At 48.8% G+C, this 69,760-nt stretch overlaps 3 protein-coding genes across 5 annotated transcripts; all 3 read right to left on the bottom strand.

Moving 5' to 3' along the window:
• Positions 1-2,119: 2,119 nt before the first annotated feature.
• TXN2 (thioredoxin 2) lies at positions 2,120-12,772 on the bottom strand. The gene is made up of 4 exons (XM_060112492.1): positions 12,642-12,772; positions 11,895-12,157; positions 9,885-10,008; positions 2,120-3,012 (listed from the first exon to the last, which is right to left on the bottom strand). The coding sequence occupies exons 2-4, from the start codon at positions 12,155-12,157 to the stop codon at positions 2,899-2,901; spliced, it is 501 nt and encodes a 166-aa protein (XP_059968475.1). The 5' UTR covers positions 12,642-12,772; the 3' UTR covers positions 2,120-2,898.
• A 22,193-nt stretch (positions 12,773-34,965) lies between these two features.
• Positions 34,966-50,572, bottom strand: FOXRED2 (FAD dependent oxidoreductase domain containing 2). Of its 2 annotated transcripts, none has more exons than XM_060113803.1 (9): positions 50,502-50,572; positions 49,330-49,878; positions 47,349-47,600; positions 46,952-47,215; positions 46,424-46,590; positions 43,502-43,667; positions 41,546-41,787; positions 39,948-40,118; positions 34,966-37,130 (listed from the first exon to the last, which is right to left on the bottom strand). In XM_060113803.1, the coding sequence occupies exons 2-9, from the start codon at positions 49,875-49,877 to the stop codon at positions 36,877-36,879; spliced, it is 2,064 nt and encodes a 687-aa protein (XP_059969786.1). In that variant the 5' UTR covers position 49,878; positions 50,502-50,572; the 3' UTR covers positions 34,966-36,876. The 2 variants fall into 2 exon arrangements, with proteins under 2 accessions (XP_059969786.1, XP_059969785.1); XM_060113802.1 differs by lacking the exon at positions 50,502-50,572 and adding an exon at positions 50,366-50,495.
• Positions 50,573-54,215: 3,643 nt separating this feature from the next.
• On the bottom strand, positions 54,216-68,813 carry EIF3D (eukaryotic translation initiation factor 3 subunit D). Of its 2 annotated transcripts, XM_060113019.1 has the most exons (16): positions 68,674-68,813; positions 66,859-66,905; positions 66,302-66,434; positions 65,950-65,995; positions 64,933-65,069; positions 63,793-63,878; positions 63,177-63,249; positions 62,103-62,215; positions 60,801-60,933; positions 60,135-60,282; positions 59,248-59,378; positions 58,428-58,513; positions 58,205-58,334; positions 55,294-55,436; positions 54,813-55,096; positions 54,216-54,368 (listed from the first exon to the last, which is right to left on the bottom strand). In XM_060113019.1, exons 3-16 carry the CDS (start codon positions 66,422-66,424, stop codon positions 54,355-54,357), a joined length of 1,647 nt encoding a protein of 548 aa, XP_059969002.1. In that variant the 5' UTR covers positions 66,425-66,434; positions 66,859-66,905; positions 68,674-68,813; the 3' UTR covers positions 54,216-54,354. The 2 variants fall into 2 exon arrangements, with proteins under 2 accessions (XP_059969002.1, XP_059969001.1); XM_060113018.1 differs by lacking the exon at positions 66,859-66,905.
• Positions 68,814-69,760: the final 947 nt, after the last annotated feature.

Raw genomic sequence — 69,760 nt, 5'->3', positions numbered from 1 at the left:
CATTCCCATCTGGAACAGGGTCTCGGCCATTCCGCTGATGTCACTCAGTGCTGTTTCCTCATCTGTGTAATGGGGAGAACTGCCTGGCAGGGGAGTTGTAGGGGTCACAGGAGAGAACACAAACTCTACAAACTGAAGCTTCCACCTCTGCCCCCCGCCTCCGGATCAACTGGATAAACTTGGTATTGTGAGAATAAGTGTACAGAAGCCGCACCCCAGGATGTCTCGGGGCTGAGGGGGAGCCCGTGGCTCCCTTTCCTGGGCTTTGCACGTATCTGTGCTTCAGAGGGGCGGGGGGTGTCCCCTTGACCCCAGCAGAGCTGCCAGGCCCCACAGCTGCACTGCCAACCCCTCTTCCACAGGCCCAGGAGCCTGAGGCACCCAGAGGGCAACGGTGGGGCCAACGATGCAGAGCCAGCGGTGTCCTGGTGAGATCAGCGCAGTGGAATTAGTCAGACGGGATCACCCTGAGGATCCTGCGCTCACAGCCAGTGACTCATGCCGCGTCCAGCCGCACAGGCGGAGAAGCCAGCTGAGGTGGCGGCAACATCTCACCTCGCCCCGCAGCACACCTTTTAAGGAGAGGGCGCTCCAGGCAGCTCAGAGGACTTTGCCAGCCCTTCTCCACACCTGCCCGGGACGGGGAGTACAGGGGCCAGACCCCCACCTGCGTTCAAATCCAGCATGGCACTTTTCAGACGTGACCTTGGGCAAGTCAATTTCCTGGAACCAGTGCCTTCACTTGTAACGTGGAAATAATTCTTGCCTCGCAAGAGAGGAACTGAATGAGGCAGTGCATATGCAAAGTGCTTGGCAGTGGGCAGCTCTTAAGGAGTGGCAGAGGAGGACAGCGGGAATGGCCCGGGCTCGGGAGTCAGGCTGCCCGGCTCTGAATTCTCGCCCCAACCCTTACTCGCTGGGCGTCTCTGAGTTACTCAACTCTGCATCAGTGTCTCTTCTATAACGTGAGCTGACGCTGCCTGCCTTGTCAGCCAGCGGGTGAGATTAGGATCACACACTACCTTCTGTAAGGCGATGGGGGAGGTGCAGGAGCAGGGCCAGCCCAGGTGCCTGTGGACTTCGTGTCTTGGACAACGTCCCCACCCTCCCTGAGTGGGTCTCGTGCATGAACGGGAGCGATGATCAGTGCTTGCCTTGTGGGGCTGCTGGGGTGGGCGGTGCTTAGAACAGGGCCTGGCACCCAGGAAGTGCCCTCTGAGCACTGGCTGTTCTTATTCATCTTACACATAGCTCTTGGCCTTTCTCCACGAATGCCAGTTGCTGGTTTACTTCCCTTCCACATGCCTGTGACAGATCCCAGGCCTGCGGCCTTCCAGAGGCCACAGGCCCTGCTTCTGAGCCAACTCCGCCCTCTGGCGCCAGTCACAGCAGCCTTCCCAAGGCAGTCCTGGGGCCGACCCCTCAAAGACCCTGCAGTAACACAGGCAGTTCCAACAGGTACACCAAGGACACTGAGAAGAGTGCACACAGCACCCCAGGGCCAGAGGGAAGGGTGCTGGGATACCCCTGCTGCCTGGCACCCAGCAAGCGGGCATCTCAGCTGGGCAAGTCAGCCAAAGGGCAGCTTGGCCACATGAGGAAGAAGGGTGGGCTTTCCCAGCTGGCAAGCCTGGTGTGCCTGGCACCCTCCTCCACGGGCCAAGGCGGGGGCTGGGCACAAGAAGCAGAGAGCCTGGCCCTGAGGCCTCGGAGTTCCTGTGCACACACACACAGGAAGGACAGCCCACCTCCCAATGGGCTGGGGTGGCGAGAGGGGCAGGCCAGGCTTCTGCAGGAGTGTGGACTCATCAGCAGGAGAGGCCCCTCGAGGATCAGTTATAAGAGCTCAGGCTGCAGAGGCAACCAGCTCTGGGTAGAAACCTGGGCTCTGCACCCTGACAGCCTCTGTGTCCTCACGTGCATAATGGGAACAACAAACACGCCTCTGCCTTACTTGTATGTAAAGGCGTCCTCAGAACAGTGGCCACCACTGAAACCGGTATTAGTCACAGGAGGGGCTGGTCGAGGGCAAGAGGGTGGTGGGAGTCAGAGGAGAAGACAGGGGCAGAGCCTGCCAAGGGGCCACGGTGCTCCCAGGGCCCAGACAGAATGGAAGCTGTCGACAGTGCAAACCCGTTTTATTGGTCCAGTTCTTTCAGTGAAGCCTCCTGCTCGGAGAAGGGCCAGCTAATGGTAAAGGAGGGTAGTGTCTCGAGCCTTTCAGAGGCAAGGGTTTGCAGGATGCCCCCAGCCCAACACACGTCCACTGCCCCGGCGCCTGGGAGGAAACAGAGAGGTGGCTCTTTGGGGGGTGGGGGGTGGGGGGTGGACACGGTAAGCTAGCGCAGGGCCCAGGGTCTGTTCTTCACAGCGGGAGGTAGAGGGGATCACATAAAGTTCTTTATTACAGACCTACAAAAAATGAAGGAATTATGTATATTACTCTCACTTGTTTGGGTTTCTTTTTTCCTTCTTCTTTTTACAAAACAGCAGCAGGAAAGAAAAATGCAGGAGGCAGATGAGCCAGGCACCGGGGTTCAGGTCAGAGGGGAGCAGGGAGACCAAGCTGTCACTGCAGGCTGGCCCCGGGACTCTGCCCCAGCATCCTGGAAGCATGGCGACAAGCCCTAGAGGGAGCCGACAGAGTGGGTGGGGAGACATCTGTCCCAGCTCGGTGGCGGCACTGCTCCTTGGGCAGCCACCCTGGCCGTCAGCCGGGTTGGGAGCACTTGAGGCTCCTGTGTTTGGAGGCCTGGTCTCCAAAGCATGGGCCCACAGGGGCCAGACAGAGGGAGGAGGCGGGAAGGGCCGGCACAGAAGGGCTGTGAGTTCTACCGGGGTCCCCACGGGAACACGGGGCCCAGGTGGGCGGGGGCAGTCAGGACGCTCCCCTGCTTGTCAGCCAATCAGCTTCTTCAGGAAGGCCTCCAGCTGGTCCTCATCTTTGATGCCCACAAACTTGTCCACCACATCTCCATTCTTGATGGCCAGCACGGTGGGCACAGCTGACACCTAGGTGGAGGGGACAAAGGAGGCCAAGTCACTCAGAGGTGAGCTCTTCTTGACCGTTATTCCCAAGCTTTGGGGAGAGGGCTGGTGGCTCATGCAGGGCAGTGACTGCCCAAAGCCGCAGGTGGGCCCCCTTCCCTTTGCGCAGGGGTACAGCAGGGCCTGCAGGTCCGGACCTGGAGGAACTTTTCCACTGTGGGCTCCCAGCAGCACCCTTCCTCCCCCAACTGTGTGCCTGACTCACTGTCCCAGTGGTTTGGCTGGAATGACAGGAGATTAAAATAACCCGTGCAGCTGCAGGCCAGGGCTGTGGGCAGGGAGGAACTGAGGGGCTAAGAGAACCGCCCCAAGGGGCGGCCTGGCACACGCGGACCAGGAGAATCGGAATCCTGGCCTTGCCACTTATTAGCTGGGCGCCTTGGCTGGGTCACGCCACCTTCAGAGCCTTGGTGCCCTCTTCTGTGAAATGGGGATGAGTTTCTATGGTGCAGGTCTAGGACAGGGATTAAAGATTTGGATATAAAGCTGAGTGGTCGGGAGCTCAGGCTCTGAGGCCGGCTGAGCCAATCTCAGGCCATTCTGGGCGAGCCATTTCATCACTCTAAGTGTCAGTGTTCTCATCAGCAAATGGAGATACTACCGGGACTTATATTAGTGGGCATGGGGGCTGAACGGGCTAATTTCTGCAAGTCTTAGCACAGTGCCCTGCACCTGGCACGGTGCCCAGCACACAGTGGGCACTCAACAAATGAAGGCCACAGAGGGCATGTCACAAAAGGAAAACCCAGGGCCCCGCGCAACCTCTTTCAGCTCCACGCCACGATGGTTAACAGGCTCCGGAAATTCACTGACACACTGGGCAGTGTGGGAGGAGGGGCTCAGCCTTGTGAGCCTATATTTATTTATTAGGGGGGTTGGACATTCTTGGCCTGTGAAGCATTTTCTCAAGGTCCCCCAGGGGACCTGTAGAGATCACGTGGTACATAAATGAGGCCCAAGACCTGCTCTGGCAGCGCGCATTCTGCTGCCTGGGCTCCCCACCTGGCATTGTCGGCGTTTGAAAAAAACCATATAAACAGAACAAAATAAACAGACTTTTCTTACATACAAGTTAACTACAAAGTAACACCGGTGATTTCTACAAACGTACCAGTTCTTCACGTGTCCTGAGTGCTGTCCTGCCCATGAGTCACCCTGGGAAGCCAGACCTAAGATTTTGGAACGTTCTGACTGTGCATGTGTCAGTTACAAAACAGAAGCGCGGGCCTGACAGGCCCAATCTCAGTATGTGGCAAGCTGTGCACCTCTCTTCTAGTGGGCTTTGGGGACAAACACAGCAGGTAAGATGACAAGAGTCCCTGTCTCTGTTAGTGCCTTCAGGTCCCCTCAAGGGCTGTCCTGGGGCTGCTGTTGGTGGCAGCTGACATACTTCCCAGCGGCAATGTGCAGGCAGACCCATCTGGTGGTGGGCTGACCAGCACGTGTGCCCCTGCTCACGGCGCCACCACTGGCTCCGTCCTTCGCGCCCCTGGCACGTGTGATAGCGTGAAGCGCGAGGCTGAGCACATGGCTGCCCCGGCTGCAGGCCCAGAAAGGTTCCTTCCAGGATGCAGTCCCTGGAGGCGCCCCGGGGCCCGCACATGCAGTCTCCTGCGCCCTCTACTGGTCTGTGGAGGCAGCGGCCTCACATCCAGCAGCTCTGAACTGAGGCCCAAGGCTCAGGCACTAACTGCTCCACTTGGCCCATGCTGGATCCCATGCTGTCCTGTGCTTCTTTAACTGAGGTAAAACTGTATCTCAGTGTCTGAGCAGTGGTCTAACTGTTTTTACCGTCCTCCCTCTAAGCAGGACGCTGTGCTCACTGAGGTGGCTTGGAGTAGACTCAGTTTTTCTCCAGAATTCTAGATGATTCCCTTTACAATCGCATTTGTGTAAACTCACACGTGTGCTTACACACGCACAGACCATGCTGTAGTTGGGTGTACAGCACACGCTGCAACTGTATTTTCATGACAACCAAAATCTAGTCATTACTGATCAAGGGAGTTCTTTGACGTTTGAGCCTAGACACACAGACAGACAGACAGACAGACAGACACACACACACACACACACACACACACACACACACACACACAGAGTCATGGGCTTGCCAGAAGCTGGATCTTCTAGGACACTGCAGGGATACCTGGGCTGTGATTGGACTTCCCCTACCCGCTTTGCTGACCCTGAGTTCGGCTCACAAATCTGGAAGGGCTGGTGCTTGTAAAGACGGCCTTAAATGGAAGCACATAGGTCCCTGGCACATTCTTCTGGAAAGGCGATGGGAGTGTAAGGGGATCGTGCTGGAGCGAGAATTCAGCTCCCCTCTCAATTCCGGTGCCACTGAGGGAACCAAGAGGCCGGAGAAGAGATGAAAAGATGCGCTAAGATGCGCTGAGCTCCTGCTCGTGAAGCCACCTGGAGGCTTCCATGCTTGGCTAAAGGCCCTGGGAACTCAGGAGGGGTAGGGGTGTGCGTGTGTGCGTGTGTGTCTTCCCACCAACCTGCAGCCCCCCCGCCCACACTGCCACTGAGCTTGGTGTCCCTGCCTGGTCTTCTCCCGTCTCACGCCAATTTCCTCCATTTGTGAAATGCGAAGGACCTCCCGAGGGACAGGCAGACCGGCACAGTGCTAGTTGTCACAGGAGACTGGTGACCTCCTCCTCAGCCAATTGCAGAACACAAAGGAAAAGGTCACTGTCACCCCGGCAGCCACATACTGGTGCTTTTTAGGTGTCAGGGACAACCCGGACCATTTGTGTGCGCTGGCTCATCAACTCCTGCCTCAAGTGGGCTCGTTTTACAGATGAGAAGACTGAGGCTCAAAGGCTGAGTGACTAAGCGATAGGGCTGGAATTTGAAACAAGATCTGTGTGACTCTGCTGTCGTGACATCAAACTGTGCTATACCGCGGCCCAAGAGCAAGGGATTGGAGATTAAAACACTGAGTCCCAGCAGGGCAGGGAAGGATGTGGGGGGAAGCATTAAAAGGATCTCAGGCTTCAAACGAGAAGGGCCAAATGCTTTGTAGAAGCTTCTGGATACAGGAGGGTTCTCGGAAAAACTATGACTGAAAGAATCAAATCCAACTATATGACATCCTGGAGAAGGCAAAACTACGGAGATAGTAAAAAGATCAGTGGTTGCCAGGAGTTCAGGCGGAGAAGGGAGGAAAAGGTCAATCAGAGAGGATTTTAGGATGGTGAAACTCTTCTGTATGAGACGGTAACGGTGGATACGTGTCATTATCCACTTGTCCAAAACCACTTGCTGACGGCGCCTCCCCTAGGCCGGCCCAGAGCTTCAGGGCTTTTGCTCCTCGATGCTGGGTCCTGGACTCCCAGCAGTGGCATCACCTGGAAGCTTATTAGAAATGCAGAATCTTGGACCCTTCTTGGACCCACTGTATCATAATCTGCTTTTTAACAATATCCTAGGTCATACTCATGTTTGAAAGTGCTGATTTAGAAAACTTTCAAAATAAGGGAATATGGTAATGACGGAAGTACTGTGCATTCCAGCTATGCATTATTTCAACAATACTGAAATACTATTCAATGAACTGTCTATGAGGTTATATGGACCATTACAAATTTAAATAAAAAATTCCAATGAGGTACCCCAAATATTGACAGTGGTTTGTTTCCATGCTAAGATTATTGCTACTTGGTTGTTTTTATAATGTTGTTTAAAGGGCATTCTCTGTAAGATGAGAAATAAAAGGATGAAACTCCAAGTGTGAGGCGAGCAGCAGAAGCCCCAGAAGAAAGCGTGAAGGTCCGCAGCCCGATCCGCTCTCTCCCCACGGTCTGAACGACTGGGGGGCACCCAGCAGAGGACCTGAGGTGACGGGGGAACAGAGAGCTCTTCACTCTGCCAAGCCAGGCGGTGCAGAGTGGGGGGTGGGCACCCCAAGGCCCCGGGCCGCTTTCCCTTCCCTCTCCTTTGGGAGATGGTGAAATTCTAGGGTGGACAGTTGACTGAAGCATAGAGTGTGGAGGGAGGGGAAGAGGAACTTGTGTGAGGAGGGAGACTCACCCTGAGGGTGTGTGCTGGGCTTGGGGGTGGCAGGAGAGCTTGGGAAGAATTATATTCCCTGAAAAACTTAAAGCAGTTTCTCCAAGTCCATCCACCATTTGGAAAAGGCCTTCAGGCTTTGGAGGAAGCTGTCCCAGGAGGTACTACAGATCTCTTAGCTGAAACTTCTTCCTCAGACTCTCTTCAAAACAACAGGTGTGAAGGAAGGAAGGAAGGAAGGAAGGAAGGAAGGAAAGGGGTTGGGGAGGGGTCAGGAAGAATCCCCACTGGAGCTTCCTAAACCCTGCAATGACGTCAGCCCAGGGCCTGGCAAAACCAGGAGGCTGGGTCCAGGGGACGTGGGCCCAGCAGCCTTGAGGAATTTCTATATTATGCCGTACTATGTGGACAGTGGACGGAGGGAGAAGACCCTACAAGAGGACCTCTCCCCCACCACACACTTCCCAGGCTTAACCACAGGGCTTCAGGGCCTGGCCGTACATCACCTGGAATGCAGGCTCCCTGGAATGCAGGCTCCCTGGAATGCAGGTGGGGTGGTCTTGGGGATTCTCACCACCCGTGTGGCCAGAGGTGGAGGAACTGGGTTATTCTTTTTGTATCCTTACAGCTACTACAGTTGCTGGGACACGGTCGATGCTCAGGATGTGTTGGCCTAAGTTCCACTGCCTGAGGCTGAAGCTGAAGCTCAGGAGGGAGGGAGCCTAAGACACCTGGAGCCTTCCCATCACGCTGGGGTGCCCAGAAGCTCCAGCCCTAAGCTCACACCAGAAGGCCACACCCTCACTCCCACAGCTGCCGTGGATCTCTGGGGGAGGGAGGGGCAAGCAGTGAAAGCTAGGCGCCCCTAAATGGTCAGACAAGTACCCCCTTGACTGGGCAATCAGTGGGAGAGCTTTTGAAAACAAAAACAGAAACAAACTACAATTCATTCCTTCCCTCGAGCCCTTGTAAGCGGCCCCCGGCCACCCAGTGCCATGGATAGTCTTACTTTGGTAATATCCCCCCAACCACCTGCAGTCGTCATCCGTGGGTCTGACTGCCCAGCATCTTTTTCCTTTGCCTCTGGTCAGGGCAGCCGGCTTTTCCTTTGAGTGACCACCCCCAGCCCCAGCTCCGAGGGCAGCCAGCCTATTCTCACCCCCGCCCCCATCCCCTTCCTGCCACAGGGACTGGCTGGAGGATGGGCATCTCTACTTCGCCTGGTCTAGAGAGAGTCGAACCTGGACTTCCAAACTCTGAGAAAGAGAGACACCACCTCTTTCAGTCACTTATTACCAGGGAGGGATGAAGGTTCACTCTGGCCAGATCTAGATATTTCAAGAGAACCAGAAATCTGGATGTTCCCGTGAAATCTTCTGAGTTTTAAATAACAGCATCTGATTCAGCATTTTAAAACAAAAACAAAAACACTTTGAGGGCCAGACCAATCAAGCTAGTGAGCCAGATGTGGCCCACAGGCCACCAGGGGCGACCCTGGCTCTGGAATAATGCTATCCAGGCCCCTTCCAATTTGGCGGCAGTCGGCTTTCCCAGCTGGCTGTCCTCTCACCGCTTGCTCGGCCCTTCACCGTGGCCGTCCAGCCACAATGGACCGCTCCCCTTTCTCCAACTACGAAGTGGTCTCCAAGGCCCAGAGGATGCTCCACATCCCACGCATCTCCTGCTCCTCCTCCTCTGGCAAGCTCTGCTCCAGGCACACAGGCCCTGAGGTTCTGTGAGCAAACGTGTGAGACCCTGACCTCAGGGCCTTTGCAAAGGATGTCTGCTCCACTGGATCGCTCTTCCAAAGAGCGCCATGGTTCGGCCCTTACTCCCTCCAGGTCTTTGCTCAGCTGTCAGCTTCTCAGCGAGGCCTTCCCTAGCCCACCCTTTAAAAAAGGAAACCCTCCCCAGCCCTGTGCCCAGCACTCCCACCCCCTCTTCCTGATTTCTTTTTCTCCACGGCACTTATTATCTAAAACAGGGATCAGCGAACGGTGGCCCACAAGCCAAACCTGCTGCCCGCTGCCTGTTTTCGTAAATGTTTTACCCGCACACGGCCACGCCCATTTGTTTAGATACTTTCTATGGCTGCTCTCGTGCTACAAGACAGGTGAGTACTGCAACAGAGACCAATGCCCTGCAAAGCCTCAAACATGTACCCCCTCGTCCTTTAGAGAACAAGTTTGTGGATGCCCAATCTAAAATACTAGCATGTAGGCCTCACAAAGGCAGGGATTCGGTCAGCTCTGTTCACTGCCACATCCTCACCACCAAGTAAGAGCCCTGGCCTTGAAGGGACTCTGAATGCACAAGCCAGTCAGACACAGAACAGCTCATGTCTTTGTGTTTGCTGTGCTCTCGGCCCTGCCTTCCTCTCTGTGCATCCTTCATGGCTCTGCTCAGAGGGTCCCTCTAACGTGACACGTTCCCTATCCCCTTTACTCCCCCACCCCAACCCCAGGGACAAGGAGCTCATCTTAGTTGCGCCAGAATCATGTATGCCTGGCACGCCGCAGGGCTCACAGATGGATGGATGAATCCATGAATGAGGGAGGGCATCAATTTCCCAAGATTCTGAGAAAAACCTGGTGTTTGGGGTCACACATTCCACAGCCTAAAGGTGGTGAAGAGAGACAGGAAGCTCAGAGGACCAAGGGAGTCACATCTGAAGTGCTCTGAACCCGAGATCTCTAGAAAGAATCAAAACACCCCCTTACTGACTCCCTGGTGGCCCCCAAGACGTCTCCAGCTATCCTGTGGCCCCAAGCATCCCCACACCAGTTGCCCTGTGGCCATCCCCTGCCGAAACATACCTCATACTCTATGGCGAGGTCTGTGTGGTCGTCAATATCCACCTTGGCCATCACCACCTTTCCATGCTGCTTGGCCACCACCTTCTCTAACCTTGGCCCCAGGATCTTGCAGGGACCACACCACCTCGGAAGGGGAAGGAGAAGCATCCCGTCACAAAAGTGCTCGCCAATCAATCTACGGTTTCCCAGGACCTTCCCTTGACCCACATCTTTCCAAGGGACTGTCTGGCCTCATCACCTCTGCTTACAGTGTCTGGATATTAACCTGTAATGCTGACATGCCGGGTAACTCCAGGAGACTCTGCAACTGGGGAATTTTTACAGGTCCTGGATTTTTAAAACACGGGCCTCATCCTAAGACCCTTAGAAAGGTTATTTCACTTATTTCACTATATCTAAAAGAAATACACTGTCATATAGATGAACATGGGATTTGAAGTTAAAAGGTTTAGGTTCAAAGACAGGCTCCTGCCAACCAGCTGATTGTTCTGAAGCCTCAGTTTCCTCATTTGAAAGCGAGACTGGATCTAGAAGCTATGATGAGAAATCAATTAAGGCAATGAGGGTAAATATGCTTTGTAAGCTGCAGAGTTACTTCAAACACCTCACAGACTCAGAACTAAGGGAATGGAAACCAGTAGCTAGGGAGTATCTATGACTGCCAGCCACTGTGCCAGGACCTTCTCGGCTTTTACTACACAGAACCCTCAACCCTGCAAAGGAAAAGAAAACGTCTTCCTAAGAAACTGAGGCCCAAACAAGTTATAAGACTTGTGCGAGGTCTGGGACTGCATCCAAGGTTGTGTTCCAAGTGTCTTCTTTTAGCCCAGGTTACTCTGTGATCCCCCAGGCCCTGTGTCAACTGCCATCACTACACTAACACAGGTGTTCCCCTCTAGGTGGTAAGTCTAGGCTGTCATCTCTAAGTATGTGCCACTAAGGACAGTGCCTGGCACTGAATGAACAAACTCACCCCCTGCTTCCTTTTTGGGGAAGATAAGGCATTACCCCACTTTTCATCCATTTTAGAAGCATTCTCCGGTATGCTCATCAGACCAGGAGGGCAGGACAGCTCTGCCTTTCACAAACCCCCGACTGGTGACTCCTATTTTATTTATTTTATTTATTTATTATTATTATTATTTATTTATTTATTATTTAAAGGGTTTAGCCTTTAAACCCTTTGCATTCAGACATTTCAATGAACTCACAACACCTAAAAACCCAGTCTGCAAGCCCTTATCTCCTATCAAAGTGAAGAGAGGGAGGCAGAAGGACACCACATGGCCTGCCCAAGGCAACAGGCTGAGTCACAGAAAGAATGGGAAAGAAAGCCAAAGAATCTGTCAGTGGTTTGGTTTGCGCAAAAGGCCTTCCAACTTCTAACTCAGGCTACGCTGGCTTCTTTCAGGATGCCGCATTCTGAGGGGTTTGTCCAGTAGTTTTGGAGTCAGGCGTCTAGCCAGGCCTCAAAGGTCCGGAAATGAAGACGGCCAGGCCAACAATCAGAAGGCCACAGACACTTAAATATCCCTAAAACAAACTCACACAGCACTGGAAAAACTCCTGCTCATCCCCTGCATGCCTGGGCACCACTGCGGCGGCACTGATAACTTTTTGTCAGCCCTTCCCAGGTTAGGTGGCAAGATGTTAAAATAAAATCAACTCTCTAACAGGCCAGGAACTGGTATACACCAGAAGTCAGATGATGCTGGAGTCATATTCTTCCTGCTTTGGTCCAAGCTGAAGATGACCGGGGCCAATCGGGCAGTGAGATACAGAACATAAGTGTTTCGCAGCACCAATCACAGTGAGTTCTGAAGACTGTTTCCTAGTTTGTCTCCTGCCACACTATACTTAATCTTTGAGAGAAGGGATTGGGTCTCATCAGTCTTTGGAATGAGTCTACGTATGAGAAGATCAAATGTAGTACTGAGACATAGCAGGCTCTCAATAAACAAATACCTGAACAAGGGATACCCCAGTCTTCTGCCAACTCCCAGGACTCACTGTGCGTGGAAATCCACAACCACTGGTGTCTCACTGTTGACAACTCGGTCTTGAAAGTCTGGTCCATCCTGGATGTTAAAGGTCGTTGTACAGACTCTGGTGGTGTATATGGACCGGGCTTGGCTGGGTATTCCTGTCAGGTTATTAGGACTGCGCTGTGGGGTCTGCAGGGCCCTGGAGGCACAGGGCGCCCACCGACTCTGAGAGGGCTTCCTGCAGATTACGGAGGCCAGGAACCTCCTCAGGAGAAGCCGCTGAGCCATCTGTGAGGGTAAGAGGCAGGAAGGGTAGGGGCAGTCAATACACCATTAAAAGAGTTGTATATGGGAAACTCCGAGGCTCAGGTAAATCGTGACATGTCCAAAATAACCCAATTATTAAGTGAGAATCAACGATGGTACCCACGGCGGTCTGAGAAGTCCTTACTCTATCGATTACTCTTTTTCAAAGTGTTTTAATGGGAAATTTAGGACAAAGAGGGTGGCTGTCAAAGGATCAGGAAAGAGAAACCGCAACAATTCGAGGAGGAACGGAGGCACGGGGTAGGAGGGGGAAACTAAAAAAGGAGGAACGTGTGTGGGGAAGGAACTGGACGCCACCAGGGACCAGGGACCCCGGCTACCCGGATAGCAGGTTCCCCCAGCCCAGGGTCTCTGCCCGCTCGGCCGCCGGCCCGCACAGGAGCGCGCCGGCAGAGTGCCTCAGCCGCCTCGACACCACCTCGCGCCACCCCCACGGGCCTCCTACCTCCCTGCAGCGAGAGCGGAGGCATGCACAGCGCGGCCCTCCCCACCGGTCAAGGGCACTCCTGTTGTCACTTCCTCAGGGGCGGGCCTTTAGCGTCACTTCCGGGGACAGGCTACCTGGAGCAAGCCTTTCTGCAACGTGACGGGAGGTGGGGCGAAGCCTCAGTTAGGAATCGGAAGAGAAGGGCTGTTGGGGGGAGAGACCGGAAGAGGGGCGGGCCCTTAGGGGAGGGACCGGCGAGAGGGGCGGGTCCTCAGGGGGAGGGACCGGAAGAGGCCGGCGGGCCCCAGAGGAGGGTCCGGAAGAGGAGGGGAAGGAGAAGGGAGCGACAGGGAGGTACTAGTTGGAGAAGAAGGGCGGGAGGGAGGGCTGGTTCTGGAGTTTGCAAGCTCTTGTTGCAGTATATGTCAGCCAGCATCGCACCCCTTTGTCTGATTGTCTCTTGCGACTGTATAACCTCGTGGTTTCGGGCAAGTCACCATGCTCCTGGGGACTTCTGTTTCCCAATACGTGACATAAATGGCTAGGCTTGTCCTCCACCCAGACTCCTCAAGCTTGTCTCTTTGGAGTGCTGGGGAACTGGGCCCGGACAAGATGCCAGATGGTGGTAGTACTTGGAGGGCCTGCCTTTGAGGCCCCACAGAAAGTGTGGTGACCTGTGAACCTGCTTGGGCCTGGGCCTTGCTTTCATACCCATTGTCACTGTCATGGACAACAGGGGTCCAGGCACCTGTGTGCCCCAGGCTGGTGTCATAGTCACCCCTTGTCTCCCCTGCACCCTGTACCTTACCTTACAACCATTCCTGACCTGTTCTATGAATACATCAATGCCTTTTCCTTCCTCCTTGCCTTTGCTTAATTTGAAATGCTTTTTTCTCTGTCCACTTGGTAGAATACTTACTCATCACCTCTTCTTTGAGCAGCATTAATTGCCTCCTTCTCTCTGGTGCTTTGTTCATGACTCTTAGTAACACAGTGCATAGTGTCTGTCTCTTCCACGAGACCATGTGCTTCCTGTGAGTAGGGATTTGTAGCTTTTACACATCTCCATATGCCCAGCACCAACCTGATACAGTGCCTGGCTCACAGAGGATGTTCCATAGATGCTTATTAAACCAAGTATCTTTTGATATCCCAGGGAGCAGTTTATAGTCTGAGAGGTTACATGACTTGTCCAGGGTCATGAAGCAGGTACATTGGCAGAGCCCTATCTCACACCTCCACTCCAGCCAGTGGGAATCACAGAACCATAGTTCACCTAACTGTCTCTCCCATCCCTGCGCTTTGTACTTGCTATTCCCTACGACTGGAAGGCTTTTCCCTCTACTGTTCATCTGAGAAAATGCTACCAGGTACCAGATTAGGCATCATCTCTGGAGACACAAACCTGATCCTCCTCGAGCAGGGGTAGATTCCCTCCACTGAGCTTCTACAGCCCCTGTGTGTCTATCAATCACCAGACTCAGTACCCTGGATTGTTACAGTTTCTTTATTCCTCACTCACTATAAGCACCTGGGGGTCTCTGTCTCTCCATTGCTTACTTGGGAGGCAGCTATGCTCACCACTCTATCACCAGTGCATCAATGCTTACTTTGGGGCTTGGAGCATTGTAATAGGTGCTCAGTGATTATTTGTTCCGTGAACAAAGAGCAGGGACCCAAGTCACATATTTGACTCCAAATCCTATTTCCCCCACCACACTGCATGGGCCCATTGTGCCCTTCCAAAATCATTGCCATGTTTTTCTCCAGCTCATCTTGGCCACATCATGCTGTTATTTGTCCTCTGTCCAACTGGCAGGTTCACTGCCTCACTCCCCAGGCAGGCAGGGCCACAGCCACAGCTGTGCAGGGACCTTCCTCTGGAATGGGGTGATGGACTTCCTTGGAACAGGTTCACATCCCCTGGTCAGCCTTCTGCTAAACAGAGTTCCTCATCCATCACAGGCAGGAGACCAGGGGAGGGCGTGGGCAGGCATGGTCTCCTCCACCTTGTCTGACCTCTTGCTTTTGCCTCTGCCCCGGCCTAGGACTGGAGCCAACAGTGGTGATCCACAGTGGGACATCGGTCCCCCTGCCCCTGCTGAGGTCAGTGTTCTTTGGTGCAGCTGTTCCTGCTAATGCCAGATGCCATGTGGCAGGGGCACTCCCACCCTGCCTGTTTCCAGTTCGGTTTTTCTGTGTCTCCAGTGCTTTCTCTTTCAGAGCCTCCAATTAACCCTATTTAGCATTTTCACAGCATTTTCTGGAAGGCCAATTTCCCTGATTAATTCACATTCCAAATTCCAAAGGAGGACCAGTCCTGTTTATCCATAGTCCATAGTCACTTCACCTCTGCTGACCTCAGGCTTCTCAGCTGAGAAATGGGAAGAATGATGCCTTCCTCATAGAGGGCTGTGAGGTTGCAGGATGGATGGAGCACAGGGCCTGCCATGTTGTTTGTGCCTGATGAGAGTGAAAGCATGTCCTTCCCGCCTGCAGGGCGAGAACCTGCGAGAAGCCTGCACTCACAGTAGGCTGCAGAGGGTCTCCTCAGCTCTATGGTGGCTCATCTGCCCAGCCAGAGCTGACCTGGCCTGGCTCCGGCTCAGTTACAAGGCAGGCTCGGCACAGGTGGGAGGGGAAGGGAAGGAAGCCAGGACTGGCAGCCTGAGCTAGGGTAAAGCTTACGCTACCTCTTATTTACTTATTTATTTATTTATTTATTTATTTATTTATTTAATACTCCAATAAAGATTTATTTCCAGTGTACAGCAAAGTGATTCGGATATATATAATCTTTTTCAGATTCTTTTCCACTATAGGTTACTACAAGATATTCTGTGGGTATTACCTAACTGCATAACTACCTTTCCTTTGGATCGTATTCCAAAGATGGAGCCATATTGTCATGCAGCAGGAAATCTCTCACATGCTTACTTACTTATTTATTGCAGTGTTTTTCAGCCTGCGTGACGTGAGCCACCAGTGGGTTTTCTTTTTTTTTTTTGCGGTACGCGGGCCTCTCACTGCTGTGGCCTCTCCCATTGCGGAGCACAGGCTCCGGACGTGCAGGCTCAGCAGCCATGGCTCACGGGCCCAGCCGCTCCACGGCATGCGGGATCCTCCTGGACCGGGGCACGAACCCGTGTCCCCTGCATCAGCAGGCGGACTCTCAACCACTGCGCCACCAGGGAAGCCCACCACCAGTGGGTTTGAGAAATTAAGTTGAGTTATGATCAGCTTTTAAAAAAACAATCAGAATTGTCAGAGTACGTTGCATGTTATAAGTATTATTTTGTGAAATATTTGTTAGTGTTATGTATATATATAGCTGTGTGTCCTAGGTTGTGATAAAGAATGTATTTCTTACTGTGGATCATGGTCAAAGGGTTTGAAAGCTACTGATCTACTGAAGAGTTACCAGACATCTGACACGGTTCCAAACCCCCGATGTATTAACTCATTTAATCCTACAACGCTGTGAGGTTGTTACTGTTACAGCCCCCATCTTACAGATAGAGAAACTGAGACACATAGAGGATAAGTAGCTTGTCCAGGGTCACCCCGATAGTAGGAGGCGGAAGCTTAAAGTTGTACTTTAGATCCCCGGGCAAGGGTCTGATTTGACCCTAGACTGTTGCCTCTTTCCCACCGACCTCTAGGGCCAGCCAGCCAATCTAGGCCACCAGAGGGCAATGTGGGGCTCAAACCCTTGCAGCTGGTGGCGGGGCAGGCAGCAGAGATTTTCAGCTGTGGCTGTAAGCAGAGGTGCCCACATGGTGGCAGTGTGGCCTCACAGCCTCCTCCAGGGCAAGCCAGGCCACTAGCTGGGCACAATCCTGGGATCCCAGCTCCCTCAAGTCTGCAGGGGACAGGGCTGTGGGACGGGTACATTTCAGTGACCATGTGTCTGAGGATTTCACGGCTGGAGGAAGGCACCTTCAAAAAAACACAGAGGGGGGCTTCCCTGGTGGTGCAGTGGTTAAGAATGCACCTGCCAATGCAGGGGACACGGGTTCGAGCCCTGGTCTGGGAGGAACCCACATGCCGTGGAGCAACTAAGCCCGTGTGCCACAACTACTGAGCCTGAGCTCTAGAGCCTGTGAGCCACAACTACTGAGCCCACGTGCCACAACTACTGAGCCCGTGCACCTAGAGCCCGTGCTCTGCAACAAGAGAAGCCACCGCAGTGAGAAGCCTGCACACCCAACAAGAGTAGCCCCCTAGCCCCCGCTCTCCACAACTAGAGAAAGCCCGTGTGCAGCAATGAACACCCAACGCAGCCAAAAATAGATAAATTAATTTAAAATTTTATTTTAAAAAATGTAATTGAGAGTAAATATAAACATGAAAAAAAAAACCCCACAGAGTTCCCTGGTGGTCCAGTGGTTAAGACTCCGTGCTTTCACTGCTGAGGGCCCGGGTTTGATCCCTGGTCAGGGAACTAAGATCCCACTAAGCCATGTGGGGCGGCCATTAAAAACAAAAACAAAAACAAGAGAGAGAGAGATGGTGGGACACGTGTAAGCTGACAGTGAGTTTCTCTTCAAGAGGTAATGCTCCTAGAGCAGGGGGCCTGTTAGGGACCGGACCGCACAGCAGGAGGCGAGCGGCGGGCAAGGAGCGAAGCTTCACCTGCCGCTCCCCATCTCCCCCTTCTCCCCACCACCACCCCCACCCCGTCCGTGGAAAAACTGTCCTCCATGAAACTGGTCCCTGGTGCCAAAAAGGTTGGGGAGCTCTGTCCCGGAGTATCTTTGTTTTCAGTTCCCATCTTGATAGCAATTGCTGCTTTTTGTGGTTTGTTTTGAAACACTGTTGCAGGACAATTGGAACCATGATTTAGGTTGTGCAAGAAGCTGGTTTCCTGTGTTTCATGTTCCGCCATGTTTCCAGCAATTACACAATGTCCCCTCACCCCTTTCTGAACATAAAGACTTGGCACTGGAACAGTGACATGACCCTCAACTCCTAGATTGGTAGCCACTCCCTCCTGGGACGGTAGATCCGAGTGTCATGGCTGTGATGTAGGGGGGCATATGCTGTCACCTCCCTGGCCCCCGCCAGTGCCCTCAGTAGACACATGTGGGCCAGGGCACCAGGGCTCATTCCGGGTCCCGCCCCCTGTTGGGGTGAGGCTCCTCACGTGTTCCCACCTGGTCGGGTCCTGGTGGCTCAGATTCTGCTGGGCAAAGCCTCACAGCTGCGAGAGGCTGGCGGAGGTACCCACAGAAGGACCTTTGCTCTTGGCCAAATGCCTTTGCCTCTCTCACCTTTCGGAGCTCTCCTGCTCCCCATCCTTGAACAGGGGCAGATATGGGGTAGAAAAATGAGCCCTGGCCCAGAACTGGAACCATATACTTCTTCACCAGCTCTGCCCCCAACCCACTGAGTGCCCTTGAGCACATCTGTCCACCCTTCTTGCATTGTTCCTTAGCTGTATGAGGCGCCAACAGTGCTTACTCTGCAGAAGGATTAAGAACTTTCGTAATAATGAAATAATGGCCAGCACATCTGTGGTCCTTAACACATGCCTCCCAAATGTTCTAGCACTTTTCACATTTCAACTCATTGTATCCTCACAGTAAACAAAATACTGTCATCAGTCACATTTTACAGCAAAATACTGTTACACTTGCATTTTATGTGAGAGAAACTGAGGTCATGAAAGGATAAATAACTTACCCTAGATCATGAATCAAGCAGATGGCAGGGCCGAGACTCACCGAGGCAGACTGGCCCCAGGAGGTGTATGTATGTTTAACAACTTAGCTCTACTATGTCTTTCATATTATCTTTAAATAAAAATTAATGTGTAAATACTCTTTGAAAAGGTTACCCTTTAATGTAAATATTTGGTCTTTTTTTTTTTTTTTGGCTACACCACGCGGCCTGCGGGATCTTAGTTCTCCCACCAGGGATCAAACCTGGACCCCAGGCAGTCCAGGCAGAGAATGCCGAGTCCTAACCACTGGACCACCAGGGAATTCCCTGTAAATATTTGGTCTTATCATAGGCTTCACCTGGCAGTGCAAATCTCAGACTTGTGCTGGGAAGACATGTCTCAGGTGTGCTGGCATTAGATTGGTGGAGCCCAGATTGGTGAACACATGGGCTTTGGAGTCAGATGGACCTGGATCAGAATCTTGGCTCTGCCACTTACATGCAGTATGATGTAACCCATCTAAGGCTTGGTTTTCTCATCTGTAAAATGGAGCTTGCAGTATGTACCTCAGATGTCATTTATAAATGTGAAAATCAAGTTTTAGATAAGTAACTTACCAAGGGCACATAGCTAGTTAGAGGCAAGGGCAGGCCCATCTCAGATCATTTGACCACAGGTCCTAAGTTTTTCCCACTGACCTACAAGGATGTGGTGGGGCTAGGTGTGATGTTAAGTGTATTTGTCTTTAGTTTGTGAAAGTGTCGCTGCCAAAAGTTACAATGAAGTCCAGTGAATAAAAGTGACTTCGTTTCCTGAGCCTTTGCTTCTTTATGTATTATTGGACTTATAATAATACTTATCAATATCCTAGGGTTATTGTGAAGAATTAACTGGGATAGTGCAAGTAAAGAGCTCATAGTAAGTGCTCTTAGATATCAATCTTGAAATTTATTGAGGCTTGCTTTATGGCCCACCCTGTGGTCTGTCTGTGAAAGTACCATGGATACTTGAAAAGAATATCTATTCTATAGTTGCTCTGTGGCATGTTCTCTAAATGTCAATGAGGTCAAGGTGGTTGACAGATGTTGTTTAGATTCTCTGTGTCTTTATTGATTTTTCAGTCTAACTATTCTATCAGTTGTTGAGAGAGGGTTGTTAAAATCAAGTATGATTGTGAATTTATTTCTCCCTTTAAGTCTGTCTGCTTTTAACTCTCCTTTTAAGTCTGTCAATTTTTGCTTCATCTATTTTGAAGCTTTGTTATTAGGCTGCTACACCTTTATGATTGTTATATCTTCCTAATGTATTGACCATTTTTTCATCTTGAAATGTCTCTCTTTAACTCTGGCAATACTCTTTGTCTTGAAGTTTACTTTATCTGCTATTTATAGAACCATTCCAACCTTCTTGTGATTGCTGTTTGTCTGATATATCTTTTTCAATCTTTTTACTGTCAGCCTACCTGTGATTTTTTTTTTTTCCGGTATGTGGGCCTCTCACTGTTGGGGGGTCTCCCATTGTGGAGCACAGGCTCTGGACGCGCAGGCTCAGCGGCCATGGCTCACGGGCCCAGCCGCTCCGTGGCATGTGGGATCTCCCCGGACCGGGGCACGAACCCGTGTCCCCTGCATCGGCAGGCGGACTCTCAACCACTGCGCCACCAGGGAAGCCCTACCTGTGATTTTATATATAAGTGCATCTGTTATAGACAGCATATAGTTGGGTCTGGCTTTTTTACATATCTTGACAATCTCCACCTTTTAATTGGAATGTTTAGTTTGCTTACAATTAACATAATTATTGATATGTTTTGATTTAGGTCAACTATTAGTTTTCAAGTATTTGTTTTCTGTTTGTTCTGTGTGTCTTTTGTTCTTCTGGTCTTCCTTTCCACAGTTTGTTTGCGTTAATTGAATATGTATTTTTAGAATTCCATTTTAATTTATCCATTGGTTTTTTAGCTATACCTCTTTGCATTATATTTAGCAGCTACTCTAGGGATTATAGTGTACATCCTTAATTTTCCATAGTTAATATTGTACACATAAAGTAATGTAAGAACCTTGCAACTAGATCGGTTTATTTACCATCCTTTCCTGTCTTTTATGCTGTTTTCTCATATGTGCTACATCTACAGGCTAAGAATCCTATAAAGTTGATGTTTTTGCTTTAAACTGTCATATATATATTTTAAAGAAATCATGATGAAAATACAATCTTTAATATTTACCCATATATTTGCCCTTTCCGGTGCTCTTCAGTTCTTGAAGAGATCCAGGTTTTCATCTGATATCATTTCCTTTCAGCCTGAATAACTTATTTTAGCCGTTGTTATAGTTTATATATGTTGGAAATCAGTTCTCTGCATTTTAGTTTATCTAAAAGTGTCTTTATTTGCTTTAATTCTTGAAGAATAATTAATTAGATATGGCATTATGAGTGATAGGGTTTTTTTTTTCCATTTGTATTAGCAATTTAAAGGCATCCTTTCACTGTTTTCTGGTTTCCATTGTTTCAAATGAGATGTATGCAGTTATCTGTTTTGTTGTTACATGTGTGCAAAGTGTTGTTTTTCTCTAAGTTACTTTCAAGATTTTTTTTTTCCTATCTTTGGTTTTCAGAATTTTATATGATGTGCTAGGGTGTGATTCTCTTTGTATTTATCTTGCTTGGGGATCACTGAGATTCTGGACTCTAAATTTATGTCTTTGACCACATTTGGGAAAATTCAAAAAATGTTTTCCTGTTCCATTACTCTTTTCTCTTCTTTTGAAACTCCAATTACACATATATTAGAGCTTTTCCTATTGTCGCATAGATCACTTAGGCTCTTTGATTTTCCAATTCTTTTATTCTGTGTTCTTCAGATTGAATGCTTTCTACTGAGCTCTCTTTAAATTCATTGATACCTTCCTGTGTCATCTCCAATATGCTGTTAAACCCACTTAGTGAACTTTTTTTCCCATTTAGTGAACTTTTAATTTCAGATATTGCACTTTTTCAGTTCTAGAATTTCCATTTGGTTCTTTTTAATAGTTTCTATTTCTCTATTGAGATTTTCTATTCATTTATTCATTATGTGCATATTCTCCTTTATGTCCTTTTGTATATATTTAATAGCTGCTTTAAAATTTTTCTCTGAGGGACTTCCCTGCTGCTGCAGTGGTTAAGAATATGCCTGCCAATACAGAGGACATGGGTTTGATCTCTGGTCTGGGAAGATCCCACATGCTTGGAGCAACTAAGCCAGTGCGCCACAACTACTGAGCCGGTGCTCTATAACCCACGAACCACAACTACTGAGCCTGTGTGCCACAACTACTGAAGCCCACATGCCTAGAGCCCGTGCTCTGCAACAAGAGAAGCCACTGCAATGAGAAACCCATGCACTGCAAGGAAGAGTAGCCCCTGCTCACCACAACTAGAGAAAGCCTGCACGCAGCAACGAAGACCCAACACAGCCAAATATAGATTTAAAAAAAAAAAAGTAGGGCTTCCCTGGTGGTGCAGTGGTTGAGAGTCCGCCTGCCGATGCAGGGGGACACGGGTTCGTGCCCTGGTCCGGGAGGATCCCACATGCCGCGGAGCGGCTGGGCCCGTGAGCCATGGCCGCTGAGCCTGCGCGTCCGGAGCCTGTGCTCCGCAATGGGAGAGGCCGCGGCGGTGAGAGGCCCGCGTACCGCATTAAAAAAAAAAAAAAAAAAAAAAGTCTGATAGGAGAGTAAGAAGGGACGGATTGCTGGTGAGGAAGGACAATAAAAGAGCTAGAACAGCTCAGGGAACCAGAAACTAAATTCATCACTGTTATCTTACAAATGCATTTATAAATGATTCCTTATACACGCTGAGCCGGGCTCCGTACAGTGGGGTGAATCACCTCCGAAAGGATCCCCCGGTGAAAGACAGCACGGTGACAATTTTACAAAACTTGATCGGGCAGGGCAGAGGCGAGGTGCTGTGCAGGATGCCAGAGGGAAGGGGAGTAGGATGAAAGAGAAGAGAACACAGAGGTGGAAGGCAAGTGAGGGAGGGCAGGCCTGGGGAGAGAGCAGCTTGGGAGAGACCTGATTAGATAAGACAGCCCTGCAGGGAGCTGTCCTATCTCTGCCTGACAACAGCCGGAGGGCCTAGGACAACCCGGCTGCCTCACTGGGATCCTGAAAGCAGAGATGGGGGCGGGGAGAGGCAGTGTGGTGAAGTGGGACAGGCTTAAGGGCTACCCAGATGGGGACTCCTGGCTGGGACCCTTGTTGCAGCAAAAATAGAAATGAGAGTTTTCTTTTCTGATAAACAAAGAAAACAAGGGAACAATGAACAGGCTAGGGAAGCAACTTAAACAGGCCTGAAAGAGTTAAGCAATCTTGGTTATTTTTTAGCTGTTAGACTAACAAACACTTGTAGCTAGACTTGTCCTTCACAAAGCTAATGACTCCATATGAATTACACTCGGCACCTGGCATTCTTGTCCCTCTACTCTCCCTTGTAACATTCTTCATTTCAGAAAGGTCACGGGCAGATAACCTCAGGGACACCAGACCCGGTTGCTGAGCCGCCTGACGCCAGCTTTGGCCGTAAATTTGCAGAAAAAAAGAAAGAAGTGCAAAACCTTAATTACTTTGAGCCTTATCACCTACCTCAGACCGCGAGTCCCAGCTCTACAACCTTGCCCTATTCTCCAGAGAAGGGGGGCACAGTTCTTGAGGCACTAGCCTGCTGTGTTTCCCCTTTGCCTGGCAAAGAATTAAAGCTATCTTTCTTTTTCCTCCATAAACTCTTGTCTCTGTATTTCTGTTCGGCGCTGGTGCAGAGAGCCAAGGTGGTTTTTTTGGGGCAACAAAATTTGGGGGTTCATCCAGGATATGCTCGCGGGCAGGCAGCCTCACGGGGCCCCTTGGCCTGATTATATGCTCGGGGATCTCTCTCCATGCCAGCCTGCCAGCCTCCTTCAGGAGAGCGAACGGTTGGGGGTTTCTCTGAGGCCAGATCGCCAGGGACTCCCTGCTGCAGGGCCGTGTCCCACCTCACCCGACCCGCCGTCATGGCTGCAGATCTCCAAAGCTGTGGCGGAGAACTGGGGGGACGTTGCCCTAGCAGCTGCCGAGGTTGTGTGTTTTTTTTTTTTTTTTTTTTTTTTTTGCCTTAAGGACACCTTCTCTTCCCTTCCCCGCACCAGCCAGCCCGGACTTCTCCTCCGAGAAGACTTTGATCCTCTTGGAGGATCAGAAAGAGGGCATTTGTTAAGTCGCGACACACCCGCCAGCATTTTGGTAAGTCCCCCAGGGCACACAGCTGAGGCCTTTTGACTCTGTCCATTTGGGGAACTTTGGTTCCAATTTGGGGAATTCTCGCTGTGAAGGGAAATTCTGTTTGTAAGGCACCGTTTTGGACAATCGTCACTTGGAAGTCACGTTTGGGGCATTTTGCCGTTTGGCTTTTGATTTCTGGGCATCTCTTTGCCATCCTTTTGGGGGTATCCCTTTGCTCTTTGTTTTACTTTGTGACTTCCCTCTGGCGAGGTTTTGGTTTGGTTTGTTTACTTTGGTTTGAGCGCACAGACATCTGTTACTAACTTTTTGAGCTAAAATGGGAAGTGCTTCCTCTAAGGTACCACACCCACCTGGGAACACTTGGAGAAAAATTTAAATGACTGGTCGACCTATAGCTATGATCCAATGGGGGAAAAAATGGGTCTCTTATAATTAGATCTTTATTGCCACAGGATGGGGAAAATGGACCGAGGTTCCCTTATGTTCAGGACTTTATTTTTCCCTTTATTATAATCCTGCTCTAGGTGGCTCCACAATCAAAAGCCTGAGGGATCAAAAAAAAATCTCTCCTAACATTCTAAATGATCCCCTTCCAACTTCAACCAACTCTCAGGAGGGAACGAAGCTTCCTCCACTCCTGCAAGTTCCCTCACTCCTCCAGAATCTTCTCATCAAACTAAGATCCCACCTCCCCAGAGAAACAAGCCCTGCTAGGACATTTAATCAGCCAGTCTGCCCCTGTTATTAGGGTCAATTTGAGCACTATCTGGTCTATATTTTAGCTATGAAATTATGACTATATAAAGAGAAAGATGATTTTTGACAGTTTGGCCACAATATTCTTTAGACTCCAGAGAAAATTGGTTAAAATAAACTTTTTTTGAAATTGCAAAACCAGTTCTTTTTGCATGTGCAATGAGAAAAAGCTGGCTTGTTGAAATTTTTTTTTTTCAGAATCCTGACCCTGAGAGAACACAAATATGCCTAGGAGAAAGCTTGAAGTTAATTCTTATCATGCCCTTGAGATACAAACACAACCCACTTTGCCTGAGACTTCAGCTTTGGGTTAATTAGTAGAACTTCAAGCGAGGGGAAAAAAAGGGGCAGAGACATTTTAAGCCCCAAGTGGAAAACTATGAGATCTGTGTTTGTCTGGATACGTGTGTATATCTCAGTCTGTGTCTTTGTCTTTGGATAATATTGCTGAGGTTAATTTGTAAATGAGCTCTATTTCATTGACTTAAAAGAAAAGTAAGCGCTTACAAATCAAACAATTCTAAATACAAGAGAAATTAAGCTAACCGAATTCTAGGTTCTCGTGAACTGGGAAATATTCAGTACTAAATTAATACCTGGTATTAATGTTTCTTGATCAAATTAATATAGACATGTCTTTAGAGTCATCAAGTAAAATAGTTTTATTGTGCCTAGGTTTAATATAAACTAAATAAGATCCTATTATATCTGTTGCAAATTTGTCAGCAATGAAAGTAACTTGATGTGAAGAAATTTTTAAGAAAAGAAAATACAAGCGAGATAAGAGCTCTGGGTAAACTTTTTAGGAAGAAGTATGGTTTAGGAATGTCAACTTAAGAATAATCCTTCCAGATGCTCGACAACTTGAAAATTTAGAGTTGTGCTAAATTAAGTTAAGTGATGGAAGTTTATTGAATAACTAGGCCATTTCCAAATAAAATAAGATACTAAAACATCCCAAGGAGAGATATTAAACTAATTAGGTTCATTGGGTATGTTAAATTACATGGGAAGTATTGTCAAATGAGTAATAAATCTTCTTAGGTTATATTGTATGGTAAATGTTACTAATATAGATACTCTAGAAATTATATGGGATTCCTAAAGTTCTGGTGTGTCCTGGTAAAATGTTATCAGTCATAAATCCAGTTATTATCTTAAGGTGTTGTATGTTACAGCAGTAGCCAAGTTACTTTGTCAAATTACATTACATTGTAATCAGATTTTAAATGTGTCTTCTTAAGTCTTTTATCATTATAGACAGTTATGGTTTTATTCTGATGCCTTTGCAAAAACGCTTCCTCTTCAAGAAGATTTATAGAAAGGACTTTTAGAGAAATACAAGCTTCTGACTTGTACTGAACTGGGTAAGAAATTGAAGAATTCTAGAAAAAACTTGATGGCTTCATAAAAAGTTAACAAAAGGACTAAATGAACTGGTGAATATAGTTATAATTTTATGGTTTCTATCTGAAAAATTACTGGTTTGAATCTATGTTTTCCAGGTGTGAGGAAAACCTTCCCATCAAGCAAATTATGGCTTACAGTAATTTGATAAATTATACTTTTGTAAGCAGAATTGAAACATTTATCTTTTCTCTCTGCCTGCTCCCTCCAGAGATTGGAAACTCTTAGGTTACCAACAGCTTTATCAGATAAATTAGGAAGGCTACATCACTAACAGGTATAGAAATCTCAAGTTATCTTGGGGACCTTGAAAAGGAAGGAATTCACCTAGATCTGGTAAGCAAAATCTGTGACAAGCCCTTGGTGTGACTTTCCTAGTCCTGAGAGGTCTTTTTTTTTTTTTTTTTTTTTTTTCTGTGGTACGCAGGCCTCTCACTGTTGTGGCCTCTCCCGTTGCGGAGCACAGGCTCCGGACGCGCAGGCCCAGCAGCCATGGCTCAGGGGCCCAACCACTCCGTGAAACGTGGGATCTTCCCGGACCGGAGCACGAACCCGCGTCCCCTGCATTGGCAGGCGGACTCTCAACCACTGCACCACCAGCGAAGCCCCCTGAGAGGCCTTTTAAAAGTTCAGTCTGAGACTCCTTATAAAAATTTCAGTGAGCAAAAAGCCTGTATGATCAATTACAATTATATAAACCATCAGACTGAAATTTGATTCTCTCTCTCTGTTAAGAGAACAAAATTTTCTTGGAATTCTGTTTTTAAATAACAGACTATGTAAATTTCTTTGCCTTTAAGTGATTTGTATTTGCTTTTAAAATCTTTTGTTACTTTGGTAAAGTAAATAAGTATTATTTCACAATGACCTACGAAGATTTTGGCACATGTAGATAAAGTTCATCCTGCTTCTACAAAAATTAACCCCCCATTGTCAGACTTTTGCTATCCTGATGTCTTTGTAACATGGCAATGGTCTACTCCTAAGTCAGAGAATTTAAAATGAGTTAAAAATTGCTATAAATCAAACAGTCAGGGCTATGGAAAATCTAAGACAGCTGCTTGGCTTTTTCCAGCTCCGTGACAAACCTCATTTTTATGTGATGGGTTAAAGCCTTCCCTGGCTGCAGGGTTAATGCCCTCACAATGGAAACAAAAAAATTATGCTTCACTGAATATTAAATTCTAGTTTTGCTAATTAAGGTCTGTGTTTACCAAGACTCACTTTCTGATAGCTCCTTGTTGTTATGTTATACTGCTAAAAAGTTTAATAGAATTATTAAATGACACTCTAAGTTTGTTTCTAAAGCTTATCTCAGTAATCTATCTTTGGATGAAGATCAGATGCCCCAGACTTATAATCAGGGGATTATGCATATTGGAAAAGACATAATTTAAAGGACTATCTCCAACCTGAATGGAAGGACCCTTATCAGGTAGTCTTAACTAGCTCATTCACAGTGTAACTAAAGGGAATTAACTCTTGGATTAATTTTCACTCACAAAGTGCCCCTGTACTGGACTGGCCGTTAGAGAGGCTGCCTGATCTCAAAATCACCTTAAAACTATCCCTGACCTGATTTGTATGATCATTTATAATGTTTTCTTGACTTCTTGGACCTTTGCATATGAATCAGATGTTTTTCTATCATAGGCATGATCCTATGCTAATTTTGAAATCAATCTAATTGTTGGGTTTGTGGCCAATTACCTGTGTCTGGTATTTCTGGTTTACCTGAGTGAATTTCTCCACTCCAAGGCTCTAATTGGTTGACTCTTAGGAAATTTATTTTAAAGAAAAATTATAGTCATGTTCAGGCCACTATTGATATTACTAGATGAGATCCCCTCACCTGGCAGATTTATAATACCTGTTCTGACCTTGGCCATAAATATACATTTTTCTCTACTACTCAAGTTCAATCAGAGCAACAAGCAAAATTTCAGCCAAGAAATAAAACCTCCCACGATTATGAGATGGGTTTATGTAGTTAACACCGGGCTATGGTCATTTAAGTTTAAAGGCTCCTCTATGCTGGGAACAATTAAATCATACTAAGGACAGTCAGTCTAGTAACACTAGAAAACTGGACTAGGTGCCTTGTGGACAATGCCAATATATAATTTCCCTAAAATATAAGGATTAGTACAGAACAGACTAAGTCAGGCGACCTGGGATATACTGGGTCACACCTAATGAAAGTTCTTGACTTAAATTCTTACTTATTGCCTTACTAATCTGCTAGCTATATTTTTTATATTGCCTGTTTTACCAAATTGTTGTCTCTTATATTGCCAAATGTGTGACTGAGCCTCTGATAAAACGATGATATATAGTTCCATATGAGATCAATGATTGAAATAGTGTAACTCTAGATATGGGAAGAAGCTACAAGAGGGAATATTTTCCTGGACCATAAGAGACTATGAAGACAGGTGGTCCAGAGACTTTTGGATGCTAGTAAAGGCCTAGTCCCGTAATAGCACATCGAGTGGCCTATCAGAAAAATCTTCGCTAGACCTGGGAATGAGCGTTCCTAGCACCATGGGATGAAATGGTCATGAAATGCTGCCCCAAAACCATGGTCAAATTTATTACCATGAAGGGGCCCTGCTGACTAGAAACTAGCACTTGCCATCTACCTCTACAAAGATTAAATCATGGCCACTGCAGCTGGTGACCTTCAACACCCCCTGAAAGCAGCTCAGGGTGGAGATCAGGAATGAGGCCCTCTGTGCTCTGGGGGAAACTGGCAGAGCAGGCCTTCAGATAGATATTTTCAGAAAAATTCTCATGAGCCCAAATTCTTGCATCTTCTCATACCTAGAAAAAAACACTAAAATTGTTAACAGCGACAACTGCTTTGGTTTATATGTTAATACCACATCAAAGGTTAAAACCTACTTGGATAAACCTAGACAACTGGCTACCTGGCTACAATTCTCCCCTAAGTGTCAGGTCTAGATTAGGATTCAGGGTTATTCTCCTAAAAGAAATAAGATCTATTTTGTCTATTAATGTTCAGGTTGTCACTCCAGTTACTTCTAACTGAGTCTGTTACACTGACATCAGTCACACTGGGCTAATAAAAAGGACATCAAAAACATATATGACCACACCAAATGGCACCATTCCTCTGGACAGGATAACCCAAGCACTGACTCTATCTGGACCACAATCAAAATTGTTATCAAAGGTAACTTGGCTCTTACTCCTGCTTTGGCCCCTGGTTACAATAATTCTTTTACTGATCTTTAGCCTCTGCCTTTTTTTTTTTAAACCTACTTGTTAAGTTTTATCTCTTCCAGATTACAACAGGTTCACATCAAGATAATGGTGATGCAGAGATTCCAGCCACTTCTCAGGATAGTTCCTGCCAAAATAAGAGCAGAAGTCACACTGGAACCGCTAAATAAAACAGGGCGAGAGCTCCATGACCCCAAATAGGTGGGGCGTATGAGTCCCTTGCCAGCCTTAAGAAACTACAGGAGACAGACTGTCATCTCTCATCCTCCCAATAAAGATTTCTTGGGGTTCACGTCTCTCAGGGGTGACTTGAGGTAGGAGATAGATGGACCCCTGGGCCAGACAGCTGGTGTTTGTCAGGTGGAGCAAAACTGAAGTTTTATCCTCAGCCAGACAAGAATGATGCCTGTTTCCCTTCCTCCATTTATATGGTGGGCATGACCTAGCAGTGGAGAATTTGTTGCAACGTAAATAGAAATGAGGTTTTTCCTCTCCTTCATAACAAGGAAAAATAAAGCAAACAGTGAACAGGCTAGAGAAGAGACATAGACTGGCCTGAAAGAGTTAATCAATCCTAGTTTTATTTTAATTTACCAACCTGTAGTCTGTAACTAGATTTGTCTTTCACAAAGCTAATCTGTCACCCCCTAACTCTGTGTGAATTACATCCTGCACCTGGTGTTTACCTCCTTGCACTCCCTTGTAGCAAATCACCCCTTGTAGCATTTTGCATTTCAGAATGTAGGTCGCAGGCCAGTAACCCAGAGACAGAAAGACCCAATTACTGGGCTACCTGACACCAGTGGTGACCGTTTGAAGTAATGCAGGAAGAAGAGGAATGCAAGGCCTTCATTACTTTGAGCCTTATCACCTACCCTAGACCATGAGCCCTAGGCTATATAATCTCTCTCAAATCCCCGGTCGGGGCGGGGGGGGGGGCACAGTCCTTGAGGTGCTAGCCTGTTGTGTTTTCCCCTTTGCCTGGCAAAGAATTAAAGCTAACTTTCTTTTCCTCCAAAAACTCTGCCTCTGTATTTCTGTTTGGCGTCAGAGCACAGAGCCAAGGTTTTTTTGGCAACAAGCTTTCAAGCAGCACATTGGCCCACCACACGATGGATCATCACTAGCAATTTTATTTTGACAAACTGACCTCAGAATGGTAAATAAAGGTTTCAGAACAAAAAAAGAAACAACAGATTGCCGGCCTCCAGCTAATACTCCAGCCAGGTTTATGTATGTACAAAACTTACAAGTATCTACTTAGAAATTAAAGGAAATCTCACCCTAAAAATGAAGGGACTCTTTTATTGTGTATGCAGTTAAATTACGTTTAAAAAGCTGGCTTGAGAAAAATATCTTTTCAGAATTCTGACTTCAAACAAAGGCTTTCTGGGGGAAACTTGCATTTCTCTGTGTCTTTGAGATGTAAATATTCTACCTGATCTTCCTAGGATGTTCTGTGTGTGTGAGTGTGAGTGTGTATGTGTTTTGAAAACTTGACCTCTGCCATGCTATTTTTTGAGAGTAAACTCTCTAGATTTTACTTAGATTACATTTTCCCCCACTCTTATGTGGAAGCCTCTTGTGTCTTATTGGTTTGAATCAATATTAATATATTTTATTAATGGCCAAATGATGGATCCTTTTAAATTGGAGAAACTAACAAATTGGCAAATCTAGGGTGCTCTCATTATAAACAGCTGTTTTATTGGTACCTATAAAAAATCAAATTAAAGGTGAAAAAAGTTATATCTAATGATTAACCTATGAATGTCTTTAGTTTAAAACAAGTAAAAAAAACTAGTTTGGGAAGCTTCATTTGTGGTCTTTGCTTTCCCTCAATGGGTCTTACAGATGCTAATAAAAGCATTAGAATAATTAATGTTAACAGGAAAAATCCTTTAAGGAAAGTCTAGATACTATTTCCAACAAGGTAGAAATTTTAAAAGGAATTATCTCAAATGAATAAAGAAATCTTTGGATGGTTATTTAAAATGGGATAAATAAAATGGAGATATATGTGATCAAAACAGAAGATTTTGATATTACTACATTACCTAAGGTTAAATGGGCCAAAAGGGGACCCTCTACTGGTCCCCAGGACTAAAAGCCAAACAAGTCCATTCTATTTACCCTAGTTTTAAGTATACATTTAAGGGGCTAGAAAAGAAAATTTACACTGAGATACCTGACCAGCAAGTATTTGGGGCAACAGTTAGGCCAAAGGGCCTGCATTCTTGGCTCAACCCCCCTCTGCGAATCCCAGAGCCTTTTATGTAAAAATAGATAAAATGGACAGGAAATAAAAAGAAAAACTTCTAGACCTCCTCCTGTAAGATCAAAGCTTGTTGATTGGATCCTAATGAAAGATAAAGTTAAAGGTATAAAAGTTGACAGAATTGAGATGAAAGTGTATAAAATTGGTATATTTAAATGCTTTCTATGAGATGGTTACATCTCTTTTGTTTAATTATATTACAGGATAGACATGTTTCAGTAGGAAATACTGATACTTCCCCTGCATGGTATTATAAGACAAGGCATATAGATTGCCCCTCAGGAAATATTAAACATACTAAAGGAAACCAATAGGGTTACCTGAGTAATACAAATAAGTAAAAGCTGGGAACTAACATTCAAGGGCTAATAAAAATATAGTGATTTTGCTCTGGGTTTAACTTGTAAACTCAAAATGAAGGTCTTTGCTGAATGCCTTATAAAAACCTTTGAAAGCATGATAAATTAAACTCAAGTTCTAGAACACAGAACTCCTAAAATAAATTTGTTTAGTTAGAAATCTTGTCACTGATAAAATCTTTTAGTATAGTTTAGCTGACAGACCTTTTTCTTTGGGGAACAGGTCTTTCTCTTGCAAATCACTACAAACCAGAAATGTAAATATAGGCCACAAGGATGACTGAGCCTAACTAGCTCAATCTGGCTGATCTCCGAGAGGCAGTGGCATGAAGCGAGATCTTAATTCCTTGCCCAGAAATTGATCCCGGAGACCCTGGATGAAAACCACTAATTCTAGCCACCAGTCCAGCAAGGGCTAGAGGCTAGAAGCTATTTTTCCCTGGCTCTTGCCTCCAGTGAAAAATGTATTTCTCACGGAGGCAAAAACTGTAAAATCAGGTACAAAGTTTATTATTAGAGACATAGCACAAGTGGGAGAGCACACAGAGAAACAGTTTAGTTAAGATAGAAGCAAGGCAGAGCTGCACACCCGGAGAGAAGGGGTGTGGGCCTCCCCCGTAAGGAGGAGGAGCGCAGTAAAGAGGCGGTAAAGTCATTTACGTAGAGAGTTCTTCCGGGTGTTTGTCTTCCTTCTGGCCAATCGTCTTGTTTTTCCCCCATGGCTAATTTGTTTCAGGACCCTCCCCCCAGGTGCAAACGCACGTCTCAGCCAAGATGGATCTCCAGGCAAAGGCGTCTGGGAGAAGCAAGGCTTATGATGGCCTGGCATTGTCCCCTGACTTTGGACCCCCAAGGAGCCTTTCTGCGCATGTGTAGTGTCTCCCTTGCCTCGGGCGGGGGCGGGTTGGGGGGCGGGATATGTGATCTCTTTATCCTTTACTCAGACAAGGTTTTGCCCCTCTTTGTTCCTGCCATGACTGTTGTCTTAAGGCGTCCACAAGAGACCAAGCCTGGCTATTAACCCCGTTCTTGTTGTTACTTCCATTTTAGAGGGCAAACAGGAGGCTGGTCGTAAATGCCTAACCTGGAGCCCACCTATCTCCTGTCTCAGGAAATGCAAACAGGAGGCTAGTTGTAAGTGTCCAGGCTGAAGTCCACTTTTCCTGCCCTATGAAATGTAAACAGGAGACCAGTTGTAAATGTCTAACCTGGAGCCCATCTATCTCCTGCCTCATGGCAAGACCTGAAACCAAGGAAGAAAAAAATGACAAAGTGGCAATTTAAAAATTCAAACCGCTGGGAGTGCTCCCTCAGCCAAACTTTACAAATAGTAAAGCCTTGGTCATCTAAGTAAGCAACTTTAATGTATTCCAACTGTTCTTTGTAAACTAGTAAGTTCATAGTGTAATACCTGATTCATAACTAAGTTTTTAAGTAAAGCCATGAAATCTCGTTTTGCCTGTCTATATCATATATCTGTGTACACATTATACATATGAGATATCTCTACCTCTGGGAAGTATTATCAAAATTGAATTTATAAAGAGCTCTAATTTAAAAGAAAGCGCTTACAAATAGAGAAACCAGCCAAAATGACTCTCAGGTTCATGTGAACTAGGGAAATAGTCAACATTAAGTTGATTCCTGGTATTAAAGTTTGTTTGTTGATGTAATCAATATAGACATGTCTTTAGAGCAGGGGTCCCCAACGCCCGGGGCCACAGACCAGTACCAGTCCAGGGCCTGTTAGGAACCGGGGCACACAGCAGGAGGTGAGTGGCGGGTGGACGAGCGAAGCTTCATCTGCTGCTCCCCTTGGCTCTCATTCCCCCTCCACCCCCAGGTGGTGGAAAAATTGTCTTCCACGAAACTGGTCCCTGGTGCCAAAAAATTTGGGGACCGCTGCTTTAGAGTCACCAACATTAAGTATAATACTGTATTGTACCTAGGTTTAATAGAAGTCAAATAAGACATTATTATATGTTACAAGAAAAATAACTTGATGTGATGAGACTTTAAATGTAAATGATAAGAGCTTTTGGGTAAACTCTTTAAAAATAATTATATTTTAGAAATGTCTACTTAAGATGATCTTTCCAGATATTTGGTAACTTAAAGTTCTAGAGTTGCGCTAATTTAAGTGATGGAAGTTTTTTTGAATAGCTAACTTCAAAAAAAAAAAAAGATACTAAGACATCAATTACTAAATAGGGAAACTAAAGGCATTTAGGACTATTAGTAAAAATAGTGCCACCTTGAGATGTTCTCTATATGAAAATGAGTGTTTTTAGAAATTATCACTGGTATTTATGTTCACCAACCTACAGAATGCTAACATAAAAGACAGTTCAGAATTGCTTACTTTTTAGTTTTCACTAGAAATTAAGGTTTTTAAGAGTTGAGAATTCTCATTTAAACATATAATTAAAGCTAATAGGAATAAAACGGAAACATTTCAGTGTACAGTAGGAAAGTAGAATGTGTGTTTTCAGTAAAGAAGGTATGAGGAATGGGATTATGTTTTATTGAGGAAAAAGTAAGTATATCTCAGAGCCAGTTGGTTTTATTTAGATGGAAAAATAAGGGACAGGATGATATGGATACAGAAAGTGATAAACCGTTGTGGAAAGAAACCCTGAGAAAGTTTATGCGTGGTCAGGATTAACTAAATTTAGATTTAAGTTAGCTAAGTAAATGGATTTTGTTAAGTAAGCTAATACAAGACTGGAATTTGATTTCTCTGTTAGAGTGCTCCTTTTTGATAACAGATTGTGTGAGTTCCTGTGCCCTTAAGTGACCTGTATTTGGCTTTTTAAAAAATTTTGGTTAAATGAGTAAGTACTGATTCACAGTGATCTGTGATTCTGTTGTGTTTTAAAACATTTTTGATATTTTTAACAAACTTCCCAAATATTAAAATCCAACTAAAGCTCTTTTAGCCTACGGCTGACTCTGGGATGCTTTGAAGGAACATCCTGAGACATCTCAAAGATGAATGTTAAACTAATTAAGTTTATCTGGTATGTTTACTTCGGAGACATTGTCAAGTGACTGGAGATGAACCTTAGGTTACAGTGTATGGATAAATGTCATTAATATAGATATTCCAAAATTTATATGGAATCCCTAATATCTGATATGCCCTGATATAATGTTATCAGTCATAATTCTAGTTATTATCCTAGTGTTATGTCACAGAAATATCCAAGTTTCCTGCCAATTGCATTGTACTCAGATCTTTAACCATGCTATTTTAAGTTTTGTCCTGATGCTATTACAAAATGAAGATTAAGAAGACTCATAAAAAACAAATACAAGTTTCTTTTTTTTTAAATTAATTTATTTTTGGCTGCATTGGGTCTTCGTTGCTGCACGTGGGTTTCTCTAGTTGCGGCGAGCAGGGGCTACTCTTCGTTGCGGTGCGCAGGCTTCTCACTGCGGTGGCTTCTCTTGCCGCAGAGCATGAGCTCTAGGTGCACAGGCTTCAGTAGTTGGTGGCACGTAGGCTCAGTAGTTGTGGCTTGCAGGCTCTAGAGCACAGGCTCAGTAGTTGTGGTGCATGGGCTTAGCTGCTCCATGGCATGTGGGATCTTCCTTGACCAGGGCTCAAACCCATGTCCCCAGCACTGGCAGCAGTATTCTTAACCACTGTGCCACCAGGGAGGGAAGTCCCCAAATATAAGTTTCTGATTGCCTTTAGATAATACCACTGAACTCTGTAACAAATGACAAAACTCAAAACCTGATTACTTCATCCAGATCAACAGGAATCAATTACATGGGACTGAAGGAACTGATGAATATGATTTATAACTTTATGACTTTGGGAAATATACTAGCTTTAATCTTTTTCAAAAAAAACCTTTTCTCTTATGCTATGATGTACAAGTTGATAAGGTATACCTTTGTAAACAAAAATGAAACATTTATCTTTTTCTCTCTACCTGTTCCTGCCAAAATTTGGCCTCTCCAGCTGGCCCTCCTGTGGACTTGATGGTTTATTGCAACTGGATTACAACTAGTTATACTAATAATTGTTTTAATTTGTTCTTTGTTTCCAAATTGTTTATACTTCGTGTCTCCCTGCTGCACTAAGACTTTGTCAATATTACTAGCTGCATTACTTATATCCTGTCTATTTTATAAGATTGTTGTCCCTTATAGTACCCAGTGTGTAACCAGGCCTCCAACAAAACTGATGATGGCTAAACATCTTGAGGAAACAGATCACATTTATGACTCTTATAGAATAACTGTAAGAGCGTGATTCTAGGTACGGGAAGGAGCAAAAAGGGAAAACATTTCCTGGATCATAATAGACTAGTAAGACAGACGATCCAGAGAATCTTTAATTATCAACAGGGCCTAATCTGGAAACTAGCACCTGGAGTGACACATCCACAAGAATTTTCACCTGATCTGGGATGCGCCTCCCAGTGCCGTGGGACAAAATTCGGTCATGAAACGTCTCCCAAATATTGGTCAAATTTCCAAACAAGAGGAGGATCTGAGAAATGGAGTATTTCCCACTGTATCAGTAAACTAAGGATGCCACACTCATCAGTGATTGCAGCCACCACTGACGTGAGCTGGTGAGCCCTGAGGAAACTCAAGATGTGAAAACATAGGATACTGGCCCCAGACAGCTGAGGTGCAGATCAAAGGAAAGACTTCAGTGAGCCCAGACTCTTGCATCTTCCCAAACACAGAAAAGCACTAAGTTCCTGAACTTGGGATATCTGGTTTTCTTTAATTAACCATCTTTTGATGTTCAGACCACCTGCCCTGTTGCAAAACTTCTGTATAACCCGGCTCCCCCGTCACCTCGTCGGGGTTACTTGAGATGCTGCCTCCTGGGTTTGAAGCCTTAAGAATTCCCGCTGAAGAAAACGTAACTCTCAACTTTTAGGTTGTGAATATTTTTTAAGCCGACAACTGGAAGGAAAAGGAACCACTGGGCACTTGATGGGGACAGAAATGAGGCCAGCCCGGTGCTCCGTGACAGCTCATTTGCAGACAAGTCCGGTGTGGAAGGCAGCTCCCTTCCATCTGGCACAAGATGCTTCACCTAGACCCCACTTCCCAGGCACCCCTGAACCGAACAGGAGGGGAGACCACCGAGTGGCCGCCCTTCAGCCCTTACGCGCCCTCCGTGTGGCTTTGGTGCGGTCACTGCGATGATCTGAGGTGTCTCTGGCAATCAGGTCGGTGGGAGCACTGAACTGTGGGGAAAGAGCAGGGCCGACTGTGGGCCTGGGCGGGAGAAGCCTGGCCATCAGAGCTCCTCTTTGTTGCTGTCGAAGGGCGAGACCGGAGGCCCTGGAGCCAGAGGGTGCTGTCCTGGCCCGTGGTTGCCAGGTTGCTGGCCGCTGTCCCTCCGGCCCACAGTGGCATAGTCCCACAGGAGCCCGCTCTCCACGCCGTGCTGGCGGAGGCTCTCAGTCCCCACGAGCCCCTGTGTTCTCAGGTACCCCTGCTGGCAAAAGGGTGGCAGCTTCTGGCGTGTTAGGGCGAACAGGAAACAGGACTCTGCACAAAAGCAAGAGGAGATCGGGCTGAGAGGTGTGGGGAGAGGTGCAAGGGGAGGGGGTGCCAATGCCCCAGGGGCCTCACCCGGTTCCCTCCATCCCCTGAGCCTGGGAGCTGACTTTTCTGGGTATCTCACGTCTGACCTGGGTAGCCGTGGATCTCATCCCTCCCTGAGGTTCCAAGGCTGGGAGGCCGCCTCAACATTTTGGAAAAACAAGGCTCCAAAGGAAAGCAAACCAAAGAGACGGCTCAGCTCCCAGAGGTGGGAGGCCCGCATGCTGCTGTGCGTGGCGCCAGCGGGGTGGGGGCTCAGCCACCCAGGAGCAGCCCTCAGCCTTCTCTTCCGGGAGCCACCCCGGGGGGGGGCTGCGAACTTGGTGGTCAGTTCCATTTTGAGCTCAGAGTTCCCTGCAAGGATTTATCCCCTCAACAATGTCTGAGCTGCAGATACTGTATGTAGAGCACGATTCTAAGCACTGTGGGGGACGTAAAGATAAAACCGCTAGACCCTCGTCTGTGCCACAGCAGAAAGTTGGTGTGGAGGTCAAATCTGATCAATGAAGAAAGAGCTGTGGATATGTGTTATTCAGAAATATTAAGAGACAACCAGAAGAGCTAGAAGTCATTCCTTCTGGGGAATGGGAATGGAAGTGGGTAAAAAAACCTTTTAGCCAAGTACTTATATAACTTTGACTTAAAGAATAGAAAGGATGAAACAGAGGTGGGCTCAATCTTCTAAGGGATTTAGAGACAAGATGGGAAGATGGAGTGTCTGTCAGAAAACCATCTTGAGTCTCTTGCCTCAGTGAATGGGCACATTACCAAAGGATGCTGTAAGGCTCACACGAGTGATCAGGCTGTGAGGTGCCACAGGAAAACTATTTCCTACCTCACCTCTGACTTGTAGTACAGAGGGCCCCTGCCAGAATGGTCCATGACCACCCTCTCTGAGCAGGGACGGCAGCAGATATGGGAGAGAACGGAGAGGGGCAATGAGGTGGCCTTTCGGCAAGCACCTCCTCCTATGACATATGTCACCCCTTCTGCAGGGGCCAGGGGGTGGAGAAGCCCGGCAGATCCGGGTCCAGAACTAGCGGCTGCACATCCACTAACCGGGTGGAGGGAAAGCCCACCCTCTGCCAGCTGGCCCTTTGTGGGGACGATTCCTTCAAGTTCAAGGCAGTGACACTCAGTGGCTTGTACTGTTGAGTATATCTAGGGAGTAGGAGCCAGGAGGCTGCAGGGCCTGTGATGCTGGGAGGGCAGGAGCCGTAACTCAGGGGAGGAATACACTCCCTAACAGGCACTGGCATCTCTGTGTACTCCTGAAACCTCGAGAAACAGACAGAGGTTTTGCAGCTGAGGTCTCTAGACCTACAGTGGGTAATTTCATGTGTAAGTGTATGGTCAGAGTTTATGTTTGCAGAATGCTAGTACTTCAAAGCTGCTTAGCTCTGCTCTATGAATTACCCCTGTTTGAGCATCTACACACATTTAGACTATTAAAGTATTGTTTTCAGCCATCTCCCTTAATATATACATTTTTATTTCAAGGTAGACTGAGGGATGAAAGAAGGACACTTGCTCTCTGACCCGTAGGCCGAGGACTGACCGTCTCTAACCTGGTTTGATGTGAATAGTGCGTGATATACAGTCACTGTTCAACAGATGTTTGCTGGACAGAAAAAAGGAGTGGGTATCCTGGTAATTCAGGGGGTTAAAAAAAAAAGACAAAAATTTGGCTTGTTTTGGTCAGTTCTTCCTGTGGATCATGAGACTTCTCTCCCCAGGTCCCTCTTTGGGTTCGACTGTCAGAGCTATCTTCCATCCAGTTCACCAATTTTCCCTTCATCTCTGTCTAATGTGCTACTAACCTTGACATTGAGGTTCTAATTACAAATTTATATTTTCATTTCCAGAAGTTCTATTTGGACCTTTCTCAAATCTGCCCAGTCAATTTTGGTAGTCCTACCCTTTCATTCTATTTTCAGTAATCTTTTATTTACTTACAGATTTTGGACATACTTTACATCCTCTCTCTGACCATTCCATTTCCCACAGTCTCTGTAGGTTTCATCCTACAGTGTGTTGCTTCTGCTGACACTCCCTCATGGTAGTTTGTATCCTTATGTGTTAAGTGATTTCTGCTTGGGAGTTCATGTTCCTGGGAACTTTATCTGGGGGAATTCTTTGAGGCCTAGTTTTAAGGTATGTGTCCTCACAGAAGACTCACATTGACTTCTGTGATTTCTGCACCACAACGATAGTGTGAACTTTGGCCCCAAACTCATATGACTGAGGCCTAGTGGATGGAAATTCTCAGGGGAGATTATCCCCCCAGTCTACCCAGAGCCAAAAAGCGTGCGTCTCCTCTCTCTCTCTTGGGAGTGCTTTCTGCCTTCTATTTTACCTATTGAGATCCCAGCTCTATTTAAAGGTCTCTGTACAGACATCCTACCCTGCTCCAGCCTCGTCTTCCCAGCTCCAAGTGCTGGTCAGTTACCCGGGCTCTAGGCCACTGACAACCAGCAGGTATCTCTCATCCAGCGGTGGGTTTGTGCTTTTCTTGGTGTTTGGCCTCTGGGGAGTTCCCTTATTTTCCTGCCAGTTTTTTAAAAAAGACATTCTATTCAGTGTTTGCAGGTGTGCTGTACTGGGAGGGGGTTTCTGTGAACGCCGAGTCCTCCCGTGGTAGGAGATGCAAGTCTTGGGTCTGGGTTTCTAGATGCACATCCTAAAGTTCCACAGGGCACGGATCTACCTGGTCGTCTTCACCCTCCAGCTCAGCCCCTTTGTCCTTCGGGAAACTTAAGTTACCTGCATAGAAGCTCCGGAGATCGGTGTCCAAGCAGTTCTCCAGGAAGCGCCTCAGGGGCAGAATGTGCCCCACCGGGGCCGTCCAGTCTGTCAGGAAATCTTCCACGATGTGGTGGATGGCCGTGGGCCGCGGAAGAGGCCAGCCTGCGGGGCGGAACCTCACCTCCTGCTCTGTGGGGAGGAGAAAGGGCGCTATGTCAGAGCCGAGCGCGGGGCTTCCATTCCCGGGGCCACATCCCAGGTGCCTGCCCCCCAGCCCCTCGCGCTCAGCCTTCCTGATGCACCTCTAGCATGGGCCATGGTCAGCCTGTTCAGCTGTCCTTCCAAATGTCTGGAAGGTGGACGTGAGGGAGAGGGACTAGACTCGACTCAAACCCTGCACTGTCAGCGGGCAGAACTAAGACCAGTCACTTGAACTTGGTTTGCCTCTAAGACTTACGTGAGCTGAGGTCTATTGTGGCTGCTCTGAAACTGGCCTTTCTGTGAGGAGACTCGGAGTCCTGCATCCAAGGGGCCTTAGGGCCCCTCTAGTCCAGTTTCCTACCTGGTGGGTGCCCTTCTGTGTGTCCCTGCCACGGGGCACTAAGCCACGGCCATCCCTGCATCGGGAGGCTCCAGGAGGTGGCCCATCCCACCCTCAGCAGCTTTCACGATGCGCTGCTCCTTTAGAGTGAACGTCAGCCTGCGCTCCTGTCACTTCTACCTGTTGCCACTACCTCCGCCCTTTGGAACGACCTCTATTTTTATTTTTATTTTTATTTTTTTTTGCGGTACGCGGGCCTCTTACTGTTGTGGCCTCTCCCGTTGAGGAGCACAGGCTCCAGACGCGCAGGCCCAGCGGCCATGGCTCACGGGCCCAGCCGCTCCGCAGCATGTGGGATCTTCCCGAACCGGGGCACGAACCCGTGTCCCCTGCATCGGCAGGCGGACTCTCAACCACTGCGCCACCAGCGAAGCCCACGACCTCTATTTTTAGATCATCCTCTTCCAGGGGACACCCCTTCAAGTTTGGAAGCAGGAGTCGTGTTCCCCAGGTTGGTCATCATTCGGTAGCTACTCCGTGCCGGGCACCACGCTGGCATTGTGCTGTATCATCTCATTAACCCTCATCCTACAAGGAGGGTACCGTGGCCACCCCCATTTCACACCCGAGCAAGCTGAGACTCAGCGGGGTTAAGTAATGGTCCAAGGTCACACAGCGAGGAAAGGACGGCCCTGGGAACACTGCGCAGCTCTCCTGCTCCCCTCCTGTGCTAACCAGTTCCCCTTCCCTTTCCTGTTCCTGCTAAGAGTCCGTCCCCAGATCCCCGCTCCCCACTCCACGGTCAGCCTCCTTTGGAGACAGCAACAACCGTGCCCCTCTGACGACGGGGTGCCTGGAGGCGATCACGCCGCTCCACACGTGGCCTGCCCAGGTCGACGTGGGGGCCAGAATCCGGGACTAGCATTTATCGTTCTTGGACCATGTGCCCCGTTCAGGCTCTAGGCAGAGCCCCTAGCGGCCCCCCTTCTGTCAGCTGAGGGTGCTGCATGGCAGCCTGATGGCGCTGGGGTCCGAGGAGTGCCCTCGCTCGGGGGAGAGCGGAGACCCAGCTCACCGGTGGGGAGGTGCCTGTAGTAGTAGATGACAGGATGGAGGAAGTTAGACAGCCAGGCGTCTTCCGTGTGCCCCACGGAGCGGTCATAAAAGAAGACGTCCTTGTCGGGCCCAGAGAAATTCCGGCCGTACTCCATATTGATGACGAAGAGCCCGTGCCTTGCCCTTCTTCCTGTGATGGTCTCCAGCTGGGCCAGCATCTGCATGGGGAACTCCTCCAGGTACTCAAAAGCAGTGGCATTCCTGGGACAGGGGCAACACGGCTGGGGTAAGACCCTCAGTGCTGCGGCAGAGGTGACAGGCATGTGCGTGCGTGTGTGTGGTGTGTGCGTGCGCCTGCCTCTCCTGCCTAGAAGCGCCCGTCAAACAGCGTACAGACACTGATCAGGCCGGCGCGTCTCAATTGAGTATTACTGTTACAGCTGAGCCCTGACTTACACTGGGGAGAGAGAAGACAGAAGATGCTGAGTAACCTGAGTGGGTATCTAGGGAGAGGGTGAGCCAGGCTGAGAGACCAGTGATGGAGAAGCCCTAGGAGTGAGTGAACACCTTGGCATGTTCAAGGGACAGGAAGAAGGCCAGTGTGGCTGGAGTGGATCCGACGGGGAGGGGAGGGGAGGGGAAGTCGGCGGGGGCAGGTCAAGGAGGGCCGTGTGTGCCACGATGGGAATGTCGGGTGTCATCTGGGCTGGGAAGGGAAGCTGGGGGCCTTGGGAAGATAGTGAACAGAACTGAATTCTAGTGATTCAAGTTTTAAAAGAATCACTCTGGATCTTCCCTGGTGGCACAGTGGTTAAGAATCTGCCTGCCAAGGCAGGGGACACGGCCCTGGTCCGGGAAGACTCCACATGCCACAGAGCAACTAAGCCCGTGCGCCACAACAACTGAGCCTGCGCTCTAGAGCCCGTGAGCCACAACTACTGAGCCTGCGTGCCACAAGTACTGAAGCCTGCACGCCGAGAGCCCATGCTCCACAACGAAGGGTAGCCCCAACTAGAAAAAGCCCACACGCACCAGCAGCCAAAAAAAAAAAAAAAAAAAAGAATCACTCCGGCCACCATGTTGAGAGCAGACCATGGGGTCAAAGGTGAGAGGCTGCTATCTCAGTGCAGGTGAAAGATGCTCATGGTCCAGACCAAGGTGGCAGTGGGGGGAGGGGCTAGTGAGAGGCAGATTCTAGACACAGTTTGAAGGTAGAGCTGATGGGACCTACGGATGCTGTGAATGCGGTGAATGGGTATGAAAGAGAGAGGAGTGAAGGGTGATGGGGGTTTTGCTCTGAGCACCGCTGAGTTTCCCGCGTGTCCCTGAACTCGATGTGCTGCTGCACTCACCGGCTTTGCAGCAGGCTGTTCCCTCTGAGGTGTCTCACCTGCCCCGTGTCCTTTCAGAACCAGCCCCACTGCTCACCACCCCCAGCTCTTCCCCCTTCCCTGCTCTGCGTGGTTTCTTCCTCAGGGAGCATCCTCTGTGACCTGCTGCTCCACTTGATTGATAAGGAGCCGACATGGTCTGGCCCAAGGAGCTCTTAAACCCACGCAGGTGGCGACCCGTCATCACTGCAGTTCACTGCTCATCTGTTTGGTACCAGATGCTTTTCTACCAGTTACCTTTACTCCTTCCTACAGTCCTGCAAGGTAGGTATTATTAGCTCTATTTTGCAGATGAGAGAAAGGCTCAGAGAGGCTAACTAACTTGCCCCAGATCACACTGGTGCAAAGTGGCAAAGCTGCAGTCACACTCACGTCTTGTCTGTCTGTCTGTCAGTAGAGCTTGTGGTGCTGATTTCACTGATTTCCCCAGAATAGACTGATCCCCGCCCTCCCTGCCCACCCCACCTGCCATCTTCATCTTAGGAAAGAACCACTGGGCTCTTCCACACGTGCAACAGGAAGAGAAGAGTACGACGGCGTGCGATGGGGAGGGGCAGTGGGAAGGCGAGGGCTGGACTACTCACTCCTTCAACAGGACCACGTCGGCCAGCACACTGAACATCTGGTAGAGCCCAGAAGCCTCGTTGACGCGCCGGATGATGGCACTGGCCAGCTGTGTGATGGGGTGCTCAGTGGAGGGCCAGGTGACGCCGTGATGACGCTGCTCCAGCAGCCGGTGGACAGCACGCACTGAAATGGCCAGAGAGAGGAATGGCATGCTGCCCTTAAGATGCTATCTTTCACCTCCGGGGGTGGGGCGGGGGGTGGCGGGGGGAGGGACGCAGAGCCCCCCCACCAGCTCTGCACTCAGGACACGCTTGTATTGCACGGCTCCAAGAAGGTGCCTTTAGAGCAGGGTCCGCATGTGTGTTCTGAAAAGGGCTGGATGGCAAGTGTTTCTGGCTTTGCAGCCCAGACAGTCTCTCTCACTTGACTCAATTCTGCCTCTGGTGGGAAAGCAGCCATAGAGGACCGCGAAATGAACGGGCACGGCTGGATTTGGTCCCCAGGCCCGAGACTGCCCGCTTCTGCTTTAGGCCACCTGCCTATGGAAGTCCTGCCACTGTCACCTCACATGTGATGCGTCCAAACCAGACCCAGAGCCTTCCTCTGCCATCTCTCCCCACCCCACAGTCCCCATGTCTATGGGAGACTCCCAAATGGAAACCCTCTGACTGCTCCTTCTCGTTCACAGCCGAAACCCACATCTGTTACTAAGTTCTACTTTGAGATGCTCTGTATATTTCTGGAAGGCTAGAAAAGCAACAGCTATCTCAAACAACAGGGGGACAGTTTCTGTGTACCTGCGGCTGCCCTTACACAGTGGTGACACTGGGGCACCACAAACAGGTGCCTGCTCCTCGAAATGAATCAACACAACACCCAAATCCGGTAACAGCGAGGACACAGACAGACAGTTCACGTGATGGGAGACTGGGTCGACCAACAGTCACAGGAAAGATGTTCAGCCTCAAGAGACAGACAGACAGGCATCTGGGTCTCTGGAGGAAACAAGGTTATGCTGCGTTTTGTGAAAGGATGAGGAATTACACAGCTAGGGAAGGGTGGGGAGGGGGCCTGACAAAAGCAGCATGGGTGCAAAGACATAAAACCTTGAGAAACTGGCACATTCTGAAAAGGAGGTGAGGGCCAGGCTGGGCAGGAGAGCTGGTGCCGGCTGCTGCACGAAACCCTGGATGCCATGCCGAGGACCTGGCTGGGGAGCCTCTGGAGGTTTTTCTGTTTAAAGAACAGTGTTCTGGTGGGTACCGGAGTAGCTGGCTGGGATGGACTGGAGAGAGACAGGAGGGGGAGGGGCAGGGTTCCCAGCAGGCCCTACCTTCTGAGGTTACCATCTTTCATCTTGCTTTACTCTGCCTTGCTGTTTTCTACTTGTCTCCCTTGGGGACCTTTTTTTCAGCTGAATGATGGGCAAGGTCGGGCAGGATGTACTGTGTACAGCCACACTGCCCCTCCCTCTAGTGGGGTCCCCAGCTAGTAGGAGTGACCACAGCTCTTGGTGGCCTGTCCATCCAGGATTGTTTCCCATTTGCCTGAAGCTTAGTGGTCAGCTGGGAGCCTCAAAGTCAGACAGGTGTGGATTCAAATGCCACCTCTGCCATCCACTGGCTGGGTGACTTTGGGTAAGTGACTTAACTTCTCTGTGCCCCCGTTTCCTTCTATGAAAAATGGAGTTGAAATAACAAGATGTCTCTTATGGGGCTGTTGGGAGAGTTAAGAATGTGAGCTGGGGAAGGATGAGGGGACAGAGGGAAGCAAGAGGGATGGGGTAGTACCTGTCGGGACAGCAGGTGCAGGAGGGGTGACATGCACGGGAACGTGAGGAGGGTTTCTTGCTGGGGACACAGCTAGAGAGACAGACTCTTCCCATTCTGTGTATGTGTGTGTGTTCCATTTGCAAATATTTTGGTAAACAGACAGCTAACATTCTCGGTTTCTTTCCCTGACAACATGCAAAGGGTATAAAACATATCGCCTGGAAACCAACAGCAAAGCATGATTATCTTTCCCTGTCAAATTGGAAGGAGAGTGAAATGCAAACAGTAGCATTAAGGCAAGTGAGGCATCACATTAAATACAGAAACATCAGGATGAAGGACCCTTATGGTTTTTTTTTTTTTTTGCGGTATGCGGGCCTCTCACTGTTGTGGCCTCTCCCGTTGCGGAGCACAGGCTCTGGACGCGCAGGCTCAGCGGCCATGGCTCACGGGCCCAGCTGCTCTGCGGCATGTGGGATCTTCCCGGACTAGGGCACGATCCCGTGTCCCCTGCATTGGCAGGCAGACTCTCAACCACTGCGCCACCAGGGAAGCCCCCTTATGGTGTTTTTATGGTCAAATTAACTGGCCCATGTAACACTCGTCATGCAATAAAGCACCCATCCAATGGGCTACCCAGAGCGCAGAAAATTGGTACCCTTAGTACTAAGACTGAGAGTTTTGAAAAAGAGCTGATATAATCTAGTTGCAACTTTTATTGAAATTTGTTGGTACCCAAAGAGTCTATGTGTACGTAATACTTCACAGCTCCACGGTCTCCAGATATTACCTTATTTAGTCCTTACAACAGCTCTATGGAGTGAAGAATTCACCTCATTTACAACTCTGACATCTGGGAGGGCCAACAGAGGCTTAGGGAGGTTATGAAACCTCACCCCTGAGACCATGCAGCTGCTTCCCCAGGTTAGCAGTCCCAAGCTCAGCAACCTTGCCAATCATGGTGATGCAGGTAACACGCCACCCCCAGATGTACTTACTTTTACCCCTTATCTGGTACTTCTCTAGATGTGTCCTCAGACCACGAAAACCCACTGCTGCCTGCCCCACAGGGAATTTATGACAATCAACTGCTGTTAAGGCTGCTTTAAGGGAATCAGGCATGTCTTTACAAACCCTGGGGACAGCAGCCCTCTCTGCCGGGCTCACCTGTGTATCGGAATCCATGGATGAAGCCCCCAGCAGATTTCCGGTAATCCACGGAGTGGCTGGCAGTCCCCAGGACAAAGAGGCCCCGGCTCCCTTTGGACTCATAGCTGGCTTTGACCAGGGGGTACTTCTTGCTGAGCTCACCCCCTGCAGAGAGTCGGAGGGACCTGTGAGTGGAAAGGGCTGTGAATAAAAATCGCTGCTATGTATGAAACACTTTTTACAGCCTTGGCACTGAGCTAAGTGCTTACATTCCTGCTCAAATTTAAACCACACCATGACCTCAGGAGGCAGGTATGATGATGTCCATTTAACAGACAGAGTAACTGAGGTTCACGTTAAAGATGTGGTGGTGGGTCAGGGACAGAGCCAGGATTCAAGCCTCACTGGAGGCTGGGCTCTGGGTCCCTGTGTGACCTGATGGCACAGGAGGATCTGTTCAAGCCCTCTGGCGTCTCCTTGTCCACCTGGGCCTTGACCAGAGGGCTTTGCTGAGATATCCAGCTCCTCCCCTCTGTTCGGACTCACTTGCTGAAAATGGAGAAGTCGAAGTTCCAGCCCAGGCAGCGGATGACCCGGTCGTAGGCCACGCGCAAGGCGAAGTTGTCGTTATCGTCCTGGGGGAGGGGGACGGCGTCGGCACTCCGGTTGCCTTCCTCCAGGAAGAACTTCAGGGTGACGTGGAACTTGCCCTCATGGTCCTTCACGACGGCCAGATCTGTCAGGTCAGACTCGAGCAGCCCGTCCAGGGACTTCAGTTGGTAGGTGTCCAACAGGCCATTGTTGATGGCCCTGGGGCCCAAGGGGAATGTCAGGAGAGAGAAAGAAGTCTGTGCCGGGTAAGGAAGCCTCAGGGGCCAGGGTGGTTAGTCGGGCGGGGGCCAGGGGCTGGCAGCACAGCACACACAGTACCTGCCCAGCATACCTGAGGTCGCCGACGTAGTGGGTGGCCCAGGAGAGCCGGACCCGGGAGCGGCTCAGCATGTGGATAAAGTTGGTGACACCCAAGATGTTCTCCGCCGTCTCAAAGGCCGAGTTCCCCCGGCCCAGGATCAGCACATTATGACCCACGAAGTCCTTGGGATCCACGGACACGGACTCATAACCATCCACGTATTCGGAGCCAGGGAAGTCAACCTGGTTGGGGACTGACAAGCCAGTGGCCACGAGAAGGACGCTGCGGGGGGGGGACAGAGGGAGGATGGCTTGGCCTCTTAGCTATGAGACCAGGAAGTGAAAAACCCCTCTTTGGACCTGCTGTCTGGCTCGCCCGCCTCACCCAGACTGCTGGCTCCTAAAAGAAAGCAGGTTGTTCATTTATTCACCCACTCCTGACCTGTCCCAGTGCATCTGAGACCTTACCCTGGCCTCTCACTGAGTGATCCAGTGGGTGCAGTTTCCTTTACACCTTCCTGGGATTATACCAAATGTGAGAATTAGTTTTACTTTCTGACTTTGGAGAGGGTGACGCCATGAGAAATGGACTAATTCATAATTTTGAACATGGCAGCCTCACCAAGTACAACCCTAGTCATGAAAATGAAACTAGACGTTCTGCTTCCCCCTTTCTTACTTGCCTGGCAGATGCAGAATCTGCTGAGTGGTGATTCTGTATGAGGCCCTGTACTAAGTGCTTTCTGCCTCATCTTACTGCTCAAAGAAGCTCTGCATTGGTGTTATTCGGCCTGCTCGACAGGTGAGGAGATGCAGGCTCCACGTGGGCCCACGACCTCCATAGCTCCTTAGACAGCAGAGCCAGAATCTGACCACAGGTCAGCCTAATTCCAGAGTCTTGCTCTTTCTACTGGTGGGGATTACAATCCTGTGGTGGACAGGCTGGGAACTGGACCCTGCTGGCCTGCAGAGGAATGGTTTGATCACAAGGTAGTTTCGAAAACAGGACCGGGTGGCCTGGAGAAGGGGCCTGGTCAGCCTCTGTGGCCCGGTCAGCCTCTGTGGCCCCTTGCTTTCTGGCCTGTCCATTTGCTCACATCTGAATCCCCTACACTGTAGCACTGCTGCCTAAGATGCGAGGGTCCAAATTGGCCCAACCCTTCTCTCCTTGGGCTGTAACAAGCAAGGAGCAAGGTTGAGCCTCTGGCAAAAGGCATGAGAAGACGAACCGTGATCAAGCACCTGCCTGGAGCCAGGTGCTAGGCTGACGGCCGGGAACGGAGAGGCAGTCGGGCACAGTGTTAAGAACACAGGCTTCAGACTCAGGAAGATGTGAGCTCAGGTGGCAGCTGCACCCCTTATTAGCTGTGTGACACAGCACCAGTTACTTAACTTCTCTGAGCCTCAGTTCTTCATCCGTAAAATGGGGATCAGTGAACCTCCCTCAAAGGGTCCTTGTGAGGATTAGACAAGCACGGTATAACGTATAACTCTGAATTTGGGTTCTCTACACTATGCTAAGCTTTATCCCAAGTCAAAGCGAGCTAAAACCGAATCCTGGCGGCACTGCCTGTTGGCCCTCCCTCTCATTCAGTTCAGAAATCCTACTGAGCCTGTCTAACACTTGCTGGACACTTGCCAGTATTTCTCAGAATGTATTTTGGGGAACACAAGTTCTAGGAGATGCTCTACAAAAAGGGTTTTGTGGGTGCATAAGCTCAGACAATGCTCAATACCCAATGTTGGAGTCCTTCAGTGAATGTGAAGATACTGAAGACTGAAAAATCCTGGAGGAAAGAAATGGTCAGAATTTTCAAGTATCTTTACATACATTTCTAGGAAACACTTGGGAAATGACGGCTGAACTGAACCTCTTAGCGCTGGATTTCAGTGGGAGCAAGGATGGGCAGAAATGCCTCTTTTCTCCCACACCTACGGGCCAACCAATGGGTTTCCTTCTTCCAGGGAAGGCACTGGCTTCAGCAGGTGAGCTCTGGAGCCCGGTTCCTTACCTACACTGGTATGCCTGGCCCTCCTGGTCGGTCAGGATGAAGTAATGGCCATTCCAGGCCCGCTGATCCTTGGTCAGAGTGACGTGGGCAATGGTTGTGTTGTACAGCACGTGGAGCCCCAGCCGGTCCGCGAAGTCGCCCAGGTAGCGCACCATGTCGCCGGCATCGGGGAAGTAAGCGTTGGAGTAGTGTCTGAAGAGCAGCCGGGGGTCGTGGCTGAGCAGAGAGTTCCAGTCATGGCGGAGGTTGAACTCGGCGTTGGCCTTGCCTGTGTACCGCTTGTTGATGCTGATGAGCTTGCGGTGCCGGGGGTAGCGCGTGAAGAAGCTGCCCGGTCCCGGGGCGCGTTCGAACACGGCATAGTCCCTGCCGGCCCGCTGCAGGAAGTAGGCCATCTGCAGCCCCGCGGGCCCGGCACCCAGGACACAGTAGTCCCGGTGCGCGGGCACCGAGGCCTGGGCGGGGCACGGGGAGAGAGCCGGGTGCAGGGCGATGGTCAGGAGCAGCCCTGGGAGGCCCCACAGCAGGGCCGCGGCGGAGAGGCCCATCCTACGGCAGACCAGAGAGGTGAGGCCTCGGACCACGAAGGCCCCTCGAGGCCCGGGGACGTGAGCCAGGAACTGGGGGCCCAGAAAGGCAGGGGCTTGCCGGAGTGCTCACTGCGACTTGGGGCGCAGCCAGGACCAGAACCCAAGGACCTCTGAACTCATTTGCCCCGACTCCATCGTTTCAAGCTCGGATCTGGGCTCCCCCCAGGAGTCCCGAGCCCCTCCATCTCCCTCAGGACCTTAGTTCCCAAGGGCGCCAGACTCCTTATTGCCATGGTAATAGGAGGCTGGGTGTTTTCTCCAATTTCCCCTAATTCCAGGGATGCCCAACACCCCCCTAGGGCCTCCCAAGGCCAGACCCTCGAGGGTCACGTCTTTTTTGGCCACGCCCCCGCGCTCCGGCCTCCAGCCTGAAGGAGGTGTGGTCTGCCGGCCCCCGTCCCACACCCGGGTCTCTTCGGTCACGTGACAGGGAAGCCCCAGCACACCTGCCCGCGGAGCGGCGCGAGGTCACCCTCCTTCGGGCGCGCTGAATCCGGGAGCCGCTCCCCACGCGTGCGCGGTGCCCACGCCCGCAGCTCCCGCCTCCCTGGCCCGCCAGTCCACCCCCAGCACAGCTCGAACCTCCCAGCCGCTCCGTAGACAGCCCGCAGCCAAGTCAGGCCGCGCTCGGCCTGCCCGCGCCACCGCGGCGGCCCCGCCCCGCCCCGCCCCGCCAATGGCAGGGGGCGGGGTCACGTGGCGGCGCGCGTCATGCGGGGCTGGGCTGTCGGGTTCTGGGCGCCGGGTCGCTCGCGAGAGCCGCGCACGTGCTGCTCCGCCGGCCGGCGCGCCCTGGCAGGTGGTGGCCCGACTGAAGATCAAATCTGACAAGTGGCTTGGGGCTCTTTAAAGCTGTGTCTTTCCACGTGTAAGGGAGGCACGGGAGCAGACGACTTTTGGAGATAATCGCAGCTGTTACACTCCATTACTGTGGCCAAAGACTAGTTGGGTACTCAGTACTTTGGGACCGGAAACCAGGTTGATGAAGCCAGGACGGATAATCAAATTAACTGGTGTTCGCTACAATGATTCAGTCTATAGTCTACTAAGAAACAGGACTGACTGGATCTTCCACCAGAAGGAGGCCCGGGATTGTTTCCAATATAATGTAAATAGCTGACTGGCCAAATGGAATTTAGGGGTGATTTGCTTAAAATCACACAGTTAAGTGGAGTGTGACATTGAAACCCCCCATTTATACTCCAAATTATGAGCTCTTCCAGAAAGCTCGAGGACTGTAACGAAGCGGTAGGGGAGGCCAGCATATATGTGATTTTGATGAAGGGGTATGTGCAATCAAGCACACATCTTGGTAGAAGGTTGCTGCTGTTCACAAGGAATTAACAGCTTAATGGTTTTAGTTCTCTTAAGTACTGGAAAACGCAAGAAACTGCGTTCAGATTTTCTCTTGAAAATGTGTCTGAAGGCTGGTTCTGCCACTTTTAGAGCAAAAAGCGCCTCGTCCCAATCCTCATCCTCAATTCCTTCAGGGTATGCTGTAGGTCAGCAACTGCAGTGGCTAATGACTTGATTCTTGTAGAACTGGGCGGTAGCTTACATTCTTTATTTTACAATTGCTTCCCTTTCAGTCTTCATTTCGACCAAGGTTTGGGAGGCATTCTGTGACTGATTTGTCACATGGTGCTAGGAATGCTCATTCCCAGGCCATGCAAAATTTACTGATAGGCCACTCCATGTGCTGTTGCTGAACTAGGCCCTGTTAACAGTAGCCAAAAGCCTCTGGACCACCTGTCTTACTAGTCTATTATGGTTCAGGAAATGGTTCCCGCCTGTTGTTTCTTCCCATATCTAGAGTTAGACTATTACAATCATTGATCTTATAGAATTGTATGTTTGTAATTGTTTCAAGTTGCCTAGTCATCATTTTTATCGGAGGCTCTGTCACACATTTGTGCAAGAAACAACACCCTTATAAAATAGGCAGAATATGTGTAATATAGCTAGCAATATTAATACGGTCATAAGTAAGTATTTAAGCTAAGAACTTTCATTAGGTGCAGGCCGTTATCTCCCTAGGTCACCTGACCAGCCTGTTCTGCCCCCATCACTGTCTTTAAGGGAAATGGCATATTGGCATTGTACATAAAATTCACCAAAGATGTCTGCAACTACAGGGCGAGTGGAGGGTCACTGTGACCCCTTATAGGATTGAGAAATGAATGTTTTCTTCCAAGGAATTGCTGGCACCAGAAAAAAAAATTGATCTTTATGGTTGAGCAGGCATTTCTGCCATAGGGGAGATTTGGTTAATGCATAATGTGGATGCACAATGCACACTAGAGGGGAGGGAGAAGGTTGAAAGACAGTGAAAAGGTTTTATGTTGAAATTTTTCTTGTCTTGCCTTAAAATGTGAATCTTTATTTCATCATTGGTAATGTAAACAAAGTGGCCTACAACAGTTCAGTGTAAAGACACTTAAACACAAATCCACTGCTCATGCCCAGCAACGGTGGCCAAAGTGGAGGCAACAAGGAGGATGACAGGATGACCCTGAACTGCCATTCAAGTGAACTGGATGACCAGGGCTGGCTTTCCAGAGGTGGGATGTGGATCCTGCATGAGATTTACATGGGTAGAACACAGCGCAAGTATAGGAAACCTCAAGGGGTGTTAAAGTAGTCCTGTGAGATGGGGCTGAGGGTCCTGGCGGGAAGACAGCCGTGCCTAGTGTGGAAAAACCCTGTGATCTTCCAGCTTTGCATGGCTGGAGCTTCTTCTCATTAAAAATCATCACTGGGACTTCTCTAGAAAAGTCTTCCTTGAGCTCTCAGACCTAAGTACCCCCTAACCCTAAGGAATGCCATTTATTTATTTTTTCCCTAGCCTATATCAGCATCAGAGAAAAGCTCCATTAGAGCAGAAATGATCTTATTCACTATAGTGACCTCACAGCTGCCATCAGCATCTGACATACAGGAGGCCCTTAATAATTTGTTGAATAAACACTGAAACCAGACAGACCAAAAATAAAGTTAGGGAGGTCTACTTAATAGTTGTGAAGATTATGAGAATGGGTGTCGGCAATTAATTACTTAAAATAGCTGCTGGCTGTATTTTGTACTGGGAAATTAGGACTGATAAAATACGGCAGGGCCTTCAGACTAGGCTGAGCCTGGATTGTAGGCCACAGGATGCGATTGAAAGTTTAGAGTCAGGACTATTTACAGCAGTCAACTTGGTGGCCCCAAGCAAGACCAGATGGAAGTAGGGGATAGATGAAAGACATGAGGCATGTGGAGGCTGATATAAGATGTTTTTAGAGAATGAGACTGAAATTAACTTCCACCTGCCCACTTGCTCCAGCTAATCCTGCTGGGTTGCATCATGGGTCTGCAGGAGGCAGCTCGGGGAGTACCAGCCCGAACTTGAAACCCCATGACACTTGTCACACTACTTTAAAGTGAATTTTGTAACGCTCCACCTACAGTGAAAGGTCCCCAAGAAGCACATCTTATGCTCTATTTTCCTAGTAACTCTGACAACACAGTCCAGTAAGTTTTTGCTTGCTTTCTGAGGCTCAATTATTTTGATTAAAATTGTTAACTTTAGGACCGTTACCCAAAAGCTGAGCCAGTTTTCTCATCTGTATAATGGTATGACTTCCACCAGCATTACAGTTCTGTGTCAGGGTCCGATGAGATATTTATAGAACATGCAGTATAACATGTGGCACCGTATATTACTTCATAGTGTTCTGTACATTGGACAGAACACTGTCCGTTTATAAAAAGTTTACAAGTACTAAACATCTGTAGCTCTGATTTGTTCATGACACAGTTCTTTGAGGGTGCCAGCTTGAGATCCCGTCACCAGCCCGCGGCAAGCTTGAAAACAATTTACGAACCATTACAATCACCACACAGTGGAACATCCATCAGAATCTTCCGAGGCAGTCTCCTGCACCTGCAACCACCCCACCTCAACCTTCAAAGACTGCCCTGCTTCATGTTTCACCAGTGATGTGTGTCTCTGAAGGCAGCAGCTGGGGCTGGCACGCAGCCAGCAGGCACTCGTGCTTGTGGAAATGGACTTCCTACGGGGAACTCACAATGGACAACACTCCCCAGGAAAGGATAATTTCAAGGGGTTCCAAGAACAAAAAAATTCAGGGCATTCACCTCCTAACAGGAATGTAAAACTACTAATGCTCAAGAACAAAGGCTGTAACCCAGATTATGAACTCCAGAGAGACTCTGCTGTATCTCACCCTCCCTCTCCCAAGGGCTACTCAGAGAAGAAGGGCTGTCAATCATGACATAGGCACGCGACGAAGGTAAGAGACTAGACAGACTTATACTTTACTCCAACTGTCAAGCTGCAGAGAGCAACGATCAGACAAACATTCCACCAGGTATCCAAGGCCCTCCTAGGCTCGGCAGAATCACAGAATCCAGCTCCACATCACTGTCTGGTTTAAGTTTCTTCCTCTGAAAGATACAAAAGCCACGTCAAACTGGTGAGTTGCTTATGATTTTCAACACCTCCACTCAGAAGTGAAACCTTTCAGATCCTCACATTTCCTTCAGTCACCTACTGGTGAAGCAGGTGAGAGAAAGGTTAAAGCCCACGTAACTCACCTGGAGCATCTTTCCTCCCTCAGACCACTGGCTAACATCAGGGACTTCCAGTGCCTTCCTCTAGATGCTTCTTCCTTGCCCTAGCCTCTAAAAGACCACTCTCCTCCCTGACCCCGTCTTGTGATCTAAAGGTTCTGGAAGCAGCTTCTGGAGCCAGACTGAATGCTACTCCAAGTGACATCTCAGGGAATTCCCAGAGGTTTCCATCGAGGTTAGAGAGGACCGTGCATACAGAGCTTGGGCCCCAGCCGGCACACGCTCACTCCAGACTTTGGAGGGAGGCTTGCTACAAACCTTCTTCTTCCTCTTCTTCCTCCTCCTCCTCCTCGTCGTCCTCATCCGAGCTGAAGGTGCCGTCGGGCAGGCTATAGACGCGGATGACCTGCTTGTTGGGGTCCTTGAGGATGAGGTACTTGCCCTCCTCCAGCTTCATGCAGATGTCGATGACGCAGCGCAGGATGCCCCAGGCGTTCTCCACGCTCAGGTTGATCTGGCTGGCAAACTCATTGGGCTTGAACTGCTGGGTGCCCAGGATGACGTGGCGTGAGGAGTCTTTCACGTGGTACCGGGACACGTAACTATCGAGGGGAAGAGGAGTATTATGGGGGGGGGGGCAGGCGGGCACAGAGACACAGTGACGCCTGGGGTCGAGTATCATTTAAATGGTGACACCTGGCCTGATGCTTGTCCCAAGAAAAAGGAGAAAAGGTCAGCTCTCGTCTCCCAACCTGCAGACCCCCCCTTCCAAAGATGAGCTCCCGGACAGGAATCTCACCCAAGCTTGAGGTACTCGGATCCGGCCAGCAAAGCACAGCAGGTCCAGCGGGCCAACTTGTAGCTGTTGTTCTTCAGCTCGGTGGCAATGACGGCCCCTCGCTGAGAATCCAGCTTCTGACGCCAGTCAACGCCATTACAGTGCTGCAGGAGGGGAGCCCCGGTTACAGGGGCCAAGGCGGGCTCCCACTGCCCACGGCCTGCTGCCACTTCTGGCAGAGAGGAAACTCCTTAGGGGGCCTGACTGGGGAGGGGCAAGCCCACAGGTAAAGCAGGGGTCGGACTTAGCTTTTAAGAGGCAGGGCCTCGGGCCGTCCCTTGCGCAGCAGGTGCTCAACAGAGCGCGACTCCTCCCTTCACAAGAGCTCATCCAGACCAGGACACACACGCGCACAAGTTAAAAAAAACAAGTGCCACACAAGTGGTGAGGGCACATGTTTATCACATGCTGTGCGGAGAGGAAGGTTTTGCATGGGAGCCTGGCAGCTCCCCCATGGAGGATATTGGCAGAAGCTGGAGGTGGAGTGATCTGAGAGGGATGCGGGGAGAGACGGGCCGGTTTAGCCCCGGTGGGCGTGGAGGCCCACAGAGAGCGAGGTCAGGGTCTGGCACTGTGCACACACACAGAGACAGACAAAAAGCAGAGAGACCCCGGAGACCACCTTCTCCAACCACCTCTTCTGCAGATGTGGGAACCTGGCCTCAGAGTGAAGTGACCGGCTGAAGGGCACACGGCAGAGACTCCTAAACTTTCTTGGTTCCTGGCAACCCTAGGCCAGAAGAAATACTAAAGAGTTCCTTTTATTAAGTAGTTAGGTCCAAACCACTTAGGGGCAGTATTCTGACAGATGTCTCTGGGCTTTCTTCAAAAATTAAAACTATCCTGCAGCAGCCTTGTGAGTTTGCTGTGGCACTTTAAGGGCCTTTCCTCAAGGAAGCAGTGTTTCGGACAGTTAACTGGCAGAGATACTGAAGGGAGGGAGGAGCGAGTTAGGGAGGTCAGCTAATAACAGGCATCACAGAGAGGAGGGCCCTAAACTAGGGGGAGGATGTCAGCGAGAGCCAGAGCTGAGCAAGAAGACAGACTGCACCTGACAGCAGAATTCAAGAGTGCAAAGGAGGAGATGTTTGAGGCTCTGAGCCGAAGAGAGCAGGAGAGACAAAGCTGACGGACGGCCAAGCCAGAGGGAACGACAAACAAGGCCACTGGAAGAACAAGGTATTTTAGAAAAAAGAAAAAAACCAACAATGGAATGGGAGTCAGAATAGATTTCGGGAATCCTTTTTAGAGTTCAAGGCTGAGGCTCGGGGTAGGCGGAGTTCTAAGATGACCCCCGGTGACCCCGCTCTTGCAGCATCTGCTACCATGGAGTCTGGATGGAACGTGTGAGGATGATGAAATACCCACGATCATGCCATCTCATGTCAAAAGGGATTCTGCAGATGGAGTTAAGGTCCCTTAAGACAGGAAGACCATCTGGGTGGGCCTCACCTAACCATGCGAGCCTCTTAAATCTGGGTGTAGAGGTCGGACACAGAGGAAGCCAGAGATTTCAAGCACGAAAAGAATCTGATGTTGTTGCTGGTTTGAAGGTGGAGGGGACCACATGGAAAGAAATGTGGGTGGCCTCTAGGAGCTGAGCGGCCCCAGCTGACATCTGGCAAGAGAACCGGGGGCCTCAATCTGACCTCAATCTGCAAGGAACTGAATTCTGCCAACTAGAATGAGCTTGGAAGTGGATTTTCTTCCAGAAACTCTAGCTGAGAACTCAGTTCTGCTGAAACCTTAACTTTAGTTCTTGGATATTCTGAGCAGAGAACCAAGCCACACGATGCTAGACTTCTGACCTTCCAAACTATGAGCTAATGGATGTCATTTTAAGCCTCCAAGTTTCTGTTACTTTGTTATGGAGCCAAAGATGAAGAATACATGCTATATAAAGAAGGGATTATGGCAAAATGACTTGCAAAGGGGACTGACCCTAAGAGAAGGCTCCACTGGGGGTCAAAAACAAGGGGAACCAGCAAAGGAAACATGTGAAGGAAGCTGAGAAACGTGTAAGACTAGATTAAGGTACTAACACAGAGGGCACAGCCATACAAATATAACGACACCAAATGCTACAGGGAGGGCATGGTGTAAAGTCTAAGAAAAGGCCACTGGCCCAGAGCTAAGTTCGCAGCAAACCTTCTGGTGTGCTCTCAGCAGGTGATGGAGGCTGAGGAGCATCTGGGGGTGAGACTCAGCAGCCTGGAATGCAAATCCCTTGGCTCTAATGAAAGCAGAGCACAACGGCCCCCAAACTCCATCTCACTGGACCCTCGTTCAACACAGGCCCGGCCTTCCTGTCCTTGCACCAAGAATCCTTTATTCTACACAGCAGCACCGAGGAGCTCTGCCACCCATTTCAAATGCAGGCACGTAGCCCAGGTACTTTCAGAAAGGATGACAGCCCAATAATCATGGCGCAGCAGCCTGAGAGAGAACAGAAAGAGGAGGAAAAGCGAAGGACACATGATTCTTTCAAGATGCCCCCTGAAGAGCCAAATCTGGGCTTATCTGAGAATCTCTGACTTCAGGAAGTGAAGGAGTTGGAAAAAGGGCGTTCGAAGGTTGAAGACCAGGTAGGGGTTGCAGTAAGCGAAAGAGCAGGTCAAAAAGAAGAGCTGCGTGGCTTACAGGAAACCTGCCGGCCTGGCTCACAGGAAAGATCAAAATCACGCTTGCAGAGAGCAGAAATCAACAGGAGGTGGGAATGGAACAGAGGGACAGAAAGCACTGGAAGAAGGTAATTACCTCACACACACGATCTCTTTCTCAGTAAGTAAGTAGGGGAAAAACTCAGAAGACAAAAAAAATCTCGGTAGCTCTGAGTGAGGGGAGGGGAAGAGAGACACAGGATGGTACTCACCCTGGAGTCCCACTCGTTGAGGGTCTTGATGTTGATGAACGACACCTCCCCGTTGGCGCCAGTCATGACGCCGTCGTGCTCACAGCGGACGATGAGGTCAATGTCGTCTCCGAGCTTCCACCTGCGGTAACTGCAAGGAAGGAGGAACTCCTAAGGTCAGCTGAGACCCTGGATTTCAGACGCACCACCCACACAGGGCACGGGCACCAGGGAGGTGACATACCGGTAGGCCACAGAGGCAATCTCATTCTTATCCATGTCATCCTCCACAAACGGGTTTGGGTTGGGGAAGTTGTATCTTTCCTTCCCCTGCAAGGATGACAGAGGTGTCACGAGACGGCAGCAACTTATCGCCAAGGCAATCAGCCAGACCCCGCACCTCTGCTTTGTCACAGCCCTGACTGGGTCCCTGGCTCCTGAGGGGGGATCTGGGATCACTACGTGCTGTGCATCGTTTACCCCTTCCGAGCGCAAGCAAGCAGCCCGCGGACCAAAACGGAGGTAACAGCTCGCGTTCACCCCGTGCTTATGTTTGTCGCCCACGCGCTTTAGGTGTCTCATTTAAATAGCAATCTCGTCCCTCCTGTTTTGTTTTTCTCCATGGCACACACAGCCACTTGTCACAACATATGTGTACTTAGGGTTTACTGTCTTTCCTCCTCCGTTGTAACAAAGCTTCTGAAGGGTTGCAACTTTGGCTGGTTGCTGTATCCCCAGCTCCGAAACAGTGAGTGCACTTGTACACAGATATTTGAAGAAAAGGTCACAATGTATCTAAGTGAAACAAGTATTATTGGTATTCTAATTTTACAGAGAAGAAACATGCCCAGCACCACAAAGCTAAAAACTGGTGGATCTAGGGTTCAAAGTCAGGCTGTCTGATCTTAAAGCCCAAGCTCAGACCTCCTCTGTGACAGGCAGGGAACCCCATCTATCCTAACCAATCCCACAACCCCGGAGCTGACGACATGGCGGATGCTCAATAAACAGCAGCTGGAGTCGACAAGCTAAAAATGGCCTCCCAGATGCTCCCAGGGCCTCACCATCCTCAAGCACTGCTGGGAGAAGTTGTGGTTGATGTAGGTTGCTTCCATGGCCAGGTTGCGGGGTGAGTTGAAGGAGTTGCCTTCATCTTGCGGGGGCTCGTTGGCTGTCTCACTCACCGTCAGGAGGTCTGCAAGGGCGGTGACATAGCCAACCACTCACTGAACAGTCACCACAGAGGTGTGTGGCCCCTTGGGGAGCAGTGGTGATCCAAACGACACACACCCTTCCTCCAAAGAACCGCCATCTGCTAACGTGGGTCCCCTGAGTGTGGGACACACTGGGCAGGAGCAGGGTGCGCTTCTGGGCAACTTGAGACACTAACGTTAAATGCAGTCACGATCATGTGGAGGAAAGCCATACCTTTTCCTTCTTTTTGGATTCCTCAAGAGAATGTTTGATTTTATTAGTGTTTCAACAAAGAGAAGCAATATAATCATGTTTGGCTTCACTCTGCTATTTTTGAGTGGTTTTCATTCACCGTGTGTGCACATACACACACGTATGGTGTAAGACATACGCGTACGTATTTTTTCCTTCGTAAATATGCTGAAGTAAAAAAGGTATCAATCTAAAGAGAAACATTAAGTATGTACGAAAGGTGGTGTAGAGAGATGACAGAAGTCAGGAAAGTGCTATTCAAATGAGTAAAAACTAGAAGTACGGTATTCGGGCACCATGAGGACTCCAGAAGCTGATGCCCCAAGAGGGACTGCAGTGACAGTCCCTTTCCCCTGTCGCTGAGAAGGCTGAGTGGGATTCTGACATGGCTGTTGATGCCTGTGAGGAGACAGACCCTCTTCTACCCATTCTCTAGAGCAGGGAATGGCTCTGAACCAACAAGGACACTCAGCACCTCTGTGTTGTTCCCAAACAGGCTTCTTACCAAAGTCAGAGTTGTCCCTCTTGTCAAAGAAGAGCTTGGACCCGACTCTCTGGACGACGATGTCCCAGGAATACACGGAGCGGGTGCAGCTCATCAGTGTGGCCAGAATGGCATCGGTGGCAAACACGTTCCCCTGAGTTTTTGCCAGCTGCAGAGGGCAGAAGAGAGATGAGGCTACTTCAGGGTTGAACTGGCCATTCACAGCAGGGGGAGGACTCCTCTGTAAGGCGCGTTCACACCCACACCCTTGTCTGAGCAAGGCTGCAGCAAGCCAGCCAGTGAACTTGTGTCCTGGGGTCCAAGGAACTGCAGCTCCCTGAGCACCTGCTATATCCCAGGAGAGCACTGCCCGATGCTTCCACCCTCACCCCAGCGGCACGTGGTAAGTACATTTACCCCAATTTACAGGTAAGAAAGCTAAGGCCTCAGAGAGGTGAAGCCAGGAAGCACGGCAGAGCTGGGACCCGGGCCCAGCTTCACCTAACGTCAACACTTATGGTCTGGCCAGGAAAGTGCTCTTATTTTCATCTAATCCTAAGTCGATTCAGAAGAGTCTTATCTACAGGGGCTTCTGAGGCCCAACCGATTCACACGCATCCCCACATCTCTGTCCTGAGGCCTCGACACTCCCCATGGGCGGACAGGTGCGGGGCAGGGGGCGCCCACCTTCCGGATGACGGGGTCGTCCGTGGTGGTGACAGTGTGGAAGATGCGCTTGATGCTCCGCAGCGGCTTCTCGCTCCTCGTGGTGATGCGGTCGAAGGCTTTGTCATAGTATTCCAGGGCCCCGCAGCACTCGCTGAGGGGAGAGCAGGCAACACGCGCTAAGTGAAGGAGAAGACCACCTACTTCTTTTCTGTTAAACCACGGAATCCAAAGTCTTATCCCAAAGTCTAGAGTATGAGATGAAAACATCCTCTGACTAGATTCTCAAGTGCTTGCTCTGGGCCCTGCCCCCTCACCTCCTGATGTGGCTCCACAGAACAGTGAGGACACAACTGATTCTGCTCAGCCTCCCCATTTTAAAGACAGGGAATCTGAGGCCAAGACAGGGAGAGGAGCAGTTACAGAGCCCCCAGCAGGCACACTGACTCCGGCCTGGTGCTCCAGCTCCCCACTAAGGTATTTCCATCTACTGGCCCTTTGAGGTAAGGAGCTCTTTGAAATGTAAGCAAAAGCTTCGTGACTCTCGAAGGACTGCTATCTTTCTCTTTCTGCCCTCAGAGATACAGAACTTAATTTTTTCTTTTGCTCAGGATTTCAGGAAGTGGAAAGAAATCTGGAGTTTAACAGCAAATTTCTTTCTGCCAACAAGAGTTCTATAACTTAATTCTTTTTATAAATTTATTTATTTATTTTTAGCTGTGTTGGGTCTTCGTTTCCGTGCAAAGGCTTTCTCTAGTTGCGGCGAGCAGGGGCCACGTTTCATCGTGGTGCGCGGGCCTCTCACTATTGCGGCCTCTCTTGTTGTGGAGCACAGGCTCCAGACGCGCAGGCTCAGTAGTTGTGGCTCAGGGGCCCAGTTGCTCCGCGGCATGTGGGATCCTCCCAGACCAGGGTTCGAACCCGTGTCCCCTGCATTGGCAGGCAGATTCTCAACCACTGCGCCACCAGGGAAGCCCACTTAATTCTTCTTTTGCTCACAATGCCAGGAAGTTCAAAGAGAGCTGAAGTTTTTTTTTCTTTTTGGCCGTGCCGTACAGCTTGTGGGATTCTAGTCCCCTGACTAGGGATTGAACCCGTGCCCTTGGCAGTGCAAGTGTGGAGTCCTAACCACTGGACCGCCAGGGAATCCCCGAGGAGATGAAGTTTTAGTATCAGTAAACTTTTCTGCTTTCCCCTCTTGGCATTGCTTTTTAAAACCCGTTTGTCAATCTTATGCAACACCTTTGGAAATACTAGGGCTTAGGCCAACAGTCATCACCAGCTGGTGATGTGTGGTGGACAGTAGTAAAAGACGTCACCTACATGTCCTGGGGCTCTGACACTTCCAAGTAGCGCATCTTCATTAACTGAGGAAAGTCCATCTCCTCCTTCACCTCCCAGTCACTGCGGACTTCCACCGAGGAGTCTCGGGGCTTCTGTTGGGGGAAACCATCGGAGGGGAAAAATGACAGCCAGCGCAAAACGTAAGCAAAAGGCAGGTTAACAGTACGAAGGCTTTTATTCAATAAATACATCCAGAACATTTACTATGTGCTGGCTGTTTTCCAGCAGCATCCCTGACTCCTAGGAGCTTACAATCTAGAAGAGGACCGAAGGGACAAGAGCTCAGAAACAAATGGGAATTCTACTCCTCAGTAACGATGCCACCCTGGGAACATCAGCTCTTCCATATTCCTACATTTTATACAGGAGCTGTAACAGCTCCTTTATATTTCTCTCAGGGTATCAGCTATTTATTCTTGCTGCTACAGCAAGCACCATGTCCAGCAAAATGTAACTTCCACAGTTGTACCTTCACGCTTGCTTACATGTCTTCTAGTCTCACCACGCCCACACAAACACTTGTACAGGAATGCCCACAGGGGCATCATTCATAATATGCCCTGGAGTAAAACCGCCCCAGTGCCCATCAGTGGTGAACGGATAAACAAAATGTGGTCTATCCATCTAATGGAATGTGGCGATAAAAAGGAATGAAGCGCTGACATGTGCTACAACATGGATTAGCCTTGAAAACATGATGCTTGGTGAAAGGAGCCAGTCACAAAAGATCATTCCGCTATGATTCATTTATATGAAATGTCTGGGGCAGGCAAATCTGGAGACAGAAAATAGATAAGGGGCGGCCTAGGGCTGGGGAGGAGAGGGGCTGACTGGCAGAGGGTACTGGGCTTCTTTTTAGAGTGATGAAAACCTTGTGACATGGACCGTAATAACGGTTGTAGCACTCTGTCAATACACTACAAATCGCCGAAATGTACACTTTAAATGGGTGAATTGTATAGTGTGTGCACTATACCTCAACAAAGCTGTTATAAAACCAAACAAATAAACAAAATCAAATTCCTGGACAGAATTCTGATATGGATATACTACCTGTGATTTTTGGTCCCATTTCTGCCTCACTCCAAATTGTTTCTGGAATTTTTTCTGCAGTCGTATGCGTTCTCTGGAAAGACAGGAAAACTGTGCTTTCAGTGCAGATTTTTAAGGAAAACAGGGGCTTAAACAAAAGAACAGACCAACAGGGCGCACACTGGACATGCTAGAGGCATACCGCCCCCACTACTGACCAGTATTACGCATATATTTTACTCCATCTATCCAGCTGTCCACTGGCAGCCCCAGCTTGGGCAGGGCTACCATCCTGCACAGCTCCAGAGACTCACGGGACCCAGCGTGAATGGGGCCCCCTGGAGCTGTGCCACAGCAGACCCGAGCCTAGGTAAGCTCCCAAACTGCTTCCTGTCTGCCTTTGTTTCCCTTCAGTAGTCGCATCCTCTGCGAGCAGTTTCCTGCCCAAGCTCCCTACTGTTAACAGCTCTTCGAGAATGACACCAGGGCTGAGACAGTGGCTTAATTGGCCCTGGGAAGACTTTTTGGTTTTCCTGCAATGGTGGGGAAGACGACTATTCTCCTGCTCTGGCCTCCTGCCGTCAGAGTGCAGTCGGTCCTGGAGGAATATCTTGTTCTGGCGGAATGGGCACCTCACCTCTCCTTCTGCTTGGCGCTCTTAGGCAGGGTCTGCAGGTTGAACTGCAACATGTTCCGTCGATCCTTGTCTCTGCGGAGGTTCCGCTGGGAAGCAGGAAAAAAATATCCATGTTAAAATCTTGGAGCTCTGGCTTACAATTGGCAGTGCCTAATGGGAGGCCATTAGAGTTAGTTTAGGCTGCAAACCCAAATTGCACATTTTACTCTGCTTTCATAGAATCAACATCCGGGGGTTTACAAGTATGCACAGGCATACCCCAGAGATATTTTGGGCTTGGTTCCAGACCTCCACAATAAAGTATCACAATAAAGCAGGTCACACAAATTTTTTGCTTTACCAGTGCATATAAAAGTTATGCTATACATATAGTTTACACTACACTAGTGCGATACCACTATTTCTAAAAAACACAATGTATACACCTTAATTATAAAAACACTTTATTGCTAAAAAACGTTAACCACCATCTGAGCCTTCAGTGAGCCATCATGAGCCATCACGGATCACAGATCACCATAACAAATGTAATAATAAAGAAAAAGTTTGAAATATTGTGAGAATTACTTAAATGTGACACAGAGACATGAAGTGAGCCAAATGCTGTTGGAAAAAAAGGCGCCAAAAGACTTGCTCGATTCAGGGTTGCCACAAACCTTCAATTTGTAAAAAAAAAAAAAAAGCTGCGAAGCACAATAAAATGAGGTATGTTTGTACTTGGAATTAGCTTAGATTTATATCCACACGCAGTTTTTACAGAAGTAGGTTTACTGGCTCTTATTAGAGTTGTTGAGTTTGCCTCTTTATATGAGAAGATGCAGCCCAACTGGACGATCTACTTAATAAATCCTGGACATAGCAATTAAGTGAGGCAACAGACACAGATCACCTTGTTAATCCTGTGCTAACATCCATCCTTAGCACAGATGTCCTTGCTACTGGTCAACAGAAAGCTGAACTATTTAAATGCATCCCTGGACTTAGTACCCATTTATTTTAGCACAATTATCACTGAATAGCTACTTGGAATTCACTAGAAGACCCACAATAACATGTTCTCCTCTCAGCAGTACTACACGGTAGCATTTTTAGCAGCAGGTGACAGCCCCAAGACGGTCAGATTGCTGGCTCTTGGCCTACCTGTGCAAATCGCATCCGATTCCGCTGGTAGGCGGTCTTCTGTGTGCGTGCTGTATCCACCAGCTGGAAACTAGTTTCATCCTCCTCATGGAAGTAAGCATACTGACTTCCACCTCCAAACTGAGAGGAGTACTTATCTGGAGGCAAAGGTGACAGCGTGTAACAACACTGCCTACAGATTTTACAAATACATGGTGGTCTAAAGCCCTGCTATTTAAAGTGTGGTCTCAGGACCTGACCCATTGGCTGGGATCATCTTAGATGTACAGACTCACAGCCTCACCCCAGACCCATGGAATCAGAATCAGCATTTTAATAAGATCCCCAGCTGATTCAAATGCACATTCAAGTTTGAAAAGCTCTGGTCCAAAGAACTTTCTAAGTCAAGACAGAGTCTGAGGAACTTAAGACAAGCCCATTTCACTCTCTGCCTTATTCTGTAAGAATATGAGTTAAAATCTACTCTCTCAGGAGAGCCAAGTATGCGGTCTAAGCATCGTCACTGTCATCATCAGGTGCCCAAGGCACACGTGGCTAATGGGCTATGACTGACTTTCTTGCTGACCTCAGACTCAGATAATCTTAACTCAGTATTCCAGGGAGCCACTTCGAGCTCTCTCAACTAGCACAGAGGGAAGAAACCAATTTACCGTATCAGGATCTTAAAACCCGGAGTTTTAAAACTGGGATCCACTGACTGGCCTTGTAGGTTCAATAAATTGCAATGAAACGAAAAATGGGAACATGTTCACCAGATTTGTAAAAGGGGCCGTGGTTCCCCAAAAGTGGGGGGGGGAACCCACTATAACAGGCCGAACCTCTTTAATGAACAGTCTAAGTTGAGGCTATTTCCAAAAAGAATGTGGATTGTTTCCACAGTCCAGAATATGCCCTGAAATACTATGAATTATTATCAGCATTTTGTTCCCATCCTAGAATGCTTTCAGGTGGAGGTTACTAGAAAAACTAACAATCCCCCAAGGCCCTGATCCAGGCAGTCAGGCGGAGAACACTTACTTGTGTACCTCTTATCTTGGTACGTGGCTCCCGTCCAGTCTGCAACCTAGTAAGAACAAGGGAAGAAGACATGGAGCACAGGTCAACCAGGTGGGTTTCTGTTCACTCAGAAACCCCCCCAAAGTGAGGATACGGGGTGGGGAAGTGTCATGACTGGCTTAGGATGGCTTTTTAAGAGCCCAGCTCTCCTATGACCACTGCAAGTATCCAGATGGATACTATATAATGGATACTATATATACTATATAATGGATACTTATAACCCTCATGCTTTTGAGAGAATAAAATTGAAACAAACTTGGAGGAGCAGCCACAGGTTAAAAGATTCAGACCCCCGCTGACAGGCAGGTACCTTTCCTAGCCGATCTCCTTTGCTGAACGGCTGGTAGGGCATATCCCGAAACTGCTCGGGAACTGCACAGGGACCCCAGCCGGAGGGGTTGTCCTGGATCACGGGTGTCATGAACTTTGCCATCTTCTAAAACCTTAAAAATACAAATAATATAAGTAGCTCCATGAAGAAAAGCCTCAAACTAGAAAAAAAGCCTTCCATTTGAGGTAAGCTAAGACATGAATGACAAAATTAAAGATGCAAAACAGAACCCTCAACTGTTGAGCTACTCCCCATTCAATGTCTTCTTGTAAATAATATTGTGAATACTTAAAACTCAGAAGACTGCTAACAAAACTGATGTATCATATGTCATTGATTTTTTTCCCGCTGTACCACCTCTGAAATGAGTCTGCACCTTCTGCTTGATGGGGTGTCATATCGTAATTGGTAGTTTTTCTTTCTTGGTGTTACATGAAATAATTGTGCTTCTTGAAATGAGTGGTATCTCACATATTTGATGAAACGTAGTAACTTTTTTTCAAGTGTAATAAGCATGTTGTAGTTCTCATTCTCACCTTCACCAGGCATACAATATTTAATCCCTACGCCTCAGTCTCTTCATCTGTAAAATAATAAGATCCTTGTTTTATTTCTATCAGAGAATCATTGTGAAAGCCGTATGTATTAATTAACATATTTGGAAATGATTCCATTGTAAAATGCTGCACAATTACTCCTGAGTCTTGTAAAAATATATTTACACACAGTGCTGAGAAGAAAACAAGGGTCCGTGAATATATCCTGAAATGTAACTTTCCTTTGTTGTTCTTCTGATTTTCTGTCAATGAAAATCCTTATGCAGAGCAAGTAGACACAGGGACAGGCAAAAGGCCCGCCAGAAGGCTGAGGAGGCCACCAGAAACCTTAGTTCATAAAAGTGGCCATACAGCCAATGTTCATAAACATTATGAGTACCAGGCATGTTCTTAGTGCTTACCACACATAAATTAATTAACTCCTCCCAACAATCCCAAGGTAGGGCCAGTATTAGCCCCACTTTCCAGATAAAAAAACTGAGGCACAGAGAAATCAAGAAATTGCCCAAAGTCACAACACTAATGGACGAAAAATTTGAACCCAGGCAAACTGGCTCCAGGGTCCACACTCTGCGTAAAAACCAGGGGCTCCAGACAGATGTTCGCCTGACAGGTCCTATCAAAAACTTACACATTTATCATCCACTGTAATCCCCTGAAAATGCTCAGAAGCTGAGTTCCCAGGGGAAAATTCATTACACAAACATTTCTGGAGTCTGGACAGCAATCAAAGAGTGCAGGGTACTAAATTTAGGAAACTCTCTCCATTGTTCAACGATAAGGAGATTAAGGCTTCCTACACAAGGGACACTTGGGTGACAGCAACAGGGAATGACCTGGGAGCTCCATCCTCCAACTTGAACTTAAGTTACACTACAGGAAGCGGACTGAGGGAAGCGGTGGTGGTCCCAAAACAATTCACATTAAATATTTATCAGGCTCCTACACGTGTCAGATGCACCACCACTAACCCTCCCACCCCCGCCCCCATTTTAGAGACAAAAATGTGCAGTTCAGCCAAATCAAGCAGTTGACTTGCCCATCATTTCAAAATAGATTTGGTTTCTAGGGTCGTCTGCCGTAAGTCCAACACTCTTCCTATTATTTTATAGTAATAGGGCAGCGGCCTGAAAAGATCTGGGGTTTCAGCCCCTACTGATAACACAGTAAGATATCTCCAAACACACTTGGAGAAACTAAGCTTTTCAGTTAAAACGGAGTGACAGCTGTACTGGCTACAGGGGTAGGATGAGGAGGCACCAAAAGGGCAGGCAGAAGGGGCCTTCCGGCTGGCAGGCCACGGTACTGGGTATGTTATGGCAGCCACTGCAGGTCGTTCCCCATCAATTCCTGGGGGTTAGAGAATTTCAGATCAGAGATCAATCAACTCCATCCTGGCCTCCAATTTCACAGGAAAGGGAAGGAAAACATCTGGACCGTGAACTCCTCAGAGAGGGCCGAACACCGCTCAGCTTGGCACCCCCAATACCTCTCTCATAGCAGTTCAGGGAGCCGTGGGCCGCTTTAAAAAGACACTGAGACCCAGCTGGGTTAAGTGACATGATCACATTCGCCCAGCCCGTGGCCGCTAAACGGAGTCTAGGGCCAGAGACCTCAGCCAGAAGGCTCTGCCCTGCACTGGGTCGGACCTGGGACCCCGAAGGCAGAGCCCTGCCCCGCCCCGCGGAGGCAGGTGGGGGTGTACGGGGGTTTCTTCCGGTAGGCCCCCAAAGGCCAGGAGCCGCCCAACTCGGCTCCGGAGGTCCGCGGAACCCTACAAAACACACTGCTTACCTGCAACGGCCTTAGCCGGGCCCGATGGCGAGAGATTGTCCAGGCCGGAGACCGCACCACCACTTGTGGACCGAGGAACTGGGAAAAGAGAAAAGACGCGCGCGCAGCGGCCGGCGCCGTAAACACGACCGGCGCTGTCGTAAACTGCTCCCCAGCTTCCTTCCGGTTCGGCGGCAGAACGCACGAGTCGTAAAGCAAAGGCAACCCGGAAGTTCGTCACTGTTCTTTTCGAGCTGTTGTGATTAGCCTGCAAGACACCGGAGGATGTTTACAGTTACGTCATGGGACACCCGGCGACGCTCCGAGAGGGTTTTCAAGTTTCTTGAAACGAGGCGGCCCTGCAGTCGAAGCTGGAGGCCGAGAGTGCCTAACAGCCCCCCTGTGTCCCACAATGCCTTGCGGGCCGCTTCTGCACCTCTGTATCCCACAGTGCCCCGCGGCTCCTGCCTTCTTTAAGCGATCATGTTGTTCGATTCTCACTGCTAGGGGAAGGTCGAGTGTCTCAGGCGGGACGCGCTGTTCTTTCACAGTTTCGGAAACTGAGGCCAGGAGATGCAAAGTGACCTGCGTAGATCAGACTACTACTGTAGTGGGTGGCTGCCAGGGTTCAAACCATACCTCCACAGTTCTCAAGCTTTATTATTTGACAGAGATTTCTGGGGCGCTAATTTGAAAAATGCAGATTCCGGGTCTCCCTTCCATAGATTGTTATACCAGCATGTCTTAGCTGGAGCCCAGAATCTGCATTTTAATGAGCAGCTGTGATTCTGAAGTGGCGACCAGGAAGCACTTGCCTACGATGGCAACTGTGCTGTCCTTTTCGAAACCCAGCTTACGGACTTTGTCCTGGAGTCTTACTGGGGAATTTCAAAACATCAAAAGGGAATCTGAGCGCGCGATTTTTGTTCAAACCTCAGATTCTTTTCTACCTGGCCTCTGAGGTTTCCTTTTTAGTCTCCCAGCGTGTCCCCTTTATTGGGAAATACATCTGCTGTTAGATCTGATATCTATTCTTGGCTCTGCCACTTTCTAGCTGTGTAGCCTTCACCTCCCTGGACCTCAGTTTCCTTATCTGTAAATTGGAGAA

Source organism: Mesoplodon densirostris, chromosome 11 (assembly GCF_025265405.1).
Source record: "Mesoplodon densirostris isolate mMesDen1 chromosome 11, mMesDen1 primary haplotype, whole genome shotgun sequence".
NCBI classification, from domain to species: Eukaryota; Metazoa; Chordata; class Mammalia; order Artiodactyla; family Ziphiidae; genus Mesoplodon; species Mesoplodon densirostris.
This window is presented reverse-complemented; position numbering and strand designations above follow the sequence as displayed.

Excerpts from the sequence above, each read along its gene's own strand:
- TXN2 (XM_060112492.1), bottom strand. The coding sequence starts at position 12,157 with ATGGCTCAGCGGCTTCTCCTGAGGAGGTTCCTGGCCTCCGTAATCTGC. Across the intron at positions 10,009-11,894 it reads GTTGTGGATTTCCACGCACA|GTGGTGTGGTCCCTGCAAGA; the intron begins GTGAGTCCTGGG and ends TCCCCTTCCGAG. Across the intron at positions 3,013-9,884 it reads ACCTCGCCATAGAGTATGAG|GTGTCAGCTGTGCCCACCGT; the intron begins GTATGTTTCGGC and ends CCCTCCACCTAG.
- EIF3D (XM_060113019.1), bottom strand. The coding sequence starts at position 66,424 with ATGGCAAAGTTCATGACACCCGTGATCCAGGACAACCCCTCCGGCTGG. Across the intron at positions 59,379-60,134 it reads GAGGGACAACTCTGACTTTG|ACCTCCTGACGGTGAGTGAG; the intron begins GTAAGAAGCCTG and ends CCGCCCTTGCAG. Across the intron at positions 55,437-58,204 it reads TCAACGAGTGGGACTCCAGG|CACTGTAATGGCGTTGACTG; the intron begins GTGAGTACCATC and ends CCCCTCCTGCAG.
- FOXRED2 (XM_060113803.1), bottom strand. The coding sequence starts at position 49,877 with ATGGGCCTCTCCGCCGCGGCCCTGCTGTGGGGCCTCCCAGGGCTGCTC. Across the intron at positions 47,216-47,348 it reads CACTACGTCGGCGACCTCAG|GGCCATCAACAATGGCCTGT; the intron begins GTATGCTGGGCA and ends CTTGGGCCCCAG. Across the intron at positions 40,119-41,545 it reads CTACAGGCACCTCCCCACCG|AGCAGGAGGTGAGGTTCCGC; the intron begins GTGAGCTGGGTC and ends TCCTCCCCACAG.